This window comes from Petromyzon marinus, chromosome 3, assembly GCF_048934315.1.
Source record: "Petromyzon marinus isolate PM22_M1 ecotype Great Lakes invasive population chromosome 3, UKy_Petmar_22M1.pri1.0, whole genome shotgun sequence".
Lineage (NCBI taxonomy): Eukaryota > Metazoa > Chordata > Hyperoartia > Petromyzontiformes > Petromyzontidae > Petromyzon > Petromyzon marinus.
This window is the reverse complement of record NC_133669.1, coordinates 4,739,867-4,811,762: the sequence shown is the minus strand read 5'-3', so window position 1 is coordinate 4,811,762 and position 71,896 is coordinate 4,739,867. Positions and strand designations below refer to the sequence as shown.

Below are 71,896 nucleotides of genomic sequence, written 5' to 3'. Positions count from 1 at the left end.
CGCCCTCCGTGGTGCTAACGTTTAAAAAACCGCCACTTTTTTCAAATTTTCTTGCTGTGGTTTTTCACACCTGATGATGATTGCTTGTGTTGCAGTCGAGACGTCGTGAGAATGTTATTGTTTTATATTTTTATTATCTTATTGTTTCCCTTCTACGTGACTATACCGAAAGAACCAAGAATGTACTTTTTGTTGTTTGGTCTGTTGTCCTTCCCCCCCGCACCTCCGATTGGCGCGGTTGGCTGCATACGGTGCAAACGAAGTTCAGCATTTACACATACTGGCCATAGGCTAACATTGCTCATAGACTCAAGGTTGCACCTTCGATTAGCGCGCATGGCCTACGTACGGTGCGAAAGAAGTTCAACACACACACATACGTACGCAATCTCCTGCCGTGCCGTGGCGTGCGTGCGTGATCCCGGCGTGCAACACGCCGCCCGCGCACGTGAGCACATGGCGCATGGCCCCGCTTCACAATACAAACCCTCGGCGAAGGCCCAGTCAAGGCAGAGAGCTTTGCCAAAAATATCCAAATTACGTATCGCGTTTCTGAGAATAAACATTTTTGGCGGAGTGTTTTGGGGAAAATTGACGATGAAGCCGGCGACACGGTTTTTCGATTCCCTTGTGCCACGGCAAGTGATGCCCGCACTCCCCACCCCCGTCGACCAGCGTGGTGAAGTATGGTCAATAATATCTCCACGACCGACGCAGCGCGGGAAACCTACGTTTGACAAAGTGCTGTTAGGAGGTACATTTGTTATGAGTATTATTTTTAACGACAACAACTTATATGTCTATGTGCCCGAGTAAACTAATTCTGATCGGGCGACTGGGCACTACTGTGCACACAGTTGTTTTTCTTATCTTGATTGTTATACCGATATCAATCCAGTGTTTAAAAAAAACACGTCTTGCTGAAAACTCACAGGCATAGACAGCCCAAAGATAAACCAAGCCCAGCGTCTTCCTGTAAAGCTGTGGAGATGTGGATACGGGATTTGGTGATAACGAAAAAAAACACGTTTGTGCCTCATTGTGTGGGATACTTTTAAAAGCCCGCTTTCATGAGCCTCGCTTACCCACCTTGCGATATCTGAAACGTTTACGTGAGATGCCAAAAAGCTCGGCTGTAATCAGCCTCGTGCCTCTTTCCCACTGCACAACACTGAGCCGCGCCAGATCATTCCCAAGCCAGCCTTGGCGTAGCTTAGGAGCAGCCAGCTTGGGTTTTTCCCCACTACACAACAACACAGAGCCTTGTGAGGCCCATCCCAAGCCAGCCTTGGCGTGGCTCAGGAGGAGCCAGTTTGGGTTTTTCCCACTGCACAACACCGAGCCCATGGCCGTTGCCATTGCACGGAATGGATGGGCCGAGACGCGCGTAGGCGATTGATTCGGTGACGACGTGTCCTCGCGGTGTCACCAACTGCCGCGAGGACACGCAGCGAGCGTGGCATCAGCTTCGCCTCTGGCCCTGCCTGCGCCCCCACCCCCTCTCCGAGACAGAGTCAGACGTCTCGTGAGGCCGCCATATTGCGGGTCGGTTTTGGATCGGTACGGAAAATAGCCCAGTGGAAAACGACACGTGGCCGCGAGGTGCCCTGCGTTGGCCTGGGCTCGGATTTAGCCAATGGATAAAGGGGTCTGGGTTCCAGAACGAACAGGGAGGGCTAACACACACGTGTCTTCACAATTGGTCTTTGTCATTGATTACGGCATTACTAATTACATTAGTAATGTAATTACTTGTGTAATCAGTAGCAATTTAACCGGTAAATTTCCCGCACCTCCGATCAGCAATGGCTGGCTACGTATGGTGCGAAAATAAGTTAAACATACAGACATTCGAATCGTAAACTTTATCAGGAAAGTCTTGACAGTCCGCTGAGTGCTTTAGTCACGATACTGCATTGGATGTATGCCACGCTATTGACACATACAACACAGGCACACAGAGAGAGAGAGATAGAGAGACACGTGTTATGAACAGATAAACCGAAAAAATAAAGAGGTCAAGTTTCAGAGAGGCAAACGCGTGAAGAGGTGTACGCATGCTGCCTTGAATCAATCCACTGCTGGATGAGCGCCTTCCCACGACGCTGCGGGGACTTTTTTGTTTAACCTGGCGAGCCGATGACGGATTCTGCTGAACCGCCACAGCAGCCGATAAGGAACCTGTCCATGCATGGCGATCGCACATCCAAGCACCGTCCGGGCTCCAAAAATCCTGCTTGGCTTCTGAGATCCGACGCGACAGGGTGCGATTACGAATGATTTGTTCAGAGTGAGGAGATGGAAAAGGGGGCGAGGTGGAGAGACAAAGAGGGGTTGGATGGGGGTGAGAGAGAGGTGGGGGGGGGGGTTAAGATAGACGGACAGCTGGAGATGACCGGGTAAGGAGACAGAGGAAGACAGACTAGGGAGACAGATACATCGTCCTGAACAGACAGAAACAGAAAGGCACACATGTATGTATGTATGTTGAACTTGTTTTGCGCCGTACGTAGCCAACCGTGCTAATCGTAAGTGCGGGGGAAGGACAACAGACTAAACACAAAATCAGTTCTAAATAAATGAGTTTCCAATCGAGATTTAAAAGTGCATAGCTCCAGTGACGTACACGCCGCGGCTCGGCAATGTGTTTTTGCGAGGCGTCCCGTCGAGTCGTGAACTGAAATAATCGAGCCTCGTTTATACCACGCTCCACACCACCGTTTTGAACGTGTCACGGCCGCAATAGCGGACGAAGGTTCCAGAAACAGCGAGACAGACGGCCGACTTGAAGACGCGGAGCGCGAAGGAACCGAGAGACGGGGAGAGGATTGTTCCTGAGACATAGAGAGAGGGACTCTGCTATTGCCACCCCCAAAAACACAGAACGTTCCAGACACACCACTGCACCGTTTCTGAGCGTTGACAGCGTCCCATTGCCTGCCCGAAACGGTGCCAATCTTGGCAGCGTTAATAGCGGCAGCGTCGCCCGAGTTGACTGCGAACAGCTGGGCATGCGCAGAGCCGCCGACTACTTCGAGTAAGAAGGTCGCCCGAAGGAAAGGTCAACGCATCACGAAAGGATCAACCTTCTGGAGTCGTCAAACCAATGCCGCAGCCACATTTCTCACGCTTCCTGATCATCTTAGTTGTGGCGTTTTCATTGTGTTCGCGAGGCACTCCTGTTTGAGGAAGTTATATCATCTGCAAGGTTTATAGACAGGCCTTGCATGCGTATGCGGGATAGACAGCTGGGTACATGCGTTGACGAGGCATTCCGTGCGAGCGAGCGGGTAGGTGGGTGGGTGATTACACAGAACAAGACAGATTGTATCCGGGGCTGGTTAGTTAGACAATATTGAGTGGGTAGGTAGGTAGGTGTGGGTGGATACAGAGGAGGAAGACGAACACTATATCTGGGTGGGTTGGTAGGTGAGCAGCAATGGGCATAGGTATCGAGTGTGCAGGCGGTGCAACTGCACCGGTGCACCAGATGGGACATCGGGGCACAGGTGCCGGACTACGAAGGACGGGACGCCTCATCGCATTGTCGGCGCCAAGGTCCCATGCCAGATGTGCTACACCACCGGGAGGCAGGTAGATAGTCAGGCAAGGTAGTTCAGCAAACAGGTGGATAGGTGAGGTAGATAGGTGTGTATGTGAATGTGTGTACATGGGTAGTAATGGAGGTAGCTGTGTCTGTATGTGGGGAGGATGGGTAGTCAGCTAGAAGCGTAGCTATGCAGGCAGATGAGAGGTGTAGTCAAACAGGTGAGTTGGAAAATACGTAGCTAGGAAGACAGGCAGGTGATCAGGCAGGTAATCAGGCAAGTATGTTGTTTTCTTTATTTTTTCATCATGATGAAACTGGCAAACAAGGTCCGGTAGATATAAGAGCTTTATAGCTCATCGGATTTCTGCCCAGTTTTCTGATTGTGGGTTTTTCCATCGTCTGCCTTCGCCTCCGTGCTCTGCGTGCAGGTCTTCGAGACGCAAGGGGTTGGGATTCGCGGGCGGGAGGCGGCGGCGGTGGGATTGTTGCACGGCTGACCTTCCCCGTCGCGGACCATGCGGGGAGCATCCCTGCTCACAGCCCCCTGACATGCAAGCGAAGAAGGCAAGCGGCCCCGGGGGGCTTCAACCTGCACCCTCGGTCGTCACGTTCACCGCACGCTTTAGGATTTACGCAGTTGGCTCTTTTTGTTGTTGAGTGTGTGTGTGTTTTTTTTTGTCGGAACAGAAACGCGAGCCCCTGTGCGCGTTTTTTGGGGCGTCGCAATTCACGGGGGAGAGGGTGGGGGGGGGGGTACGACTCCCGATGATGCAACTGGGACCACGTGCAGGAGGGGAAGTGAAAGGTGGGGAGAGGCAGTGGGGAGGAGGAGGGGGGGGGGGGCCCACCGCTGCCCCCCGCTGCCCGCAACCAAGCAGGGACAGACACTACGTCGTTGGGGGAACAAGATGAACATTTAAATGGGAAGGGGTTAACTGGGGAAGGTGGTGGGGGGGGGCGGGAGGGTAACGTGCGTATGTACGTTGAACTTCTTCCGCTACCGCACCGTAGCCCGCCGTGCTAATCGCTGGTCCCCGTCTGCACGCGAGCGCGTGGCCGAGGCGCCGCCGTACGCGACCCGTGGTGCGCGTGCATCTTTTGTGTTACCCGGAGGGATTTGAGGCTCACCCGTCTTAGGCGCGGCAACTAAAGGCGAGGTCGTGAGCCTCAACTTGAAGAGGGGTGAGGAGTCGACAGCACGGATTGCTGGAGCACAGTGAGGGTATTGGACTTGGGGAAGGGCTAGCAGTGAGGGTTGCGGGCCTTTGCTAGAGACTGCTTCGGTCGTGTGCTTAGGGCTAGGCGTAGAGCTGGGATCGTCTTGACTCGTGTGCTTAGGGCTAGGTGTAGAGCTGAGATCGTCTTGGCTCGTGTGCTTAGGGCTAGGCGTAGAGCTGGGATCGTCTTGGCTCGTGTGCTTAGGGCTAGGTGTAGAGCTGAGATCGTCTTGACTCGTGTGCTTAGGGCTAGGTGTAGAGCTGAGATCGTCTTGGCTCGTGTGCTTAGGGCTAGGCGTAGAGCTGCGATTCCCTTGGCTCGTGTGCTTGGGGCTAGGCGTAGAGCTGGGATGTGGTTGGCTCGTGTGGTTAGGGTCAGCGGTAGGGTTACAACTCTGGTCTAGTTAGCTAATGTGCTGGCATTCCACGGCAAGGGCTGGCTTCAGTCTGGGCTCGTGTGCTCAATTCCCCCGAGGAGCGTAACGAAACGAACGTCCTCCTCGCCTCGTCGCAGATCATCCCGGCGGGATTCGTCACGTCGCTGCTTTGCCTTGCAGCGGCGGCGTCAGCGGCCGCCACCGATGACTGTGTTTCCGAAGTTGTGGACAACTTGGGCAGTCTCATTGAGAACTTTGTAAGTACCGGTGAGATGAACAGAGCCAGAACACGCACGGTGCTGCAGAGCGCTGAGTGTGAATGGCAGGTGGTGAGCGGTGAGTGTGAGCGGTGAGTGTGAATGGCAGGTGGTGAGCGGTGAGTGTGAATGGTAGGTGTGAGCGGTGAGTGTGAGCGGTGAGTGTGAATGGCAGGTGGTGAGCGGTGAGTGTGAATGGCAGGTGGTGAGCGGTGAGTGTGAGCGGTGAGTGTGAATGGCAGGTGGTGAGCGGTGAGTGTGAGCGGTGAGTGTGAATGGCAGGTGGTGAGCGGTGAGTGTGAGCGGTGAGTGTGAATGGCAGGTGGTGAGCGGTGAGTGTGAATGGCAGGTGGTGAGCGGTGAGTGTGAGCGGTGAGTGTGAATGGCAGGTGGTGAGCGGTGAGTGTGAGCGGTGAGTGTGAATGGCAGGTGGTGAGCGGTGAGTGTGAGCGGTGAGTGTGAATGGCAGGTGGTGAACGGTGAGTGTGAATGGCAGGCAGAGCATCCGCCTAAGGTACGGTGAATCGGGGTGACCACCCCGGGCCCCGCGCTTTGGGGGGCCTCGTGCTTTCGACGTCACGGTGTCAGATGTAATACTTCCGGGCGAAGGTGGGGGGGGACCTCCCCCCCCCCCCCCCCGAATGTGACGATTATCTGAACCGGTCCTGGGTCTCCCCAAGGACGACTCAGCTTCAAATGAGTACCTGGTGCAGTGTGTGAACATCGCCACTGGGGATACAAAGGCGGCCGGGCGTGGTAGCTGGCCACCCACCCCTTCGGGCGCTGCCCCGGCCTTCCATAGGTGCTGCTACTCCCTAACAACACTTGCCCCGACTGTCTGTTAAGGCTCTGCGGGGGATCTTTGTCTTCGAGTAAAGCTTCTTTTTTTCATCAACGTGAGCCTGTTCCGCATTTGTCCACCGCAGGTCAACCAGCTCCCGTTGGACTACGGCGTGACGATTTGGCATCCGCAGGACAACACGGTGAGAAGCCGAAGCCGTTGCACAACACGAACATCCCCGCAGATCAGCCGCACGACGGGTGTGGCTCTCCTGTGTGTTGTGCGGCGCCGTGTCCAACGTTTCGCTTCACGTGATGGGAGCTTCTCCAGGAATGCCGTACAACCGAAAAGAAAACGCGCCCGAGAACCACCGGGCACAGCAGCGAAAATCGGAGTCGCTGTGCGATGAGTTTGTTAATTTTGTCCAGTGTGTGTGAACACAAATCGTGAGCGATGAGTGTGAGCGGTGAGTGTGAGCAGTAAGTGTAAATGGAAAGCGTGAGCGGTGAGTGGTGAGTGTGAGTGGTAAATGTAAATGGCAAGGGTGAGTGGTGAGTGTGAATGGCAAGTGTGAGCGGTCTGAGTGGTGAGTGTGAGCAGTGAGTGTGAGCGGTGAGTGAGCAGTGAGTGTGAATGGCAAGTGTGATGCTGTACTGTCAGTGGTTAACAAAGACAAATAACAATTAAACACACTGCCTTAGGACCCGTGATGTCATTTTTGCAAGTGTAGGCCATGGTGTGATGACGTCACGGTCCACATTTTCCAAAAAGATGATGGAAAAAATGACACCACAAATGTCTCAGTCCTCCGGTCCTGCGCCTTAAATAGATGGCGTGATGTCATCTTTCACAATTTCTGGCGACTGCCTGACGATGCTGGCTGTAACCATCAGCGAAACGGCCGCCACCCGATCGCTAAACGTTGTGCGGATCGCTCTCTAGCAAAAACATTCCGCACCTCCGATTAGCACGGCTGGCTGCGTACGGTGCGAAAGAAGTTCAACGCGCCATGCGTCCCTCGCAGTGGTGGCGCTGCTGAGGCTGTAATAAACTGGCACGTTCATGCATCACTCGACGGCTTTTGTCGACTGGCTGTGTCGGGTGGTGAAAGGCTTTACGACACGCAATTTTACTCGCACGGGCGATCTGACCCCAAACATCTCGAAACCCACCAGGACGGCGAGAGAGCCAGCAGTTGGAAAGGGGGTCTCGGGGTCTGCGCTGGGGCTTGTGTTTGGGGTCTGTTGGCTGCTATGCTAAGGGCTAGTCCAGGGGTCGGCAACCAGAATGTACGTTGAACTTCTTCCGCTTTGTGCGTAGCCAACCGTGCTGGTCGGCGCTGTGGGAAATAACAAGAAAATAACAAGAGGGGGGGACATTTTTTCGAATTCGGTTTCAAGAGCCGCAATGCACTGTGGGTCAATACGAGACAGTGGTCTTTAATAAATAACGTCACGAAGTGGCCCTCAAAGAACCCCAGGTTTCTTGTGCAGTGCCCGGGTGGGGTGAAGGGGGTCCTTAGAAGTGGGCCCCGTCGCCATCGTTGCTAAGGGGGTCGGCGATTTCACCCTCAAGTTTGATTTTCCGCTTTTTGGGGGGGCAAACGGTGCGCCCCTTTGTCTTCCTCTCTCCCTTACAGAATTCGGAGAATTGTTCCGAGAAAAACCCCTTTGAGATGGCCCTGGAATCACTGAGCTCTCTGCTCAAACAGCTCCACAAGGGGAGCAATGTGAACAAGAGCGGCGAAAGGTTACTCAAGACGCTCCAAGACATCTGCCATTCGAACGAGGCGAGTTGCAGCGACCCTTTTTGGCAGAGAGTATGCGCGGCTACGCTGCTGAACGCAAAAGCAGCGTGCAAATGAACTCGGCGCCATTAAAAAGGCGATGGCGCGCACGTAAATCATCGTCGTTGCCATCTCCGTCACCGTTGTCGTCATCAGACGTGATCAATAATTTCCACTGCTGGGTGAAAGTCTCCCCATGTCACGTCAGGAATTTTTCTTATTGCGTTTGGCACGTTTTGTTCGGCACGTTTCGTTTACATTTACCAATTGGCTGTGCCAGGTGATGGTTGTGGTGGTGGTTTAACGACGCATTGACACCGATAAAAGCTAAACCCAAAACAACCTTTACCATGAATAATATTGGTCGCGAAAGCCTACGTGTTAATCATAATAAATATAATAGCAGTCAAAATAATAAAATAATAATCATCATCATCATCATAACCGCGTTGTCGACCACCAGACCGTTTGCCTTTGCAAAGCGCGAGTGAAGCCGGACTCGCTCGCCACGGCCCTCAAGCGCCTCGCGGACGACGTCGGCAAATCCGAAAGGGCTTCCAGCAAGTGCCGCTCCAGCCCAGCGAAAACGACGGACATCGAGAGCACAGGTGATGGGCGACTTTGGGCCTCGGTGTCGCCCTCCACCAATGCCACGGTTTATGGACGCGTTCCAGTCGGCTCCGTTGTTTGCTCCGTTCCCTTCGGTTCCGTTCGTATCCCGTCCCATTCCGTTCGTTCCGTTCCGTCTGAGCGTTGTGTTCCTTCCCGTCTGTCCGCCCATCCGTTCCGTCTGTCGCGTGCTTTTCATATGTGTGCGACGGACGGAATGGAAGCGCTTCTGCTCTTCCTCCTGATATTAGGAAGCTACTGGAGCAATGTACTTTGAAATCATCTAGATTGACAAACTCATTTCTTTAGAACTTCTTTTTGTGCTTAGTTTGTTGTCCTTCCCCCCGCACCTCTCATGAGCACGGTTGGTTACGTACGGTGCAAAAGAAGTTCAACATACGTACGTACATGTCACGACACTTCTGATGGGCAGGCTGCTGGCGGGAGCCCCCATCCATGAACTGTAATCCAGCCTCTGGTGAAAGTGACTCGACTCGTAGCGAACGCAAATTTTATTCGAAAACGCCGACAGATATTCCTTTTCTTTCAGTGTGAGTGTGGTCGTCTTTTGAATATGTATTCATACCCCCCACTTCCCCACCACCCCCCCCCCCCAATACAAACATTCCTTCCACCTTCCTCTATCCACAGCCTCGCCCGTTCCAGCATCCGCAGCAAACACAGATGCCACCTCCAGGCTGGTAGTGCCACCAGGTAGGTCGTCGTCTTATCTCCGGCCCGAAGCCTAACCCCCGAACACATTCGCTCGGTGCTACGACGCTGCACGTGTGATCTATTCAAGAGCCGATGAGTCCCACGCCTCCAACAAGTCCGTGGGCAGTCCCAGTTAACTGCATTGGCCGTGAGAAACCAGTGGGGGAGCGTGAGTAATGCTGCAAGATTTGCAAAGTTTGCATTTCGTCCTGGCATTTCGGAGCAACTATTAACGTTGCTAAGTTGTCCATTGGTAGATATTTTTTTAAAAACGCAACGCTTTCCACTGCCTCATAACACGTATTTAGTTTTTTTTTCCTATCCTGGATTACGCGAACGAACAACAGGAAATGTTCACAGTGTTTCGGAGTATATCCCCATTGGTAACAGGAGTTGAGTGGAGCATTTGTTATGATAGTGCAAAGCCCTGTTAAATGTAAACAACATAACCTCAAACACCGCTCGCCCCAGCGCATGGTCACTGGCAGAGCTGCACCACCATCACACGCGATAGCCACGCTATTGGCGTTCCCTCCGCGTAAGCCAGTGGTTCTCAACCGGGCGGAATGCGGAATGCTGGGGGTAACGTCTCTATGTCCCAGGGGGTACGCGAGGTGATTTATAAACGTGTGAGATTACATCGTGTATGAGAGTCATTGGTGAATAATCACATATGCATCTGCCAATATAAAATAACTACGATAACATTTGTATCCATATGGTAACCTAGAACGATATAAAAGACGTTTGTGAACTCGCTGATTGTAAACAATGTGTTGTTTCCAAGAGTAACCAGCGAACGTGAACAAATACAGTAAAATCCAAAGCACTGGTATATCAAAGCACTCGTATATCAATTGTGATCACGTGACGCTCGGCAGACAAGACGAATACGTACTGCTCGTATTGCAAGACCCTCGCTCGTTCATCAAATTAATATTTTTTGCTCGTCTTGCAAAACACTCGCAGACCAAGTTACTCGCAAGCCAAGGTTTTACTGTAATGTCATACATGCAGAATTCGTTTTTTATTCACTTACAGTTTCTAGCTCGCTAGGATACCTCACAAAACGGGCAATTGGTTCAAATATTGACATTCGTTATTCATACGTTTATTTCCCAGAACCATGTTGGGTCAGGCAAGGGAGTACTCGGTTGAAACGAAATTCCATCAGAGGGTACGGTAGCCAAAGAAAGGTTTAGAACCAATGGCGTAAGCATTGCTGTTGTCAGTTAAATATTTGATCGTATCGGACGCAAACCTCGTCACCTTTCCCTCTCCACAGCCTCGTCCGCTCCAGCTGCTGCAGAAAACATGACGGCAGATGCCACCTCCAGGCCGGTAGTCTCAGGTAGGGCATCTTTTTTTCATCTCCAACCTGAAGGACTAAATCCTAGTACTCTCTCTCTTAGTAATAACAATAACGCCCGTGTGACCCTTATCAAGAGCCGATACATCCCACCGCTCCGACAAGTCATTGGGCAGCCATTTTGCTGTGAGAAACCATAGTGATGGTGGTAATTCCACATTCCCCGTGATGGGGCCTGCGTGTGCTTACGTCCCGGCAATTACTGCAGACCATCTCACTTTCACCGAAGCGGTGCGGACTCCCCAGACGTTAAAATAATGGTCGGGAAAGTCGGTGCGGCACGTTGGTGACGTCACTGATTAGTGACGCACTTCCTGTCGTTAGTCCACCACCAATTTTGCCAAATCGCCTGATGAAGCTGGTTGTAATCACCAGCGAAACGCCGTACTCAGTTTGTAAATGTTGTGGGCTTACTCTCCAACTTACCGGTGCGCTGCAGTAGCAACCAATTGTCATGTTTTGTTTACGTGACAAACCTTACTGATTGACTGTGTCGGGTAGTGGTGGTGGTGGCGGGGTTTTTTTTTACGCCACCTTTATACTTACGCGATCTAACGCGAACTTTGTTTTTTGTGAACTTACGTGCAACTGAATTCCAGTTGGATGTTTTTACCTCCGATGTCCATTCTCTTTATTGTTGCACTGTACTTGTTTTGTGATTTCTGGTGACTCGGGACACTCTTGTGAATGAGATTCAATCCTGGTCCCGTCCCTCCGCCTCCACCTTGGTCAAACAAAATAAACGTGAAACTTGCAGTGACTCAGGCTTTATGGGGAACCCACAGAGTTATGTGTGGGTCAATGGTGCCATGTTAGTAAGTCTAAGAAGCCCTAGCACGGATGCCAGCGGTGTCAATTATAAACTTATTCGTTAAGTATTCATATGGCCCGGCTCTAAACTCCAACCATGAACGAACCTCGATTGATAGAGCGTGTTACGTTATTGAAGCTCCATAGACGAGGAATCTCCATTGATTGGAATTAATCTCATTAATGGGGCTCCACGGGCCTCAATTAAGCTCTGATCGATGGAATGAATCTCCATCAATTGATTGAAGCCCCAATTGAGCATAAGCTACGCTCCGTTAACAGGGAATGAATCTCTACGTCGATTGAACAAATCTCCAGCGTCGTGCGATGCTTCGCTTCACCCCCCGCCCCTGTCTCCCCGCACCCCGCCCCGCCCCCCGTTCCCCCCCGCGTTGGGTCTCTCCTGCAGCAGACCACCATTGTGCAAACGGAGACAGCCGAGTCGGAATGTCCGCGGAGTCGCCCTCGGGCGGCGACACTTGGAAGATTTTCGCCTGGGTCTTCATGGGCACCACGGGCGCGCTCCTCGTCTACCTCGTGGTACGCAATAAGAACAACGCGGCCAATGGCGGCGCCCCTGAGGGCAAGGCCGCAGCCACCGCGTGCAGCTTTGATGACCGGGCCACCCCTGACGACGTTCGACGACGTGGCTAAGACGGGGGGCTCGGCAACCTGCCGCTCCGGGTGGCCGAGTGCTGCCCTTCTAAGGGACCCTTCGTGACGCCGCTCACGTGCGTCGCGGCTCTTGAAATTTTGAGGGCTTTTTTTTCTGTTTGTTTGTTACCGAATTCGAAAAAAATGGCTTTTCTTGTTAGTATTTTGGTTGCACCAACCCCCGGGGCTGAAGAGCGGGGGCTATTTATGTCATTAAATATGTTCCTGGCCCTTCGACGTTGGAATGTGAAATAGGGTCACGAGCTAGATTTAATTTTATTATTGTCTGGCATGAAGGAATGGCAGGGTTGTGTGCTAAGCATTTGGAAACAATAATGGCGGGCGCTGTTGCAGAGGTTCTGCAAGTTGTAAGCCACAGAGCAGGGGCCAGAGGAGGCTCTTTGTGTTTTCACATTTAATCGAAAGCAGATGCGATGCTTCCGTTCAAAGACTCAATGTCTAACGTGCGTTTGAGGGCATGTACTCGGCATTACGGAGTTTAATGATATGACAGTGACCGTTTTTCTTGAGTTAAAATGTCATTAAACGAGTAATTGTGGGTATGAACACTGCTGCAAAAACGCAACGAGAGGCCGGGGGGGGGGGGGAGGTGGTCAGGCAGCCAAAATAACAAAGAGAGCCAATTTTCTTTTCAATTCGGTAAAAAATAAAAACTCAATATTTAAAGCGCGAACCTTAAATAACTAAGGTCACGGAGCAGTGCCTTGACGGGACTGCACGCGGTGCTCCAGAGCCACGGGTTTGCCAACCCCCTGACCTCGGCGGATCGGGATCGGCATGGAAACAATGATGAGTCGAACGATAGCAGGGCTGAGAGCGCTTTTTATCACGAACGGACACGGCAATGAACAGCATCGTAGCAACGTGACCACAGAAGAGACACGTCGTGCCCAAAAACAAACCCACAGCCGCGGGACGACGCGTGGAGAAGCGCACGCAGGGAGTGACGTTTGAGAGAGCGATTGAGGAAAAACGTGGGTCAGAGGTCGCGCGTCACCTTCAGGTTTTTCCCATTAGATCGAGTTTAGCCGCGGGGCCAGGGTTGGACTCCGAGCCGGACGTGAACGCCACCGCGGGCCTGCGGCGTGTCGACTCAGCCGGCGTGTGCCGCGCCTACCTGCGTAGGCGCTACTCGCTCACAGCACTTGCCCCAAGAGTCTGTCGAGGTTATATGGGGGGATGCTTGTCTGTGTGCGCAGGCCGGGTGGTATTGCGAGAGGCGACGCCGCTCGTTGACGACCCACTGGTCTCTGAGGAACCGCCACGTGCCACTGCAGCACGCCGAGCTCCAGATTCTCATGGGCTTGCCGTCTGCCACAGGGATGGAGGCTGACAACCAGAGCGACGACCCGGGCACCGTCGACAACCTCGTATGACCACCGCGGAAGGCGTCGGTGGTAAAGGCGCCCGTGACCCATGGCGCGACCCACCACGCGACCATGGGCCGACGGTGCTGGTAGCCGTTTTACTTCCCAGGCGGGCACCCACCACCTCCGTCCATCGGCGGGACCGTGCGGAGAGCAGCTGTCGTCGTCGTTGTCGTCCTCGCCGCCACCGCCGTTGTCCTCAAACGCGCCCGACTGCCGCTCAAAGCGGTCAGCCCTCCTTTTGAGCCGCGTCTTCAAATACTGTGGGGGGGGAAAAAAAAACTGAAAACAGCCACCACCACCATCACTGCCACCGTCACCGACCGGAAGGTGGCCCTGCGTTTCGGTGGGAGTGTTGGGGTCTCTCTCGTTGCTCCCTGTCCATTAGACCTTGAGCCAGTATTTAAAATCCCCCGCATTCTTACACCAAGGGCCTCGTCTATAAACGCAGCAACAAGAGCAGCAGCAACTGCTTTTGACTTCCTTGAGTCATGTGGTGCAGACCGACGGGCGTTGCGTGTTTTACACACCCTGAAGAGGTGGCGATGATGATGACAAAGACGACGATTTTGAGTTATTCCTGATCAGCTCTGATCCCAGTGGATGGGAGTCTCACATCGTTACGGTTGCAGTTTCATGAACACAGCAGCAGCAACAACAACGACGATCGATTATTGCCCTGCCATGGAGCGGCGATCTTTTAATACCCCCCCCCCCCACACTGCCCCCGCCCCCCCCCCCCCCCAACATTGACAGCTGCGAATGTAACGCCAGACCCTGGCCCGATATGAACTTTCACTTTCCCAAACTCCTGAGCCAGCCACACCGGCGACCAACCTCCACTCCAGCGCTTCGAAAATAAGGCGGGGGGGTTACATGAACAACTCGACGGCAGCATAAGAACGTAACGCCAACCTCTCCCCGGGCCTCCGAGCATGCGGCTCCAGTGGCTGGAAACGTCGCTGCGTCATGGAGCACGTGGGCACGGCGTGGAGCACGTGGGCACGGCGTGGAGCACGTGGGCACGGCGTGGAGCACGTGGGCACGGCGTGGAGCACGTGGGCACGGCGTGGAGCACGTGGGCACGGCGTGGAGCACGTGGGCACGGCGTGGAGCACGTGGGCACGGCGTGGAGCACCCAACACACGGTGGCGCAGAGGCAACGGCAGAAACCCCCACGGAGCGAGCTGCGGAGGGCCGCGTCTTGCCGGCTTCCGCATTGTCGGCCGGCTTTAAAGGGGTGCCAATTCCATCCACCGTGGAAGGAACGACGTTCATCCAAGTCAACACCCCCCCCCCCCCCACCCCCCAATGCCGGATTATCCTAATAGCAAAAGTAGCTACATATGCTACGGGCCCTGCACTTACAAGTGCCCCACGCTAAATGCTTGCAAGCTATAAATTCCTGGTTCAGTGATTCCGCACTTGGTCCATTACTAAATAGTGCTAGACTGCCTCAAACTTTTATGAACGACTGGGTGTTTAAGGTTAGCGACTTGCCATATTATCTGGCTGTATAGCAAATGAAAAAACACAATTACTTTACTATACAAGTTAAACATTTGTGTTATAATTTTTGTGTATTTATGTTAATTTTACTTTTAGTTAGGGCCCCTTTATAACAAATGCTACAGGCCCCGCACTAGCTTAATCTGGCACTGCCCCCCCGGATTGCAGAGTCAGAGGTCGTGACCTGACAAGGGAGACGGTTTTTGCGAGGAGAGGGAGTGTGGAATGTACACTTGGGCGATTTGCACGTCCTCGTCGCGAGGGTGAGGAGGAGAAAGGTGCCAAGCACCAGGTTGCGTTCAAGATGCGTGATGTGTATCCGGAAATGTATTTTAACTTTAAAACAAAAGAGTTGCTTCGAAAAGAGATAGGCACCCAAGCTGTGATGTGTAAAATATAAAGTATGGTATGTGTTATGTAAGTATTTATGTATATATCTTATAGACGTATAAATCTTGACTTAAGTTTTACTAAGCATAGGACACAAACGATGTCAATTTCACGGCCGTGAACTCACAACAACGTGTAACAAACAACTCACTCCACTCGCAAATAAATAGATTGCCTTCACATCAACTGCACCCTAAATGCACGTCTTAAAAATATATATATTTTTTCGGGAATAACAGAATGAGCACTTCTTTGGTTCTTTCGGTAAAGTCACGTAGAATGAGAATGAAATAATAAATTAATGAAATAAAATAACACAATAAAATTCTCACGACGTTTCGGCCACAACACAAGTGGCCTTCACCTGATGAAGGCCACTTGTGTTGTGGCCGAAATTATTTATTATTTTATTATCATTCTATGTGACTTTACCAAAAGAACCACAGAAGATGAATCCTTGCAGTCACGAAAGCTTTAAATCGAGAATGAGCACTATACGATATGTGACTCCGTGGAAAATATGAGTTGTTTTTTTTGCAATTGTCCGATATTCCATCCATTCTTCCCGATGTTCTCTTCTTTCAGCTCCGTCGCTCCACACGTCCGTCAGTGGTTGTGGTACCTGTACGGGGGGAGAGTGGGGTGTGGGAGAGTGGGTGGGGTGGGTTGTTGGGGGCGGTCACTCTAAACGCTCATGAAGTTGGTCCGAAATGAACTAAAACCTTGACTTTAAGCTTTCGTGATTGCAGGAATTCAACTAAAACTTTAAGACAGATTTGCGTCGCTATTTTACGCACTTCGCCTCGCCAAATAACGCCCGCCAATTCGATCAAAGGGTTGTGTTAAAAAAAGATATATTTAAACACAGATTTCAGACGCAAACCAGCGCTGAACAACCGACATTCCTCGGGCATCTGTCCACGACGATATATTAAGGTCACACAATTGCAGGAAACGATGTTGAATATATATATGGGTTTAACATCCCAAGGCATATCCATGCAAGACTTTGACCATCATCTGTGGAATTCGGTCAACTTAGTGATTGAAACTTATAAAGGAGGGGATTTTAAAATCAGTTGTTTTTCTCCCCACTGGCTCAGGACTACAAATACTTCTAAAGAGGAAGTACTTAACAACCAATATTACTTTTCTCCCTCTTTTTAATTTCGAAACACGCGTTCGTTTATAATTTTTCCCAACAAATTCAAAGCGGCAAAGTGTTTGTACGTCGTGGACTTGACAACGTGGGAACGAACTCCCTTTGATGAGAGGAAACAATCAGTCCAGGTTCGAGAGGTCATCATGTCAAGTAATGTGCAACCCTTTTCCAATCCACTGCTGGATGACGGCCCTCCTCACACCGTGTCGGTCATCGGAATCTATTCACCGTACTTCACCGTGGGTTGGCGATGGGGACGTCGAACCTTCTCTGCCTGCGTTGTTCGTATCGCCGGTGTGTTCACCGCTATGCCAGCCGCTCCGCCCGTGGTATCAGTCACACTACTCGCCTTAGAGACGACGGTCAGTGAAGCCGATACGTCAATGCACTGGTTGCACTTCGAATAGCGTCGCGAGACTATGCGGGAGGCTTTGTCGGGACCTTTGAAGCTTGCGAACCTCATGACCTTCGTTATCTGCGACGCGTTTTTTTTTAATGTTAATCCGCCCGCTGAATGGGATAAGGCCTGTCCACGCCGTGTCAATCGCGGGCAATCGTTTGAGCATTACTTGGCCACTCTGGTCGGTGGCATTTGGTGAAAAAAGTTCCTTGTACAGAGGGGCGGCTCGGGCATCGCTCGCCACTGATGCCAGCACCCTGTGGCCAGGAGTCGAACTCAGGAGAGCCAGGTTCCTAGCACAGCAGCGGCCAATTTTTTTTTCCCCGCCTTTGCTTGAATAGCGGAGGGACTTGTCTTCATGCTGCAGCTACTGCTCTGGCTTTCACTTTTGAGCATAGACTCAAGATGTGTGTGTTTTGTGTATTCGCCTAAACGATTAAAGCAAGTGATTTATCATGGAATCTTGCAGATTGAGCCGCACTATTGAGCAATATATATAGCAATTTTTTTGGAATGTAAAAAAAACCTAACCTTTTGCAATGAATGTGTTTGTCACGTTATTACATGTTCTTAAAAAGTGTGGGGGGGGGGGGGGGGGCGGGAGGGAGGGGGTTAGGGAGTAGGTTGTTTTTTATAAATATTTTTTACTCGCGTAAACGCATCGAATTGTGTGTTCATCGACGCGGCGGTTACCCTAACAGCGTGAGTATACCCACAAGACTCTCGGTTTTAATAAAAAAAAAGGCAATCGTCGGAGAACGCGTTGTTGGCTCGGGCTCTTGTCGGTGCTGAACGCTGAGCGTGTGACCATCACAGCTGTCAACCCCTTCTCAGTGCCCTACCTTATTACAGACCAATTCAGACCTCATTGGTCACCCCGTGCTCCTTCTAAATCTCAACGTTCATCCTACAAAGTGATATCACAAGGGAGAAACACACCCACAGTTTTCGTGTTGTTGCCCGTATTGAAACGGCTGTACGCCGTATGGACCTGAAAACCCAATTTCCCTGCACAAGAACACGGGGTAAACCGCACGGGTTGACAGCCACGGACCGTGGACGTGAGCAGGCTGGGGGCCACGCTTTGCGAAGCGGAGCTCGCCCAAATCTGACGCGGGCGGTGGAGCCAACACTGCACGTGGCCGGATGCCACCAGGCACCGTGGAGGCATCGGCGAGGGTTGGTGGTACGCTACCTTGGCTCGCGAGGAGAAGGCGGCACGGAAAACTTGGATCCCCCCCCCCGCCCCCAACCTGTGTCCATTTGTATGGGATACAGTGTTTCCCCCTCACAGAGTGTTTTTTTCTCTGTGTGCTCCAGTGTCCTCCCACATGTAAGCACTCACTGATTGTATGTATGGATGCACGCATGTTGAACTTCTTTCGCACCGTAGGCAGCCAACCGTGCTAATCGGAGGTGCGGGGGAAGGACAACAAACGAAACAAATTGGCCGATAACAACTTAATATATAAAGAACCACAGAGTTTTGGGGAAGCGGGGTGTGTGGGGCGCTGAAACTTGGCACCAGCTCACCGCCTTGGCTGCCTGTCCCGCTCATTTGGTTCCTCGCCGCCTCTGACTCAGCAAATACTGCGCGCGCTTCACAAGTTGCAGTTATCTTTAAAACAAATTTACATCGCAACGAAATGAACGTTCACGATGCGGCTAGGAGAAGACCATTTTCAATCGAAGCGCGCACTTCCCCAGGCCTCGTAAATGTGGGGCCCGGGTGCAGACCGACTTTGCGCGACTCGAGGACGTTGCTTTGAGGATAAGACCACGTCTTTAAGACTCCGCAAGGGAGTGGGGCCAAGCATCCCCACATGCACGACCCTCCTTCAAGACGACCTTGAGACTTGGCGAGTGAAGACGACGTTGAGAGTCGGTGAGTCTTCCCTGCGTAAAACGAGTTGGCAGTTGTACTCTGGACTATTTGGCGAACGCCACGTCACTGTTTTGTTACAAAAGGGCTCTTAGAATGTGGAAGCAAAAGGAGAGTAATAGAGGCTTTTTGACGTTAGCTTGGCTGTGTCGGTTGGTGGCGGGTTTAACGACACATTTACCCGATCTAACCAAAAATAAACCTCTATTTTGGATGAAATTGGTCGCGCAAGGCGACGTGTCAAAAGGAGAGTAGTCCACGGTGCTTTTGTTAGCAAGTGATGCGCGGGTGAAGCAGGGAAGCCAGTGGTCAAGTCCATCCTGAACCGGTGGTGACCAAAGTTTGCGAGCTCCGACTACGCCGCTGTTCACGGGACTCATCATCCCGACCCCCCGCCCGGGCCTGCACTCCCTATGGACGGCCCTGGTGACGGGAGTCGTTTGACCGTACTTCACACTGCAGCGGTCAGTGTGGGATGATGGAGGCAGGACCAGTAGGGGGTGGCCAGGACTGGCTTCAGACATCCCTAACCAACTGACGGTCATCCATTCACAAAATAACAATAATAATAATGTTCAATCAGGTCGCCAAGTTCATAGCGCAATGTGCGCCGATCAACAGGAAAAATCGGACGTAGGCTTTAAAAACCCGCCTCTGTCTTTGCAGTGTCTGTTATCTGCGATCGCATCTGCGACTGATCAAACGCGCGCACCAAATGTCAATACGACATTTCGTGTTACCAACGAAATGTCAACAGTAACGATGTGGGGTTTTTTTGTGTTCTTTTGTTTCTGTCGCTCTGTCATGCTTCGACTCGAGGCACCGATGGAGAAAAATACTCCCACGGAAAGAGAAGAAGAAATACGAAATGTTTACTTTTTTTAACGAGTTCACTGGCCATTCCCCAAGCTGTTAGAGCTGCGAGGGGCGTTCAGCTGGCCACAGCGAAAAAAGGGGGAAGACCCCGCAGTCGTGCCCTGTACATAGCGAGCCGCAACAATGAAACACGTGGAGGACATTACGACAAGAGGAGGGTGCAAGCAGTCGCGCAGTGGTTGGGGCACTGCGGTTCGTTAAAAGTCGGATTCGTGACAATTTTTTTTGTCCGTAAAAAAAAAAATTCGGAACGTCTTTTGGGACTGTGCAAATGTCGAAAATTGCCCGTTTTTAATGCTAATGACTAAAACATATCATAAAGGTTATATTATTTTATTTTGTGTGTGTGTGTATGGTACGGTACTATGGTGGTTAGGAACGCACTGCTACTACGACCCCGAGTGACCTGAGGTTTTATTTTCCTCGCTATTCTTCGCCCATGCTGACATCTGTGGAAAAATAGCGTTATAGCTCATCGGATTCCTCCAGTAAATAAATACATACAGTATTCTGATTCTGGTAATGTACTGTATGGTCAAGCAGCCGCACAATAACCGACATGGCATGAGATGGCCTTCATCCAGCAGAGCACTCAAAGCAGGAACGTCATTGTCACCGATGATCATTGTCACCGATTATCATTGTCACCGATGGTCATTGTCACTGATGATCATTGTCACTGATGATCATTGTCATCGATGATCATTGTCACCGATGATCATTGTCACTGATGATCACTGTCACTGATGATCATTGTCACCGATGGTCATTGTCACCGATGATCATTGTCACTGATGATCATTGTCATCAATTATCATTGTCACTGATGATCATTGTCACTGATGATCATTGTCATCGATGATCATTGTCACCGATGATCATTGTCACCGATGATCATTATCACTGATGGTCATTGTCACTGATGATCATTGTCACTGATGATCATTGTCATCGATGATCATTGTCACCGATGATCATTGTCACTGATGATCACTGTCACTGATGATCATTGTCACCGATGGTCATTGTCACCGATGATCATTGTCACTGATGATCATTGTCATCAATTATCATAGTCACTGATGATCATTGTCACTGATGATCATTGTCATCGATGATCATTGTCACCGATGATCATTGTCACCGATGATCATTATCACTGATGATCATTGTCACCGATGATCATTGTCACCGATGATCACCGTCACGGATGTTGCTGATGATACAACCGTGTGCGTGTGTCCGTGTGCAATTTTGCGAGGGGCGACAATGCAGGGGTCAAGGTGTTCAAGCGCGCGACCCCCTCTTGCGAGCCACTAAGCCGCCACTATCCGCGCACGCCTGGGGTCGTTCAAACACCGATGAAACAAACACCGATCACATCTTGACACCTGTCACTATTGCCGGATAGGTTAAAGCCGATGCTTCCCCCCCCCCCACCCATCATTTTGACACCGGCACGTAAAAACACATGGTCCCACAGATAGCAGTCACTAGTCGAGCAGTGGTGCAGCTATCGAGCGTGCAGGCGGTGCAACTGCGCAGGGGGGGGGGGGTCCTTGTGTCACAGAACGCACAGGCGTCGCGCCATAAAATGAAGTGATAATCGGAAAATAGGCCCCACTTAATTTCCTTGTTACTGAGGTCCGTGGCAAGCAACCTACGTCAATCCAATTCCTATTAAACTGGTGACAAAAGTCAAATTTGACGGGAACAAACTCAGCATATTTGACAATAATAATTATAATAAACTCCACACATATGAAAATAGTCAAATAGCTAAGACAAGTGTGCTGTGTGTTAACATACCGTGGCTAACCGGCAGTCTTAAGCCACCGACTGAAAAATGCAGCGCACACTTCACAATTGGAATGTTCTAATTGCGGGAAAATCCCGCTTGGGCGCCAAACAATTTCCCCGTAAACAGGCCCGACACTGGGCCAACGTCTGCATTTTGATATATATATAGACCCAGTTCTTTTTCTTCAGAGGTAATTAAAATGCAAGGTGCCACTCCGCTTCCCGTTCGCTGGCGAAGGACCATTAAAAGAATAACGTCTCTGTCATACTGACTGTGGAAAGTCCCCGTTGATAATAGAGCCCCGAGTCTTCTCAAGCAGCTGCTGTGCGGGTTGGCAAGCAGCCTTGGGGACCTGTATGCCTTTTTTGTTGTTGCAAGGAGTAGCAATTCTTTCGTAACGTCATCGCAACATCTCCAAGAGGAACAAATAAATGATCAGTCGACAACTCTCTCTCCTCCCCCATATATCTCCCTTCACGTAACACATTTTTTAGTAGTTTTTTTCGTCTTCCATTTTACACATCCCATCAGCCGCACGACCTTCAAAGGGAGCGCGCCAGTTCAGCAGCCAATGGAATCAACATTAAAAAAAGACTCTGGACCGATTTTCGCCGTTCGGTGTCTCATGAAATCGTCGTCTCTGGAACGATGCCACGTTCTCACAGCCGCTGAGAACCGGTCTCTGTCGGCCCAGACATGGCTCAGGGTCACCCCAGACCCAGCGCCAAGCGACAACCAGTTGCAGCTCGCGAGACAATTCACGATCCCCTTGCCGACACCGACCTCGCCCAGAGCGTGGAAATAAAACGGCGCCGCGAGAATCCGTCGCACGAATTTTCCCAACTGCGCGGGTGCCTCCGTGCCTTGTTGCGTGGGGGAACAGCGGCGCGAGTGGTCAGCGTACCCCCCCCCCCCACCACCACGTTCATCTGCAGAACGAGGAAATCGAGTTTGCGATGAAGATTTAGAACGCACGCATTTTTTGTATTTTTCCACGAATCGGACCCATCGCTCCACGATCTATTGTGCGAACATTTTTGTTTGCATTCTTTTGGCAAACGCCGCCGTCTATTTTTACGAGAAAATGTTTTTTTTTTTAACACATCTAATGGGGTGTTTCTGCACAAGACACACCGCGTTTGCCGAAATCTACCCGCAACCAGCTTGTCACATTATCTGATCACTCGGCGTTTTGTGGCCTCATCTTGCGAATGATGTCAGGGAGTCTTTGTGACGTCCGCAACAATCAGGTGCGGCCGCTTGATTCGAACCGCGGAGCTCTGCACGCGCTGGGCCGCCGCGTCACAGACCCACAGCAGGAAGAAGAAGAAAGAAGGAGGAAGAATGAGGAAGAAGAAGGAGGAAGAATGAGGAAGGAGGAAGAATGAGGAAGAATGAGGAAGAAGGAGGAAGAAGGAGGAAGAATGGGGAGGAAGAATGAGGAAGAAGAATGAGGAAGAAGAATGAGGAAGAAGAATGAGGAAGAAGAATGAGGAAGAATGAGGAAGAAGAATGAGGAAGAAGAAGGAGGAAGAAGGAGGAAGAATGAGGAGGAAGAATGAGGAAGAAGAATGAGGAAGAAGAATGAGGAAGAAGAATGAGGAAGAAGAATGAGGAAGAAGAATGAGGAAGAATGAGGAAGAAGAATGAGGAAGAAGAAGGAGGAAGAAGGAGGAAGAATGAGGAGGAAGAATGAGGAGGAAGAATGAGGAAGAAGAATGAGGAAGAAGAATGAGGAAGAATGAGGAAGAATGAGGAAGAAGAAGGTGGAAGAAGGAGGAAGAATGAGGAGGAAGAATGAGGAGGAAGAATGAGGAAGAAGAATGAGGAAGAAGAATGAGGAAGAATGAGGAAGAATGAGGAAGGAGAAGAAGAAGAAGGAAGAATGAGAAGAAGAAGAAGAACCACACCCGCATATCGACAAGATTAACAAAATAAACAGCGGCTTCTCCAAAAAAATAAAAAGGGGCATTAAATGATAATCAGCAGCAGCAACAACAACACGATCATCGTTCATCCATTAGAAAAGATAAGCATCACGGCCAGGAATTACTGCAAGGCCGCCCGGTGGCGGTGACGGCTGTGCACGTGGCAGCCTCTCCTCCAGCACAGTGGGGGTCGATGGATCTCACACACACACACAGATGTTGTGCATCTGGCTTTACCCCCCGCCCCCACCGTGGGGGGCGTCGAGGTGCCACAACCCTGGCTCGGCAGGAGACGGCAGTCCGGCAAGTGTGGACGAATCTACATTTGCCCCGATACAACAACAACAACAAGGAGAGAGGAGAGAGAGCGCGTTAGCTCACCGCACCGTTGCGTTTTCTCCGGGCGCGCGGTTGTCCTCCCACGTAACAAACGAAAAAAGCCGCTCAAAAATTATCCGAGGACATTTCAAGATTCGTGCGCCTGCGTGTGTTGCAGTTTGTGCAGCTTTGCGTGAGGAAATTTGCACAAACGACGCAACTACATTACGTCATTTTTTTATAAACCCCACTCATTTCAGTATTATAATAATGACGGCGGCGTAACTATCCAGTGTGCAGGCGGTGCGACTGCACGTTGGTGCCAGGGGGAACAGGCGCCGGGCTACGGCGAGAATCGGAATCTTTATTTAGACTCTGAGGAATCCGACGAGCTATGAAGCTCTTTTTCACAGATGTTCTATATGGGGCGGGTCGGCGAGTGACAACAGCAGAGGGGGTGGGGAAAGGCAGAGAACAGGGGGGGGGGGGGGGGGCGGATCTCGTTCCTTGCACAATGGCCCTGGCCAACCGCGGCCACGCCGCTGCTGCATAGCTGGGGTTGCAAGGATCGTAGTGCAGTGCACAAGCCATTAATTTGTTTTATTATTATTAAAAAAAAACAACCCTCCCTTCGTATTTCATTAATCAAAGAGTCATTAAGAAGCGGTAATTTATTTGCCATGGACAACCCAAGCCCCCCCCGCCACTCTCAAAATGAGTGGTGCAGACTCACGTTGGCCCTGTGTGAGATGGTTGGAAAATCCTAGAACGTTTCACAAGCGGGGGTAGGGGGGGTTAAACAAGAGTATGTGGGAAATTCCCGGCATGGGAATTCATAATAATTAGCCAACATCGACTGACTCTGGTCGGTTACGAACGCTCACTCTGCGCTGGCCCCGTTTCTGGCCACCTCGAAGGCCTACCGGGTTGCAGTCTCACAACAACACCATCATCTCCAAAGATAAACTAAACTATGTACGTTTTTACATCATGGGACCTCCTTTGCCAGTACTAAAATATGATAATAGGTTTTTCCCCTTTTTTTCTGGCAACAGAACAGGTGTTAAGATGTTAAAACACCAAACTGAAACCTTTTACAAGGAATCACGTCTGCATGAACCACAATGCTTGTTTGCATTTTGACCACAAACATTGTGGTTGATGCAGACATGATTCCTTGTAGAAGGTTTCATTTTGGTGTTTTACCATCTTAACACCTGTTTTGTTGCCAGAAAAAAAGGGGAAAAACATATTATAATATAAACGTTTTTATTTATTTCTTTTTACCAGGGAAGGTTCACTGAGCAACAGGGGCGAAGCCAGGATTTTGACTTTGGGGGGATTGACTTCAATATTCTGAGATATCCAGTGTATGTTTTCCAATGGGCGCCACAAATGTATAAGACATATTTGATTGGATTTGAACGCGGAGTTTATTAATAGGTCGGAGCCACTGATGTGGCTAATAAGTTTGATAAGTTCGAAAGGCTGCCGCTCAAGCAGCCTGCAGGGCAGCACAAGGTGGCAGCCAGCAGGGCAGCACGAGGTGGCAGCCTGCAGCATTTTGCAGCAGCCGGATATCCGGTTATCCCGATTACCGACTTTCCCAAAATTTCAGGGGGGGCAAACCCCCCCCAGCCCCCCCCCCCCCCCCCCTGTGGCTCCGCCCCTGCTGAGCAATATAGCTCTTTTTCAAGACGCAACCTGGCCACAGATGATATAGCTCAACGAAGTGGCTTGTCATGTGGAAATGTATAACCGCAGCCAAATACCCGGAGAAAAATCCGTCGGGGTCGGAATCGAACCCACGACCTCCTGCATACCAGGCGAGGGAGTTAACATCTCGTAGCCACGGCGGCGACCCCACGACACATTCCCCCCCCCCCCCCCCCCGAGGCACTCTCACGGACACAAACACAGGCGATGCAATCAATCAGTACATTCTCTTCCGAACAGCCCACTTTATAAAACATTGCGAAGTGCTTGTGCACGTCACAAAAATAAACATAATCTCGATTGAAATCGAATAAGTGTCTAAATACATCAGCGTAGCCAACACGAATTAAAAGTCGGGGAAAAAAGCAAGGCTTACAAGGTAAACCTCTTTGCGTGCATATTTAAAACTAGCCTTTTGCCCATCCAAGGACGGGTGTATTTCAGTGAATCTGAAACTTGCAAGCGAAAATCAGACCGCGACATGATATTCATTGCATCCATTCGTGTGCAATTTGTAAGGACGCGGTGACACAGACCTATTTCATTTAAAGCTTCTTCATCATGACGTCCTTTTTACTTATGTCTCAATAGCGTCACGGAGATCACGTGACGTGAGGGTTCTGCCTTTGTAGTGAGGGTTGTAAGTTGACGCCGAGGAGAGGGGAGGAGGCGCCTCGCCCCCCGACGTGTAGTGACGTCACCCGCTCATGACTATTAATGAGGGGAGAGGGTCCATGTGGAGGACGTCACCTGTTCATGATTATTAATGAGGGGGGCTGGCCGACGTGGAGTGACGTCACGCACGGGACACACAGACATTCGTGGCTCATTAGCGAGCCACGAATGTCTGTGTGTCCCGTCGAGAAAGAGAGGCCCGCAGGGCTGAGGGCACACGAAGCAAAATCTCAAATTTCTTGAGAAAAATTCGCGAAGTGAGAGAAGGGGAAGGGGAGGGGCAGCTTGGGTGGTCTTGCAAATAATAACCCGGTCCCTGATCGACTGAATCTCGTAGGTTGGTGTGGTGTAATGATCGCCATTGGAAAGACAAAAACAGCCAGGCGTGGTGTTGGCCACCCGCCCCTTCGTGTGCCGTGTTGGCCATTATAGGTACTACTCGCAAACAGCACTTGCCCCAAACAGTCTGTGAAGGCTACACGGGGGATCTTTGTACACTGGGCTGAAAGACGAACCACCGTTGAATAGGCAGCCAGAACACGCGCCATACGTTGCCGACCGTGCTAATCGGAGATTTACAACATTAATTATTTGAATACGACGTTTCGCTGGTAATGACATCCAGCATAATCGGACGATTTGTCAGAATAGTCGCCCGGTGACGCTGGATGTAATTACCAGCGAAACGTCGCATTCAAATTGTAAATGTTGTGTGTTTACCCTCCAACACACCGGAGGGCCGAAGTAGCAACTAATTGGCGTGTTGAAATCGGATATGCTGACAGATTTCAATCTGACGCCCCTATGTCACTGGTGGCAGGTTGACGAACCAGTCCTTCTCTCTCTCTTCGGTGCGTGTTTTCAAGATTTCAGATTTCCGTATAAATATCCTCTTGTTTCGAGAACTTGGCAACCAGCATTTCAACAAATGTGTGTCATTATAATTAAGCCCAAACTTGGTGCTGGAAAATCTGTTAAAGAAGTTGGGGTGGGATAAGGTACATCGGCAACATGTGATGGTAGACGCAGTGGCGAAATGTTATCACCCTCTCCTGATATGCAGGTCGTGGGTTCGTTCCTGACCCTTACGCCTGTATATTTGGAGTTTGCATGTTCTCCCAGTGGGCGCATGGATTTCCACATAAGCCACGTCGTTGAGAAATCATGTGTGACCAGGTCGCTTCTGAAAAATAGCCAATAGCTCAGTTTGCTTTACCTGTTAAATGAAATAATTTAGGAGAATAGGGTTTTTCCCCTTTTTTCTGGCAACAAAACTGAAACCTTTTTACAAGGATTCATGTCTGCATTGACCAAAATACCTGCAGTCAAAATGCAAACAAAAAAAACATACTATGATAATATATGCATTGTCCTTGAAACTTATTGGTCCACACCAAGGGACGGCTTTCTTTTGAGCCTCGACCCAATTGGTGCTCGACCAGATGACGCCAAAAGGCGTACAGCTCAAAGACAATGCACTATCAAAGTAATGAGGGCTCGGGGTGAGCATCTACATCATTAGACCTCCCTATTCTTCTATTTTGGTACTGGTAAAGGAGGTCTAATGATGTAGATAAAATAATGTATTTTAGTTTTAAACCCAGGTGGTAGAAGTGCACAGACCAGGCTGGCAGTGGAGCCACCACCTGTCATCGCCACTCTTCCAGCTCACTTGTAAATGCCCAACATTTATCTTGTCGTGTGCACCACCCTGCCTACTGTTGTTCTTGGATGGCAACTGTGGCCAGCCGCCAAGTAGCAGGTTAAAATAATTAAATAACCTCCGCTGCAGAGGGGGCTACACCTTTTTTTCCCCTTCCAAAATTCAACTGAAATCAAGGTTTTCCTGTATCACGTCCACCTGCCTCTTCTCTAGACCCGTGACACATCTATCCATGCAGTCAAATCAAAATCGCACGATAATGCTCTGCCTCAGGTGTATAGGGGCAAGCCTGGGCTTAAAAACAAAAAAATATTTCCTGGGTGGTAACACGTGCCCGCGCACCCCGAGCTCCGGGCCCTGCATACGGGAAACATAATCCCGCCGCTGTATCCTTTACCTGATGAAAGAGCCCACTGTGTGCTCCAAACAATGCAATCCGGATATGTCCACGAAGCAGAATGAGGCAAGCTAGTCCGAGTTGGTCGTAATCACCAGCGAAACTCCGTACTCGAATTGTAAATGTTGTGGGTTTACTCTCCAACACACCGGTGTGCTGAAGTAGTAACTAATTGGCACGTTGTGTCTACGTGACACACCTTACTAATTGGCTGTGTCGGATGGTGGCGGGTTGAACAACACATTTATATTTACGCGATCTAACCCCGCAAAAAAACCTCTATTATGGATAATACGAGTCCGAGTGTTGTCAATTCTCATCACTTCGACACCGATATTGAAATATCCATAACATTTAATCTTACGGAATGTTAGGTGCAAGTGGACGTCAACATGCGTGTGTCTCCCTACACAATCATGTGTGTGCCAGGACTCATCTGCCCTCGTGGCCCTCACCCAGGCGTGGAAATTCCACGTTCCCAAGACATTTGGCCAATCTCTCAAGAGGACAATCAACGTCGCATTCCTCGGAAACGTATCAATCCGGGAGGGATGTTAAATGTGTAAATGATGAGACCCCACCCCATCAAAACACAATAATAGAACAAGCTGGAAAAATATGAAGGTTTCAAACGAGGCGTTAAAAAGTGTGTCAAAATCACACAGCATATGCGAACAACAAAAAACCATCAGCACTTCCTGAAGCGGTACATTATGGTTTCCTGAAGCAGTGAAATGTGGTTTCCTGCAGTAGCGCATTGTCGTCTTCTTGTCTTAGATGATGCGTCGCTTCAGGAAATGCTGATGTGTATTTTTTTACAGACGCACAAAGGTTGTGTGCCCTTCACGCACGCGCGCGTGTGTGTGTGTGTCTTGGTTTGAAACTCCTGGAGGGACGATCGGGGATATTGACCCTCATCTGGGATTTGACCTCGAAACGTTTTTTTTATCTTTTACCACGACGAGTCGAGCACTCGAATTCCCAACACTACTACGAGCAGCTCAAGTTTATGAAGGGGAGTGCGGGAATCTGGTGTAGTTGGTGATTTAAAAAAAAAACGCGGATTAAAACTTACGTACGAAAAACATGACTCAATTTCACAGTGTAACGATGATATAGTCTGGAAACTTGCGCCCGGTTGACAAAGTTATCCACGTCTGGTGAAACGCAACACTTTTACGGATTGCAAGACACACAGCCAACGTTCTGCTTAAACCTACGTTGGGAAAAGAAGACGAACAAATAAACAAACCGTGCGAATTATAATCTAGAGAGTACGGTGGCGGATATATGCCACTCGTTGTAGAAGTTCGATTTTTGTTCAAGACAACACAGTAATCCGAGGTGACCTGCGCCTCGATGCAATGCGATCAAGAGATTCCATCCCCTCCACACCTCTGCCGCGCACGGTTGGCTACGTACGGCGCAAAAGAAGTTCTACACACATACGATACAAGGCGGAGTCGACTTCACGCGCGGGGTTCTCACAGCTGCTGGGTTCTCGTAGTCGGGCTGCGTGCTGCGGTGGTTTGTTTTCGTTCTCTCTCAAGCCCTCGGGGGCAGCCTCACCGCTGCAATCTTTACCTGCCAAGGTATAGATTAGCATTGTTCTTCAGCGATGCTGATGGTGTTGACGATGTGGACGTCGTGGGTGAAGATTGAGCACGGACTACTATGACCCCCCCCCACCCCGTGCCTTTGAAGAGAGAAAAGTCATGCGTTAGGAGTCCCCCATAATCCCAAATCACTTGCAGTTAAACCATTCACACATTCCTCAAGGAGAGCTGACAGTGAAACCCATCTGTATATAAGGCGCGGGTTTCTGCCCGGCAGGTCTGTTTGGCAACCGCGCCGCACACAGAACGCGCGCGCGTCCAGACGCGATTCAGCTCCAGGGGGGAAAAAAAAGCTTCTACGCTTCACACGCTTCGACCATTGATTGTTGTATTCGGGGAGACTTGAAGTGAGCTGACATTTCTCCATTAATAATAATAACGGGGTTTTTTTTGTTGGGGGGGGGGGGGGGGTGGGCGTGGGGCAACATATTTTTTGTGAGTTCTATTCCCCGTTCCTTTTGCGGAGCCTCATTACAGCCTTACAACATCGGTTACATTTCGTCCGGATTTGTTCAATTCAAAATGCTTTCAGGATATTCTGCTCACTTGAAATAAAAACTCGCTGTAACCCTAGGTCGTCGTCCTTGCAAAAGAAGCAAAAGTTCTGGTCTCACTCGGCCTATTTCAACTCCGAGTTAAATAAAAAATATATATTTTACTGACCCTTCACAGAAAGCTCTCTCCACTGTCTAAACACCAGCACAGCCAAACCAACAAACGGTGGGTGGGGGTGCTTTAGTAAATACGCCGGGACAATTCTTATCGCGCACTCTCCCGAGTTCACTCCGTCGCGAGTGAGCCAAGCTGACAGCAGACAACAGCAGCGCGCGCTCTTTGGAACAACCATTGTTGTGACCCCCGTTGCGAACAAAAAAAAAACTGTCTCAGACTCACGGGATGGATCTCAGGCATCTTCCGGTGATCAGCTTCCAAACCCGAAGCGATGCGTTGCCATCTTGACGGTACGTCGTCGTCGTCGACCTCCGCGACGGGACGACATCGCCTCCGCGAACTTCGGCGGCCACCCTCGCCGTAGCAGCAGCGGTTTTTTTGATAACCATCGAACAAAGACGGGGGGTCCCACACCGCATCGCGCGGCGCTTTCAGGTGCGCTTCTGCGGCCGCCTGGAACGCTCCGCCGTTCCGATATTAGGAAGCCACTTGCTTGAGCTATGCACTTTTAAATAATTATCTAGTTTGAAAATTGATTTATTTCGAAATGCTTTTTTTGTGCTTCGTTCGTTGCCCTTCCCCCCCCTACCGCCCCGCTTAGCACGGTTGGCTACGGACGGTGCGAAATAAGTCCAACGTACATAGTACGGTGAGAAAGAAGTTCAACATACAACATGCATACGTGCCCGTGAGCAGTGGTGTCGATGCGTATCGTGGTCGCGTGCTGAATGGAGACACAAGCAGTGACAGATCGCCTATTATTATAAGCGATCTATTTTTGTGTTTGATATACCGTATAGGCTTTGACGACCAAAATTACGGTTTACGATTGGGGTTTTTGGTTAGGTCGTGATGGAAAACGGTGCGTGTGGAACTTCTATCGCACCGTACGTAGCCCACCATGCTGATCGGGGTAGCGGGGAATGCGTCGTAAACCCCCCTCCAACCGACAACAGCCAATGAATGTGTCACGCGAACAAACGTGTCAAGTTTATTAATCTCCAAACACACCCGTGTGCTTAAGCGGAAATACATTTGGCACGTTTTATTCACGTATACGTTTTTATGAATCGGCTCTGGTTGGGTGGAGAAGGGTTTACACCATATTATTTTTACAAGACTTAAGCCAAAACCCAAATTATGAATAATACCGTGGTCTGTTAATGGTGGCCTTTAAAATTGCATTACCACGAGAAGGTATTGTCTGTAATGAAGTGTGGGAGATTCCACAAGTTGTTAATTCATTATAATTATAGCACATGTATTCTGGATGTGTCTGGACACAAACTGTTTACCCAGTCATTCCTTGTGGTTTGTTTCTGTGATGAGTATTCCTATTGGCCAGTGTTGTGTTTCAGAGGCCATTTTTTGTTTTTTTTTCGATACACTGCTTCCTCAAGGATTATAAAACACATACATATGGTAACACTTTAATCTTGTTCAGAAATAAATTTGCGTTCTCTTTGCGCGATTGAATGTACATTCTAACACGTTCCACTTAGTTTGTGTAACATAGAACACAGCTCGATTCTCTTAGCATCAAAATAAAGACAATTTTATTTTTGACGAGTTTCATTGCATACAAAACTGCACATAAACACACCACTATAATTAAGGCGCGCATACACAATGAATCACCGAAATGAGACCAATCTGCACCTTAAATTCGCAGCTTAAGATTGATTTCAGACTCAAATGATTATCCATACACAGCTTTTGCACGAAGTCATTTACCAAATAAAGACCCCCCCCCCCCCCGGGTAGAATCTTGAACAGATTTTTGGGGCAAGTGCTGTTAGCGAGCACCTATCAAAGCTAGCACGGCACACGAGGGGGTGGGTGGCCAACGCCACGACCGGCCGCCTTTGTATCTCCAGTGCTGATGTGTAAACACCGCACCAGGTACTTATTTACGCCTGAGTTAACCTAGGGGAGGCCCAGGACACACACACGCGCGTGCGCACAAGCAGCGGTCAAACATTTTGATAACATTGCAAAATAATGCTTTCACCCAACTAAACAACCCACGACACAACGTGCATGTTATATAACCTCACTGGTTTGTCAGGATGTGCGTTCATTTAAATCACAAACATGATGTGGCTGGGTGGCTTAAGTGGTTCATAATGAATATCAGATCACAGAGTCTTCACCGTTGAGTTTAGGCTATAAACACCGGTGCTTACACCAGGTACTCACGCGTGGCATATGATGATCTTAGTCACCAATGACATCGCACAATAAAAATAATACAGTTTCCAAGTCAACTTATTTTGACCATTCCCAGCTTTGTGTGGCTTTCACAAAAAGATTGTAACACGGCGAAACTTTCCCTGAAATCAGTTATTGAAAGAAGCAATATCTGGTTTCTGGATAAGAAAGATGAACCTGCGTAGACTTATAGATGCAAATCTGCGGTAGCATCTTTCCCGATGGGATCATTCTCTGGTGAGGATTACACTGCCTTCCAGTGAAGGGGACCTAGAGTGGAATCTTCGTGAGATCTGATAACGTAACATTATACAACTAGTGACAAAACAGGTTGGAAAAAAACCCTGCAAATAAATATAACATATGGCTCAAAACACCATACCAGTATCATCGTTAAAACTGCCTTATAAATGATCAATACAGAGCCAAAATACATGTGAAAAGTCATCGTGGCTTCCTGATCAAACAAGGGATGGTGCTCATTTTCAGGAGTGACCCTTAGCCAGTGGTGACAATTCCACATCGCTTTGGCAGGGACCAGTCCGGTTACGAAATCCGTTGTTAGCGTTCAACAGAGGAACTGAAATTCATTGACCACGGCTGATTCAACCATAGCGGAGTAAGACGTGCAATTATGGCCAGATTACGAGTCAAGCATTCTGCAATAACGCCAACACATATGAGTCAGCTCTAAAAACACGGAATGTTCCCCCAACTTAAACCAACAGTTGAACTGTAGCTACACAGCAGACATGCCCCGTTAATCTCACTGCAAATTTCTCAGCTTGACATGATTCGTTCGTTCCTTTAAACGTAAGCATATTTCAATTCAAATTACCGATTTTAATTTTACTCGACTCGTGTTAAGATGCTACACACGGACTTTCGCCTTTCAAAACCGTGAAAGACCGTGACGTCTTACGGAGGCCTCCATCCAGGAGTGAATATATCATTGGCCGATGATGATTTTACAATGGGTTGATTCATAGTTTGTATTTGACAAGGGAACATTGTTCTTAAGACATGCCACGTAGTGACCACATTGTAAACATGCCATTCACAACTCGGTAAAGGTTATCTATCTGTCGTCTGCTTCGAAGAAGGACCAGTGTCTAATGATGTTAGTCTACTGTGAAGTGTTATTGTATGCACTAATGCAGGGTTTAATGTAATTACGTGTAAACCACTGCTCTCTCAGTCCTTTTAAGTGTTATGCAATCCTTAACATTTTATATTTTTCAATGTTAAGAAGGCCTATTGCTTTAAAGAGCACCTATTATATAATGTTAATGTAGTGTAGTTGATTAATGTATCGATGTTTTATTTTCTTGTGATTGTGTACCGCTGCCAACGCAGTATCACCAAATAATTGTTTTAAATGTTACGAAAAATAACAGTTAGGGGTAATGCCCCTTGCATTACTGCCCATATGCTTCAGACAGTGTTGTCCAACCCAGTGAAGTATTTTCACCAGTGCCAAGGTCTGATCCCCTCAGGTCTTATTGCAGAGTAACGGCTAACGTGGTCTTTGAGAACCATATTTTAAGTGTCTCGGTGAACACTTTTCCGGAGGGATCATTGTAAAACAGGGAGTGCGTGTTGTTGACATTTAGGAATAAATCTGCAGTAGTAACATATTAAAATTACGAAGAACAACAGTGCTCTGCAGTGTACTATGCGTAGTGCAAGCCTTAAATACCTCCCAGACTTCACCGCGCCCAAAATTACACCACACAGAGTAACAAGAGTGACACATTACACAAAGCAACGCGAGCAACACGGGTGCTCTGCAATCGTAATTAACATGCCAGCGACCCCATCTGCACGCTGGCTGGGTGGTGGGAATTCCTTGCCCCTAGCTAACACTAAGAATACTGTGCTATAAAAAAAAAGCGAAGTCATTTTACACTCCGAAGAGGAGAACACAAACACGTCGACTGCTTGCACGAGGGAAGGAGAAGAACATTTAATCGTTTGGACACTTGACAAGAAAAACCTGGGACTTTCCACCATCATTCTACAGGGCATAGGTAAGAGGTAAAAGGAGGACGGACACGAGATCAACTGGATGACAGCTGTGAAAACATAGGGACTGATATAATTTGGCACAATAGCTGACAGACTGCAAAGAGGGGTAGGCAAACTCGAACGGATTTGATAGCTCCTCCATGCAGAAAAACAGTTTTTATTCTCCTGCTTAACATCTGCAGAGTTGTCTCAAATAGGTGGCAAACCATAAACAGTCAATCCCACGCGGCAAAGACGAGTTTTTCTTGTGAGCAAAACAACACAATGGTCTGCTTCTGGAATCATGAATAATCAAAGTAAACGTCATGAGTCAAAGATCTGAACTTGAGTGTTAAGGCTTAGGAACACGAGGGATGCTTAGCATGCAGCATGGCTTTGATAAACTATTTCTTTCAGTCTGGATAAACCCTTGGGGAGGAGTGGACGGGGGGCACGGGTGGTGGTGCAGTGCTTAGCACACTGCGCTATGAACCCGGCGACCCGAGTTTTATTTCTACCCAGAGCCAACATCGGTGGCGAGTAATACCTCAAACGGTCCCGAGACAACCCTTCAACAATGCACACGGACCAAACACGGTGAAGCATGGCCAAACAACCGTCGTGACGTATACGGCACGAGGAGGCCTTCATCCAGCAGTGCACTGACAAAAGAGTTGCACCATTATTGTTTGACATCATTAAACGGTTAGTGAAGTCCATGTGAGCACCTACCAAGGCCAATGCAACACGAGATGAGGTGAGAGTTGTGGCCGGAATCGTGCACACCTTGCCACCTTTCTCTCCCCATCGTCGATGTGGTTTACTCACACCACCAGCACACCAAGTAATTGTGTTAGGTGGTGCTATGCTTCTGCCAGAAATTGGGGTGTCAGGATCCAGGCAATAGAGGTGGCTTGTAGGGTTGAATGGAGTATTTGAAGTCATTGCATGACCAATAATAAAAGACGAAACTCAATGACACAGTGGGGGATAGGACACATCGGTAGACTTCGGAAGCTTCGACAGTGACAACAGTGAAAACGACGGGGTCTAATTTAAACAGTTAATTAGGCTGTCATCAAGAGCTGAAACAGTGCAACACATAGCGAGCTTTCTCCACATGACTCCCAGATTGCCTACAAAGCATTCGTGAAATCCTGAGATAAGCCTGGGGTCGAAATGTCGAACACGAGCACGTCTATACGTTCAGAGGAATGTTGTAACACCTCGCACACAGCACCATTCAACTCGGGTGAACAAAGACAGAGATTTCCCTCCCCCCAAAAGCTCTTTTAATAAATATACTCTTGGAACATGTACGATTAGTGGACAGAGGCATGAGACAGGGTGGGAGGCCAACACCACGCCAGGCTGCCTTTGTCTCCTGTTGTTTGCACACGGCACCAGGTATACTCATTTAAGCCTGAGTCGACCTAGCGGATGTCCATAACCGGTAAAAATATTCCCCACTGTTATTGGTCTTGAGCGGGAATTGAAATTGGGCCACTGGGTTTGTAACGCAGTGCGCTAACCCTGCTACACTACCGCTCCCCACGAACTGAGAAGAACATAGACAAAGATCCCACGTATAGCCTGTAACAGACTGTTGGGGCAAGTGCTGTTAGCGAGCACCTATGGAGGCCGGAACGGCACACGAGGGGGTGGGTGGTCAGCGCCACGCCCGACCGCCTTTGTCTCCCCATTGGCGATGTGTTAACGTCGCACCAGGCACTCATTTGAAGCCGAGTCGACCTAGGGGAGGCCCAGGACCAACCGGTTCAGATATTCGTCACTGGTGTTGGCCGTGAGCGGGAATCGAAACTCGGGCTAAAGGATTCGTAGCACAACGCGCTAACCCCATTACACTACCGCTCCCCTCACTCACAACACGCAGCTGCTCACAAGCAAACACTGACCCACTATTCCTCCCCCCACCTCCGTTTAGTATGAGAGACATGGTGGAGGGCGGGGGGGGTTTATGCAGAAGCACATATACCACTCGCGTTTGCCTAAAACCCAATATTATAATTATTTTGCTTGTTTACCCGGGAAAGCCTCGCTGAGTGTCAAGAATATTATTCAGGAGGGTCCTGACAAGTTTTCAAAGTAGGAGGTGATGCTTGCTGTGGAATCACAATTGGGTAATTTTTTGGTATTTTCTTTTAGCATGGGGATGTTTAACCCATACCAGTTTATTCGATGGGAGGTAATTGTAGAACCCGGAGGAAACCGATGCAGAGCAGGACAGAACCTATAAACTCCACGCAGAACGACTCCCGAGTCTGAAATCGAACCCAGGCTCACCAACTAATTTGTTTGAAGTAACGTTCGTTATTTGGTGCGTGTGGGCTGCTTTCTGCCACGTGTAAGCAATGAGAGTGATGAGACCGGCGACAGCTTTACCATACAGATATTGAATACAATGTCACTCGGCACCGTAGTTATTCTAGGCTGAGCCAACCTGCGTGAGGTGCCGGTTAGGTAAAGTCATCGTGTGCCATCGTAGCCAGGAATTTTAAAACTGGCTGCTGGGATCGTAGCGCAGTACCATGGAGTATTGAAAACAACGTTGGAAGGAATTACACTGCAGTGTCAAGTGATGTCAGCAGACGCCAATTGATGGCAGCAGGGCACATGAGTGGTGAGGCCAGGACCCCACCTGCCTGTGTCTCTACCGCACCGAGTACTTTTTTTTAAGATCAAGTGACCGAGAAAAGGCCCGGCGCACACATGCTAGTAATGTGCCACGAACGTGCATGGGCATGAAACGAATAAAAAATGTCAACGGAATCGTAGCGCATTACATAAATCGCTTTGCCACTGTACAAACCCCACGACACCTCCACGCCCCAGTATATAAGTACGCGCAAAGCCAACACAGGAACAAACAAAGACAAAAATCCCCCATATAGCCTTAACAGAATGTTGGGGCAAGTGCAGTTAGAGAGCACCTATGAAGGCTGGCACGGCACACGAGGGAGTGGGTGGCCAGCACCACGCCCGGCCGCCATTGTCTCCCTAGTGGTGATGTTTACACACCGCACCAGGTACTCATTTGAGGCTGAGTCGACCTAGGGGAGGCCTGGGACCAGTTTAGATAATCGTTACTGGTGTTGGCCGTGAGGAGGAATCGAACTCGGGAAGCCGGGTTCGGAGTGTAGTGCGCTAACCGCTGTACCACCGCTCCCCACGGGACACACACACACACGAATCCACACTTACAGTCTAACATCCTGGTGCTTGTTTACAACACTTAAGGCACTTGCAACTTTACTGGGGGCAGGTTTGTTGATCTCTGATAATACCGTCAGAGCTAACCTAATGCAGCGTTTTAAGGGTGTGGGCTTCAAAGTTTGGCTTTGAGAGCTGGGTTTTATATTCGACGAAGATTGTCAAAAGTGGGAGGGGAGGGGTGGTTTAAGGTGTTGTGTTAAGGGATATGGATTACGGTATAAGGTTGCCCTGGTATTTACATGAGCTATCAGAGTGACACTGGGGATAAGCATCATCTGTGCGTTTAACTTTCGGGTTAAAATTCGGCTTGCAATTATTCTTATCAACCATTACCCACATCCGTACGAAACATGATAGTCATCCACCGTTTGCAGACAAGGTACTTTTCTCGGTAATCACTTAATAAAACGTACACCACCCACGGACGTGGTGCTAACTTTGTTTTCGACGAAAGTGATAGAGTTGAAACCGCAACTTCAGGCTAGCTTTATCTTACTTTTTGCAAAATACAGTTAATGGTGAAACTGTGCTAAAAAGTTTTGCACGGTTTATCTTTCATGATGCTTGTCAACACACCGAGGTGGTCAGGAGGTGTAAATGCCGGGCAACGTCAACATCGATCCAATCACTTCCGTCACGAGACGCTGCACCGGAGAAAATAACTTCACTGACATTTTCCTCTGATGCACAATCACACCATCACAAACCGTGAGCGCGACCCTGAAAAATGCCCAAAACTACAAAAATGCTTCGAATGTGTGTGTGTGTTGTCCTTGTCCAATTTACACTGTGCATAGATAACTAAGCGCGTATGAACGTTATCGTCTATCTGGCTGACGCTGTGCTTTAGAGATCTCGACTCGGGAGTCAGAAAGGTTACGAGTTCAAATCCAGATAGGGAGTCAATTCAGACGCATCGTCTCCCTGGGGTTAATAAATCAAGTACCTACTTTGTGGAAAAGTCAACAATAGTTGTCGCATGGAGAGATAGAGACCAGACTTCTACTATGATACCGCGTGTAAATCCCAACGCTCTCAACGTAATACTTGTTTGAGCGTGGCGTCGGTTTACTTGATTGCTCGAACGCATGATGTGGAACAGCTTTGCTCTTGAGCTTTGCCCTAAAGTTATTCATCGTGGCAGCGAAGCGCGGCAGTCACCTTAAGCGGTGAACTCACAATGTAAGGTCGGGGGCAGCTCTAAAACAAAACGAAAACTGGGACAAACAAAACATTGTTTCTCCTGGTATACACCGCGTATTGTCAAATAGAACATTGCCTGAACGTGCGGGCAGCTTTACAACAACAATAAAAACACTTGTGAAACTACATTGTTGCTCACTGCACAATTCATTATATGCATTACCTGCCATAAATTCACACCGTGATTTCCAACAGGCATTTAAAAATACTCATATCTGCCTGTTAGGCACTCAAACTGCTCTTAATTGGACGAAAAATATGCTTTTATTAATACATTAACTGGGTGCCACTTTCAAACAGGTGGCTAGAGACCACCGGTTGCATTTAACCACAACATATCCCATCTGATGTAAACCCAACTGAGTGGACTCTCACGGGGTCATGCTCGCACAACCTAAAGTAGAGCTCTACTCAAGCCCTGACAAATAAAGCCATCAACTACTGATCACTCTCAATGTAACTTCCCTTCTATTCGTCTTGTTCTGAAAAAGTACTGCGCTATTTAAACAACTTTCATAACTCTCACTACCTTCGTGTCCTTCAAAATACGCTCCCGAGTGTAAACAAAACTCATCAAATTCACTTCTCTCTTCCTCTATTTTCCTTTGAGGACTGGAAAAAAAAAATCTACAGTTACTAACTGGTCGTCATTAAACTTGGCCAACTAATCCACGGGTTAATGATTCAATTCCGACAATCGTGCTATGAGAGAGGCGCAGTGGCCTTCTCTCGCAAGCGATAATTTCAGAGTCATTGACCATCCCCACTTCACAGCAGACGGATGCCTTTGGTTAAGCGTAGCAGTGATATTGAAGAGAGCGCTCCCGCAGGAGATACTAGCATCTCACAGCTGGATTGCAGGCGAATCATCTGCAGGTTTCAAGGAGCCTGCCGTCCAGTGAAACGGGGTCTTCTTTGTTAAAAAGCAAACAGTCCACCCAATGAGACGGGTTCTTCGCGAAATGAATCAGGCCAGGACTTTATGAAAGGTAAAAGAGGTTGTGATTGGTAGGGTGCACGTATGTGACGGATAAAGGGGAGATTACCAATACAGGCACTGGATGTTGGTGATCAATGGGAAGACTGAAGCCAGACAGATGGCAATGATGAGACTGTGACAGCAGTGCTTACAGGGCAGATGTTCATTTTGCAACAGCGCCGGAAGCAATTAGTGTTGTGTAGATTAGTGTTACGTAACCATTTAGGGTTGCAGGAAAGGGAGGCGTGAAGAGGCGCCGACTCAAAGATGCCGTGCAGACCCTTGAGCACTTTGTTGAGTGGTAAAGATAACGAAGGTGGGATTGGCGGCGGACTGTGCATAGATCACGGTGAACTTGAGGTGTCCAATCTGCAGGTGACATCAAGGTTGACCGAAGGAGGCAGCACAGAAAGTAGATTCCCGACTTACGCCCACGATGGATTTATTTTAGCATGTTCTCCTCTTCTGCATGCATCTTCTCCAGATACTTCAGTTGCATCTGGCGCACACAATAATACTCATGAGGGATTGTCCAACATCCGAAGCGACTCTCCTTAAAAAAAAAAGCCTTGAAACTCAGTTGCCCATCTGCTCGATAAATATTGCCCAATGATTATATAAATTCTGTGAACCTCCTAAGCATAGCCCACAAGTATAAATTTTGTACAGGGTGATTTCCCACCATCGGAGTGATGTGACAACTTCCTGTGATGCAGCTTCCTGTGATCGTAGTTACTGTGGCATCCACAGCCCTACACGACGCCAGATAATGACCCCACAGTCATTAATGACAAGCCTGTCAATAATGCATTGTAATTGCCTAATAAAATAATGCAGACAACGCGACATAGGTTGACAACAGAGCCTTGTTCTTAATTACGTGTGACCCCCCGACTTACGCTGGCTCGACCTGTGACCCTCCGCTTTGACGACCTTTGTTGTAGTAATTAAGACCCCCACGGTAACGACCAAAACTCGTATCAACGACCACCGAACAGCTGCTACCGACACCGAGTCGGTTGGCAACAATTCTGCGCGTGTTATGGGCACAATCGTCGCCAGGTAGCGCTGCTTTGTTCTTCTGCTGAATGCCTATGTACAGTCTAGCCTGACAGTCTGCAGCTGCAGCGAGAGCAAACGCAGCATCTCTTTCACAACGCTCCTCACTTCTTCGTAAATTTTCTTCAAATTTACGTATATTTTTTTTCACCTTTCGCTACAGTCTTAAAAGAAGATGCAGAAAAGTACTTGAGGATTATCAAACGTAAGTGTCTGTTTTTACTTAATAAATGTTTGTAAAGGTTATGTTACGCTAAAATAATGTTTGTTAGGGTTGTTTTCATAAATTTCGTGGTAAATGTTAGTATTACATGGTTATGTAATGGGTTTCCAAGAATGGAACTCCAATGTGTAATATTGCGCCTACGGGAAATAAGGGTTCGACTTACGACGGCTTGACTTGCGACCGTCGTACATGAACCAATTAGGTCGTAGGTGCGGGGTTCGCCTGTACAGTCAACTTTGTCTTGGTTTCGTAACAACTAAGAAGCCACCTGTGTGCAAAGTTATGCAGCCTTGTCTGAATCCTCACTAATGGTGCTTGCATCCTCCAGATTCTCAGCAGGCCCATGGGTTGAGAACTCCCGTCCCGGACTATCCCCTAGATCCCATCTAACGCTCGCTCTATCTCCTCCAGCCGCTTCAGCGCTTCTCTGCGCTTCCGCTCAATGTCCTGGGCCCGCCCAGCAGGGGCCTCGCTCGTCCCATCCACATCCTCCTTGAGCTTCCTCCCATCATTCTCTGCCTGTGGGCTCAGGCTATCACTATCTCGTCGGTGACGCCTCATCACCGACGGTTCCTCTCCGACGTCATCACTACTCTGCTGCTGCTGCTGATGACTCTCCCTATGCTGCTCTACGTAATCATCCTGCTCCTGCTCTCGCTGGTTCGGCAGTTTTTGTCGATTCTGTTGTTGCTGCTGAATGCGCACCTCCTCCTGCTGCTGATGCTGCTGTTGCTCTTGCTGGTTCTGCTGCTGATTCTGCTGTTGGTGCTGCTGCTGCTGCCGCTCGTGCTCGGCGAGCTTTGCAGCCACGACGGCGAGGTGACGCCGGATGTACTCCTCGCCAGGCGCCATGGCCAGCGCCTCGCGCAGGCAGTCGTGTGCACGTGCTAGCTCGCCCTCCTCGAACATCACCACGCACAGGTTGTGCTTGGCCTGCGAGTTGCCCGGCTCGGCGGCCAGCGCCCGCTGGAAGGCGCGCCTGGCGCCGGCCGCGTCGCCCCGCCGGTTCAGCAGCACGTCGCCCTGCAGCACCAGCGCCTTGGCGTGCTGCGGGTGGTGCTCCAGCAGCTGCTCGAGCACAGGCAGCGCGTCCAGCTCGTGCCGCGACTGCACCAGCAGCAGCGCGAGGTTGAAGAGCGCGCCGCGGAAGTCGGGCCGCAGGGCGACGGCGCGCCGGAGCCAGCGCTCCGCCTCGTCTGCGCGCCCCATGTCGGTGGCCACCATGCCAAGGTTGAAGTAGGCCTTCTCGTCGGACGGCTCCAGTTCGGCGTAGCGCAGGAGCCGCCCGTGAGCCTCCTCCAGCAGCTCGCTGGCACCTGCGGAGATGGAGGGGGGGGGGGGGGGAGCGGGCAGGCAAGTGAGTAGGCGACTCTAATAGCGCAATTGCGTGGGCAAAAATAATGGCGGATTCTAAGGCGCCGCAAATTCAGCAAGCCGTTTGCAAATAACAGATGTTAAACAGTCACCATTCGTCCCATCCAATGAGATTGAGATGTGTAGTGTCACTTGTGGCTCTTGACGAGGTTTTGAGTTAGTTTTTTGAATGACGGCAGTGACTCAGCGGTTCGGGACGCTCAGTGACTGACTGCTCCAGGCACGTGAGCCGGCGGCCGCCAAACATTGTTTTTGTCTTACATCAAAGTTGGTGGATGAGTTCTGATGTTTGCACACTGAAACAGGTACTCCTAGAAGGCCCAAGGCTGGTTCAGATTTTGGCCATAGCTGGAAATCGAAGCCGAAAGGCTTTAAACAATATGCAATGCTTTATGAATTTGTGTCACCCTTGCACAGGGGCCATGCTAATCTTCTCTGTATCATTCCAAAGCACACAACGACTAAGGAGCCCTGTGTAGCCTTTAACAGACTGTTGGGGCAAGTGCTGTTCACAAGCACCTATGAAGGTCCGCACAGCACAACACACTAAACAAAAAAAAAATGCTTTTACTATGACCATCCTGTATACCTGGCGAGGTAGTTAACATCTCACCACCATGGTGCCCGAGGGGGTGAGTGGTCACAGCACCACGCCCGGCCGCCTTTGTCTCCCTAAGTGGCGATGTCTACACACCACACCCGGTAATCATTTGAGGCCGAGTCGACCTACTACCAAGTACACGCACACGTGCGCACGCACGCACCAGTCTCCTGGATGAGCAGGGCGGAGTTGAAGAGCGCGAGGCGGTGCGCTGGCTTGAGGGCGAGCGCACGCTCAAAGTGGGCGAGGGCGTCGCGCGGCTGCCGCAGCTCGATGTGCACAATGGCCAGGTTGTACCAGAGGTCGGCGTTGTCCCCGTCCAGCGCCACGGCCTTCTCGTACGCCGCGCGCGCCTCCGGCAGCCGCTGCATCTTCAGCAGCAGCTCCCCACTAACCGCAGAGGGGTCATGAGGTCACGGGGTTATGGGTAAGTGCGGGGGCCACAAGGTCACAGGCAGCGATAATTGTCTGAAATAAAAAAAAATTCGTTTCAATTTTGTCTTGGTGTTAACACAAGTCCTTAACAGACAGTGATGTTGAGAATGCCGAGTGAAAATGTAGGTCTCGCAAAACTGCATTGTGGGTAGGTAATTAGAACTAAACATTATCAATCTGGCCGAGTGGCGCTATGCTTAAAGTGTAGGTAAGGTTTCAATTTCAAATTTCATTCGAAGACTGACTTACCAAAAATATGAGTACCACTTTGTATAAAATCAAGACAGTAGTTGTTGCATAGACAGGCTGGCTCTCACCATGAGAATATGGAATTTCCACCAGTGGAGCACAGCCGCCACTTTGGCTTTCGAAGAATATGACAAAAAGGTATTAAATATGCAAAATGAAAGACTTTGCATGATGATAGCTCAGCCTTTCAGCAGAAAACCATTCAACAAAGGAACTTTGGCAGTGTCAGCACAGATGTGTTTTACTCCCATAACGGCTCATCAGTGAGCCCAAGCCCAGCTACGAACCAACAAAGAAAGGACAAAGTGTTTTAAGGGACAATTCGGCACGCCGACCGCTGACAGCACAGCAAGCGACCGCACAAAGGGGTGTCACACCGGCTGATGTAGGCCTGCGTGAAGTCAGGCCGCATGGCGATGGCCTGGCGGTACAGCGAGTCGGCCTCCTGCAGGCGGGACTCGTTGGTACGGATGATGCTCGCCAGGTGCAGGTACACGTTCAGGTGATTCGGAGCCACTCGCGCCGAATACTTCCTGCCTGGCACCACCTGGTGGGGGGGAGGACACGGGGAAAATCCGGTGGAAACTAGATGGTTCAGTTGCGGAGATGCCTGGGAAACTACATTATTCATCAAACTGTGCAGGGTCGTGGATTTGTTTGACTGAGAGGCAGGCAGATGTGTTGAGATGAGAGGGTATGTGTGGGAGAGTGGGATAGCTGTTTGGGGAGCAGGTAAATAGGTGAGACAGTGGGTGAATGGGAGAGTGGTAAAGTATAAAGGAGAGTGGAAGAGTGGGTGAATAAGTGAGTAATAAGGTGGGTGAGAGGGTATAAAACATGAAAGGGTGATGTGAGATTAGTGGCGTGAACTTCAGAGCAGGGGAGTAGCCAAGTGAGCTGTCAGAAGAGTGGGTGGGAGAGTGGGAGAATACTATGGCTGCGTAGGTGAGTGAGGGGATGACGAATGATTAGGTGAGTGTGAGATTGGCTTTATGGGTGAGGGTAAGTGTGGCTGAGAAAGTGGGTGATAAGATGAGAGAGTGGGCAGGGGAGTGTGGTCAATCAGAGAGGAGTGCACTTAATCACAATGGGAGAGTGAGAGTAGACGGGTGGTCGGGTGAGCAGGTGGGAGTTTGGGTGGGTATGGGTGGGGAGCACAATGCACGGACGATGCGGTGATGGGGCGGGGTAGGTTCCTAGCAAGCCGCTGGGTCAATGAAGAGAAGGTGGGCAGACGAGTCCGATGGGGGGGTTGGGGGCGGTTCAGCGAAGCCCCACCTGCGGCATGAGCGCCTTGGCCTGTGTGTAGGCGTCCTCGGCCTCCCGCGTGCGATTCAGATTCTTGAAAGTGCGGCCCACGTTCATGTGCGCACCGACGTCATCTGCAGCGCATAGAGCAACGTAAAACAACGGCAGCGGGGAGCGAAACGGCACTGCTATTTTGCGGGGCGGGCAGGCGGGCGGGCGAGCGAGCACCGGTGGGGCGCAAGTGCGGTGCGACCGTGATGCCGTGTGGTCGTGCAAAGGCAGCACCGGGCTGGACGCGTGCCGCCTGAAGGAAGTAGTTCAGTGCCCCCGTGTAGTTCATCTGATTCTCCAGCGAGTGGCCCACGTTGTTCCATAGCTTAGCGTTGTTTTTGTTCACCTGCAAGGAAGGGGGGGGGGGGGAGGTTATCAGGGGGCATATGCAGGGCTGTATACGGCTCTTTAAAAAAATACTTTATCCCACCTGTGCTATTGGTGCTATGTCATGAGACAAAATAGCCATTCCGAGTTCTGGCACAGCAGTACAACCCTTCGTGTTAGTGAATGGCCCACAAGAAGTGGACATCAGAGAGATCCTCTTGAGATCCCTTCAAGTGGAAGAGAAACCAGAATCCCAGTGGTGCCATCCCATTGCCATCGGGCCACCTGGGTTTGTGTACAGCTCTTAACTATTACAGCTAAGCATGGTGAGGGCACAAATGCAATTAAGCTCGTTGGATGCTATGGTTGGCAGATGAAGTATATTTGTAAGACTACCATATCCATTGGGCTGCAAAGTAGCCAAGAGACTGCAGTACACCGAACGGTTTCCCGATTCATCCATGAGAACCAGTCAGTGTTATCGCCTGTAATGTGTCATTTTTCTCCGGGTACTCTGGATTTCTTTTCGAAGACAAAAATTCCTGAACAAGAAACTGGTCTATGTGGGACCTTCCTAAAAATAAGTTTTAAGAATGAGTGAGGCTTTCATGAATAAATATTGATATATATGTTTTCAAACTATACTAAATTCTCTACGAACAAGCCTATCTATTGTAGAATAAAAGTATTTTCTTAGGTGGAAAGACAGATATATGAATGAGACATTGTTTGCTTATCTATATTAATATTTACATGCTTCCCAAAGTAGGCAAATTATTTTTGTTTTCTATTGTAGAGGGTCAGTTAGTAGCCATCTGAAAAAGAGTACTGTACTCAAGTCAATGAAAATAAATACCAATCCACTGATTGACCGTTTGACTTTGCAGAACAAAGGGTTATCTATTGTAATATATGAAGACCTTTAACTCTACGCATTCTCTGACAACCACCAGATGTCTGGGAATTTCCACAGAAATTATTTACAGAAATGCGATTGGAGCCACTTCAACAGGCTCCCTTTCAAGTTCTGTAAAGCGTGTTTTCTTGCAAGCCATCCAAAAAAAGTATTTTGTTTTAATATTCATTAATAGCCTTCAAATGTGAGCTTGCCTAAATCAGATACGATTTCCATATGTTTTTGGTGCAGTCACTGATAAGCGCTATGAAGTCATCACACACGCTATGGTTGAAAACATGTATATTTCCACTGATGTGAACGCATAATTCTCAGATTTAATAAGCAAACAGAGCAGTCTATCATGATTCCATGTGATCTTTTCAGCATATGGCATTCCACACGGACATATCTGAATGAAGAACCTCACTTGATTGACTGGAATTCCAAATTGGATTTTTTTATTGTGTTTGTACTGTGTTGCTCAGTTTGTGCCAGTTTGCATCAAAAGGTTTATGTGGATTATATGTCATACCCAAGGCAAAGAATATGACATGAGAGCAGCAGAAAAACAACCCTCCCTTAATATTTCATTCATCAAAGAGTAATTAAGAAGCAGTAATGTATTTTCCATACAAAAAACCCCCACAAAAATGAGTGTGCAGACTCATGTTGCCCTGCGTGACATGGTTAGAAATTCCGAGACCGTTTTACAAGCGGGAGGAAACGGGAGTAGGTGGGAAATCCCCAGCATTGGAATCCATAATTAGTAAACATCTACGTACGGTGCACTCTGCACTGCCCCGTTTCTGACAACCTCAAAGGCCTACCGGGTAGCAGTCTCACATCAACACCATTATCTGCAAAGCTTAACTGAACTAAAAAGATATTTTTTTATTTTAGGTAAAGCCCACTGAGCTACATAACTTGTTTCAGAAGCGACCTAGCCACAAATTATAGCTCAACGAAGTGGCTTATCATGTGGATATTTATAGCAGCCAAATACTCTAAACGCATGTTTCTAAATGTGGAGGGAAAAACTGGAGGACCCGGAGAAAAATCCACCTGACAACGGGGAGAACATGCAAATTCCAAATATACAGGCATCAGGGTGGGGATCGAACCCACAAACTCCTGCATACCAGGCAAGGTATTTAATATCTCGCCACCATGGCGCTCCTGGATTAGTGGTACGCACCATCAAGCATGTCACCTAGAACGGTTGTACACTCCCCCCACTCTCCTAAAATATCTCATAAACCAACGTGTCATATTCCATCACCAGGCAACTTTCCCAAATTGGAACGTAACAAAATAACACTTGACTCGCTAAAAAAGGAAGCTCACGATAGGGGATAATAATTGTGTGGAGCATAGGTGTATAGTACAACAATGGCAAAGAGACTTCGGAAAAATTGCATTATGGGCAGTTTGCAACACGGCGGACAAGGATGCATTTCTACTTCAAGATCGAGCCACAGCCAGACACGAACTGCAAATATTGCTAGTGATGGGAAAGGGCAAAGTTAAGCAATGTGATACATTAAATTGTCTGCAACACAGTGGTCATAATGATGCTTTTCTGAAGTTTTATATATTAATAAATAGTACAGACAAAGCACACAAATGCATAAAATAACACATACAAGCATGCGAAAACAAGTGAATGTGTACATATATACAAATCACTTGAGTGCACATTGCAAACACGTGCATGTGTACTTAGTCAGATCTACAGTGAGGGAAACAAGTATTTGATCCCCTGCTGATTTTGTACGTTTGCCCACTGACAAAGAAATGATCAGTCTATAATTTTAATGGTAGGTTTATTTGAACAGTGAGAGACAGAATAACAACAAAAAAATCCAGAAAAACGCATGTCAAAAATGTTATAAATTGATTTGCATTTTAATGAGGGAAATAAGTATTTGACCCCCTCTCAATCAGAAAGATTTCTGGCTCCCAGGTGTCTTTTATACAGGTAACGAGCTGAGAATAGGAGCACACTCTTAAAGGGAGTGCTCCTAATCTCAGCTTGTTACCTGTATAAAAGGCACCTGTCCACAGAAGCAATCAATCAATCAGATTCCAAACTCTCCACCATGGCCAAGACCAAAGAGCTCTCTAAGGATGTCAGGGACAAGGATGTAGACCTACACAAGGCTGGAATGGGCTACAAGACCATTGCCAAGCAGCTTGGAGAGAAGGTGACAACAGTTGCTGCGATTATACACAAATTGAAGAAACACAAAAGAACTGTCAATCTCCCTCGGCCTGGGGCTCCATGCAAGATCTCACCTCGTGGAGTTGCAATGATCATGATAACGGTGATGAATCAGCCCAGAACTAGACGGGAGGATCTTGTCAATGATCTCAAGGCAGCTGGGACCATAGTCACCAAGAAAACAATTGGTAACACACTACGCCGTGAAGGACTGAAATCCTGCAGCGCCCGCAAGGTCCCCCTGCTCAAGAAAGCACATAAAAATGCCCGTCTGAAGTTTTCCAGTGAACATCTGAATCATTCAGAGGACAACTGGGTGAAAGTGTTGTGGTCAGATGAGACCAAAATGGAGCTCTTTGGCATCAACTCAACTCGCCGTGTTTGGAGGAGGAATGCTGCCTATGACCCCAAGAACACCATCCCCTCCGTCAAACATGGAGGTGGAAACATTATGCTTTGGGGGTGTTTTTCTGCTAAGGGGCCAGGACAACTTCAAAGCATCAAAGGAACGATAGACAGGGCCATGTACCGTCAAATCTTGGGTGAGAACCTCCTTCCCTCAGCCAGGGCATTGAAAATGCGTCGTGGATGGGTATTCCAGCATGACAATGACCCAAAACACACGGCTAAGGCAACAAAGGAGTGGCTCAAGAAGAAGCACATTAAGGTCCTGGAGAGGCCTAGTCAGTCTCCAGACCTTAATCCCATAGAAAATCTGTGGAGGGAGCTGAAGGTTCGAGTTGCCAAACGTCAGCCTCGAAACCTTAATGACTTGGAGAAGATCTGCAAAGAGGAGTGGGACAAAATCCCTCCTGAGATGTGTGCAAACCTGGTGGCCAACTACAAGAAACGTCTGACCTCTGTGATTGCCAACAAGGGTTTTGCCACCAAGTACTAAGTCATGTTTTGCAGAGGGGTCAAAAACATGCGTTTTTCTGGATTTTGTTGTTGTTAATCTATCTCTCACTGTTCAAATAAACCTACCATTACAATTATAGACTGATCATTTTTTTGTCAGTGGGCAAACGTACAAAATCAGCAGGGGATCAAATACGTTTTTCCCTCACTGTAGCACGATTCACGGTGTTACATACAGTCCAAATGTGAAACCATTCCCCTCCCACTTCCCCATTTACTGATTAAACAGCTCTCACTCTCACCCAACACACAAAAGACAAAGATCCCCCATGTCACCTTGAACAGACTGCTGTCGCAAGTACTGTATGCACATATGAATGCCACCACGGCACACCAGGGTGGCCAATACTGGCCGCCTTTGTCTCCCCAGTGCTAATGTTTACACAACCACACCAGGTACTTATTTAAGGCTGGGTCTACCTAGGAGAGGCCCAGGCCATGTTCAAATATTTGCAACTGTTAGTGATCGTGAGAATCGAACTTGGTTCACCGGGTGTTTTGGCACAGTACGCTAACCACTGCACAACTGCTCCCCTACTACATGAACTCTCTCCTGGAGCCCTCTCATAGCTAGCAGACCTCGACACTGGCGTTAAGCTCCTGAACATATTGCCATACACGAGAGGAGAACCGCTCCTCTCAACAGAGACAAAGCTCCCCCGTATAGCCTTAACAGACTGTAGGAGCAAGTGCTGTTAGCGATCACCTAAAAAGGCCGGCACAGCACACGAGGGGGTGGGTGGCCAACACCACGCCCGCCCGCCTTTGCCTCCCTCGTGGCGATGTTTACACATCACACCAGGTACTCATTTGAGCCTGAGTCGACCAAGGGGAGGCGCAGGACCGGTTCAGATAATCGTCACTGGTGTTGGCTGTGAGCGGGAATCGAACCAGGGTCGCCAGGTTCGAAGCGCAGCACGCTAACCGCTATACTACCGCTCCCCTCTCAACACACGCACATATACCCACACACCATTAAGTTAACTCCGGTATTCAGAAACAATGAACCAATGTCATTCACAAAACTACCCAGTTCACATTCGACTATTCTGAGGGTGCAAAGCTTTGGCTGATTAACTGGGGCCGCGTATGTATGACTCATTGCCAAGACAATCTAAAAGGTTTAAAGCATGCTGGACTCCCAAGTCCAAAGTCTGTGCGCTCACAGATGCCAGAAATACAGAGCTTTGGATATGGGCAGGTGGATCACGCCGAGATCATCGTGTGGCGTTCACGTCTCGTTATGTTATTCGGTGTGAGAAGCACCGACAGTTACACACAACATGATGTAGGACATCACATCGTGTATCGTCATAGTGCAGTACAGCGCGACTACAACTATGCAAGCCGCTATTCCAACGATCTGTGTCGTGCAATTTGAAGTTTTACACGCGAAAGGAGTTAATTTTAGCAGCCATTTGCGAGTTGCAAGAACATGTAGGTGATGCACACGTATCACATTGCATGCAACCGTTCGTGACGTCGTACAGTGTGACAAGGGCTTAAGCTGTCAGAAAATCGGATTGCAGTAAATATATTTTTTATTAAGAAGGTTGATGAGGTAAAAAGTACAGCAACTACTGATCAACACAATTCAACCGATGCTCAACAGCTGCAGCAATGCCCAATATCATTCTGCGGTTAACGTGTACACGGCAGAATATTTGCGGTGAACAATACTTCACAAACGCTTACGCAGTACTCTACCGATAAACTACTGTGCATAGAATCAGAATCTTAATTTAGACAGGAGAAATCTGATGAGCTAAGAATCCCTTTTTCAAAGATGTCCAGTCAGGGTGCATCAGAAACATAGTGCAAAACCACTGCCACACTCTCCCCTCAAGACAAGAATATGGCAAGAGGGATGCAGAGTAGTTACTGTACCGTAGGATCCATTCCAACAGTTGGTTGTACAACTTACTTATTGATTGTAGAGCACAATCAATAAGTAAACACTACAGCTCCATCATATATCCTTATCTCCACATGATAAAAAAAAGTATTTCAAATATAGCCACGGCCTTCTGCGAGTGAATAATTTCACCAGCGATGATTGAGGGCCATGAGGCGAATGGCAAATAAATATACATTTGAAGAAGACATTATCTGCTTACTTATTTTGTTTTGCACACTTCCAGCTAGTGAACTATGTAGTTGTCGTTATCAGTAGAGTTATGGGCTGTACGATATTTCATGGAAGCTTGGATAAATAAGGTCCAAAGATAGAAATAAGTACTATCGCAGCGATTATAAAGGCATGCAGACTACCCAATGTTTACTTTATAAACTACCCATTCTATTACTTGATTAAAACTATATTTTTTTATTTACACCATTGCTTGTCACAACCATCGCCTGAACCTCACAGTGGTGAGTCAGAAAGAAACTCACTGTGGTCAAAGCCTCAATCCCACACTGGTTATATTTTAACTCCCACCATAGTCTGAGTCAAGCCTAAATTGTAATCTAATGTGACCTGAATCCCACACCAGTCAGTTTCTTGATAATATATGAATCAGAAAGAATAATGATTGTGTCTCAGGGTCAATCACTTATACAGTAGTGCAGTCCACATTATCTCTAAGGGGATAATAATCTCCGCATATAAGTTCCAAAGAAAATGCCATTTTGTTCACTTTATGTATTCTTTCCGACTAAAAATTGTAAATGCACATTCTCACATGTTAAACCAATGCCTAAAAGTATTTACTATCTCTTGTTTCAGGAAGTCATCAAACAATACAGACATGAAGATATAAAAACATGGTTGACCGTGTTTCTCCCATATTTCACTATGGCCCTTCTCCACAGCACATAAAATGCTACGAAGGCCCATTGCCTCAAACATCGCCTACTACACATTTTTGCCACAGTTGTTATTGACAAATATGTTGCTCTATCCTGATACTATCCTTAACCCTAACACACCTCTGGTGCTTAACAAACCCCCCCCCGCCACTCCCCCCTTTCAATGTCTATTCTCTCTCCGCTGCTGCTGCTGCTGCGTGCAGCGTGCGTGCTCTTGTCCGAGCGATACCTTGAGCGCCGACGTGAAAAGCGTGTACTCCGTCTCCCAGTCGCCGTTGCGGTGCACGGTCTTGACGGCGTGCATTGCCAGCAGGAGGACCAGGCCAGCCCACGTCAGCACGCGCACGGCCCTGCGAGCATTACAACAAGTGTGGGTTACCCGACGTCCAATGATATCGGTAACGACGGTGCCACTCGTGGTCGCGTCTCGACACGGCCGTGTCCGTCGACACCGCTCATCGCCAGGAATGCTGGCTGCCAGAATGCTGTCCGTTTTTTTTTGTAATTAATCGTCTGTAATAAGATACATACATTTTTGTATCCATGTGGTACATTTTTAGTCTTTGTTTCACCTGCACAGTATTCTTCGTGCTGTATGCATGCACTGTCATATCTTTGGAACTGTCATTTGCATATTATCTCTTTCGTGTGGCCTTCGAGTGCCCTCTCATCTATAATCTACTTCAGCTTTTCTTTCATCTGTCCATGACAGGGTGAGAGAGAATGGGAGCATTTCTCCAGGGATGAGATGAGATGGTACTATAAACTGTTGTCAAGATCACGGATATGGGATGAAAACATTCCTTTTGTCACTCCCTAGCCCCACATACAATGTGGATTTTCATTACACCAGAATTCAAATGCATCTCAATACAATGCACAAAACACTGGGACGCAGATATATACTGTGTATGTGATACAAATGTGGAATTCAAATGCGAGCTCATAAATGTTGTGGTGCCTCCTCCAAGACACATCACAGCCCAAAATTTAGAACAGCTGGAATTCCTCGGCACTGTGAGATCTAAGTTCTAACCAGGTTGCCTTTCTTAGCTTACGACATCTGAAGGAGAAATCTTGTGGATTCAGGGTGATTTTGGTTAAGACTCACTGTTTCCATTCAATTCATATCTGCCTGTGTATCTGCATGCGTTTTATCGGTGTGTATGTACGTATGCACGCCCAAAAGACTATCACTCTGTATTTCTTCATTGCCAAGCTGTTTAACGGCCATCTTCTGGCAGTCTCAGTAAGATGCAGACCAGTGTGAGATCGTGTTAAGAAGTTCCGGACCTCAAAACGACCTTCCTCTTCCGCACAAACGCTGATCTTTTATCAGAGGAACATCCCGTTTTTAATACCGAGGAGTCAACAATGTCCCCCATTGTTAACAATGACAGGAGTATGCAAGTCTGCCTCGAAGACACATCTTTTTGAAAAATCACCAGGCATTCTAAGCTATTCCAGGAAGAGGGGTCACATAAACCAAATGGAAATGATCCAGCTGTAACACAAAATAGAACAATAGCTTTAGACTCGAAATCATTGCCAGTATTTCTCTTTCCTGTTATTATATGTAAAAGCGTCGTTATTAATGAAGTGTTGTGATAGCCAAATGGTCTTCTGGTAAAATTATTTTGAAGAATAAAATCACAAGTTCAATTCATGCAGTAACTTGGTTATTCGTGACAATTTTAGGAAAACTTAAAAGTAATAAAAAATGTTCTCATGCCGAAATAAGTATTGAACATTGTTAATCGGACCCATGTGCCCGGTCATGGGTCAACGGTGGAAATTCTGCTGTCTATAACAGGGACTGAGGCATTCAAAGAGGCAAAGCTTGTTGACTTCCCAAAAAGCTGTGCTTATTTTATTAACCCAGGATGAAATAAGGGCTGTAGCGATCACAAAAATGAGATTTCAACTCATAACCTTCCGATTGTGAGTTGGACATAGTTTTAAAATGTGCCATCCACCTGGCTGGATGGAACAGTGGTCCGTACACTCCATTTAAAGGTCGCAGATTATAAATCACAGTCGGTGGTCAACTCAGCCCTGCATACCAGTAGCCCTTATCCTGCGAGGCTCGTTAAAGTGAGCAATGCTTTGTGGGATCTCAAAAATGGCTGGCCTATGGAGAAACTAATCCCACCATTGGAATGTGGATGTTTTTTTTAATAACCTTTAACCCAGTGCCCCTGAATGAACTTGAGCACAACACATGCTTGTTTTGACACGACAACATTCGTGACGATACTTTAAATGCTATTGGGTCAACAGGTTTTGGTTAAGCATTTTACAGATACTGCTTCAGATGACAATGACTTTGGCCATTCATAGCCTGTCAGTGTTTAGACATGAGCCAGCACTGCATTTCTGGATGTGACCAAGCATTTTTGAAACAATGGAATGAGCACTGGCCAAGACTTCATTCCACACACAGCAAAGGAGCATAAGTCTCTTGCACAAAATGAATGCGCCAAGAGCTCACATCGCATTCATCACGTGTGACAGGAGTGCTGACTGTTCCAGGAAGTATATAAAATGTGGAATGCCGTGATAGCATCTCAAGTAAAATATATGTATACGTTTCATGCATGCACATGAACAAGCTATGGGGTTGTCATAATGCTATCTACTGCATGACAAACTGAACAACAATGTTTTTCAATTATTATGTAACATGCTGCCTTGCATATTAATGGTAATAAAATTAATGAATGCACAGAGAGGCAAGTGAGTTTGTGCACAGAATGTCAATGCAACGTTTCTATATCATTGTTTGTTTCTATGACAGTGTTTAATGCAAGATCCTTTAATGCAAATGTGATTTTGTGGTGTCAAAGAGAAAAAAGTCGGAGTGATTTCCTGCTCAAATGAGAAATGAGGCAGCGCTCATCTCTTATTTACAGCCCTGAGCAGGTGGTGGAATTTCCACATTCTTATGCCAGAGGTGAATCAATCCATAGGATAACCACTGTTGATGCCCCACAAAAGCAATGTTCATTTTATTGATCCAAGGGAATGATGGTCTGAGTCAATGGCCAACCAGAATTAGAACAAGCAACCTTCTGATTGTGAACCGCTTGTTATACCGCTCAGCTGCCGGTCCGGACAGTACAGGATTGTGCATGTTTCCACAGTTATGTTCTAATTTTGATATCACCGTCATATCACAAGGTGAATAAAGTTGAACGTGTAAATCTCAATGCAAAGTGCGCATCACCTCATGTCATAGAATGGCACTGAAAGATGGCGTCACAACTACTTCTGAAGTCCTTTAAATAAGTGTCTTATTATTTGTACGAACCTGTAGCTATTGTGGAAAGACATAGGGACAATTAAAAACTCTGCAATATCCAAAATTACTTGGCCGACCAAATTCAATGTAATAGCATTTTTAGCGAGGTCATTAGTGGCAGTAAGCATTACAGAACTGCCAGGCCGTGTAAATAGAAAAATAATGTATTCTAAAATTGCACAAATAATAAGCGAGTATTTGATGGAGTCACTTAATAACCAGTTGTTGACTCACACCGTCTTATTTACTCCCCCTTCTTGACTCTGAGTCTTTGTTTTCTCTCCGATTTACTTGTTCGATTAGTTTCTCCTGGTCGAGAATTTTGTACAAAAGTGGTACGCCAACAGGGAGTTTCTTTGCTGTGCTAAGCATTTGCATTATTTATCTTGGCCACACACGCACTTTGGCTCCCACAGACAAGAGCAATGGGTCTGAAAACCATAAAACCAGGCTGCTTTTGTGCATGCGGGGCCAGGATGTATACACATATAGCAGCAATAACAAGCACCGTCTGGCACTGCTTTTGTAATCATTTCTAAGCATGTGGTTGTATTTCCCCCGGACAAAAAAAGTAAATCACCTGTGTGTAAAAACTGCCTGCATGCAACCAGCGGAAAAGGGTTCATCGATATTGTTTTTTATGGGTGTCTAAGGTGCTTTTGCAAAACGAGAAGGGATCTAAAAAAGCACTTGACCGAGGTATCATCCAAACATGGATGGACATGAACCTTCCTCGCAATGAACAAATGATGGGCTCCAGTACTTCAGTCTAGACCAGGGGTCGGTAACCTGTGGCTCCAGAACCGCATGTGGCTCTATTAAGGACTGCAGTGCAGCATTTTGCGGCTTTTGAAATTGTAAAAAAATGGATATTCTTGTTATTTTGGTTTCTGACCCCTGACCACGGAAGTCCAGTTGACCACGGAAGTCCAGTTCACCATGGGCATGTGTCGGCAATCTGCTGCTCCCGAGACGCATGCGGCTCATTAAGGACTGCTTCGTGACGTTATTTATTAAGGACCATCTCGTATTCACATGCATTGCAGCTTTTTAAATATTGCTTTTTTTAATCAAATAAAAAATGTCTCTTCTTGTTGTTTTGGTTACCGACCCCTGTTCTAGACCCTTCACAAGGCTGAGGGTCAAAGATAAAAACCGTGTCGTCGTATTGCAGGCGGAAGTCTCCCACCTTAAACTTTACCAACTGACAATGTGTCTCGTCTATGGGACCATACATCTGCCAAATCTATGGCTGCTAGCCAGTCGCCAAGTTTTCATCGTTTTCCATTGACCTCAGAGTGACTGCATGGGACATCCAGCAAGGCAACGAGTGGTTGAGATGCCCGAGACCTAGGCGTCGCATAGAAGCCCCCTATGCTTTCAGAGTCATGACGAACGGAAGAGTAAAACTCCGCTGTCCTACTGGAGGTAGATCCCGATGTTCCCATAATCACACAGCCTGCGTTCAGCGTCCAGTATTTGGACCATCATTCTTACCATGCCGGACGGGGCAGGCTCCTCTTTGAAGACCAGAAGATAGCCTTGCCTGATGACTGAGGGTCCATTCATCTTTAAATTATGCCTCTCACCTGACAATGAATTGGGACAGGTGCTACCACAATAGGGGATTGGGGTGCAGATCGGGGATAATCCTGCCATCAGTGGTAGGACCCCCCCCCGAGGGAGCTGAATTGGTGTGGACGGAAACCTTCGGGTCAGGGTGCTACTTCATTTCTCCTTCTCCTGGAGCTTAAAGGTCCTCGACCTATAAGGCTCATTTTTTCTGTTGATGCCGGTGTGATAAGAGCTCTTTCTGCAAAGGCCTGGGAGTGGTCCACATAATTTTTTGGACAGTGACAACTCTGGATGTTGCTAGGTTGTACAAAAAATGAAAAGGTTAGAATATTTGTTTAACAACCACTGCAGGACTTGTGCACACACGCGTGTGCGCTTGAACCGAACCGTACCTGAGGTGAGACAGCCTGTACCATCCCATGGCCACGACCATGCAGAAGCCCATGCTGGGCACATACAGAACACGCTCTGCCACGACAAACCCCACGGGGAAGAAGAGGTTGCAGGCTGGGATGAAAGGCAGCACCAGCAGAGACAGAGCCTGCACGGGAGATGAATGAACAGGTGACACTCATTACCCACAAAGTGCTTGCCACAAATGAACCACAATACCTTGCTCATCTCAAGGAGCATAAACCATCACACCAACTCCAGCCATCCTCGAACAAATACAGCCATTGCATTGCGCGCTTTCAGGTATGCTTCTGCAGCCATCTGGAACGCTCTTCCGTCTGTTATTCGGATGCCACTACAGCTATGCACTTTTAAATCTCAATTGAAAACTAATTTCTTTAGAACTGCTTATGTGTTTAGTTTTTTGTCCTTCTCCTGTACCTCCGATTAGCACGATTGGCTACATACGTTACAATGCAAAATAAGTTCAACATACATACATACGTGAGATGATATGCCTCTGTCAATGTCTGTCTCTCTGTCTTGGTCTCCCTGCCTCCCTTTCCCTCAGTCTGACTCATTATTTGGCACTATCTCCATCTCATGCTGTATATCAGTCTATCCTTCTCTACTCTCAATGCATCCATCTCACTTAATTTTAGTCTCTCCATTTCATTCTTTCTCCACATTTCACGTCGCCAATCAAAACGGGAGATTGACATTTCGACATCCGATGACTTCCTGACAACATTCGTTGTGTTGATGAGCGGCACATAACATGCAGGCACAAACACACTGAACAGGAGCATCGTGCGAAGGATGTCGTCTTGCTCCCGAGCATATTAAAAAAGAATCCTGTTTTCATCCCTCTGTCTCTTGTCTCCCCCCCTCCGACACAAGTGCCATCCCGGGCCCCGTACCATGGCGAGCGCCCGGTCACCAGTGAGGGCGCGTTGAGCCAGGCAGCCGAGCGCGGCGTACATCGCCAGCGTGGCCATGTTGCGGGGGTCGGCAAGCGTCACCAGCAGCGGCACCGTGCCCATGGTCCAGTCGCAGCAGAGCGCAGCGGGACACAGCAGCAGCCACGCGTTGAGCGGCAGCAGGTAGTTGTAGGTGAGCTGGCGTGCAGGCCAGCCGCTCACGGCTGCCGGGTTGTCGAACCTTCGAGGGACACACGCGGCACTAACCTCACCGCATTGTGTTCACCGACGCAAAGGCCCAGAATTACTTTTTTAAAAGTTCATACTCGTGTGAGATTTATATATCCAAATGGTTTTTTGAGCGAGTTGACGGTATGCACTTAGTCATACTTTGCGCAATTAACCACAGCTCATGTTAAGCAACACGTGCTTACAGCAATTCCTAATCTATGGGCAGTTGACGGTGAAGGTTTTAGAAACTAGTTGCAGCCATAGGAATGTGAAATTTTCATGATTGGTTTAGGGCCACAAGCCCCCAAAAGTAATTTGGGCAGAGTGAAAATGTAACTTTAATACAGCACTTGTTTTGACATCCTGCAACCCTAAATGTGGCTTATTTGTCTGTGTCGAAAAGATGGGAATTCCTAATCAACCAAAATTGAGTTGCGTCAAGGATTTGAGATCCCACCGTGTCCTATGTTGTCCTTCCCCCGCACCTCCGATTAACACGGTCGGCTACGTACGGTGCGAAAGAAGTTCAACATACATACTTTGTAGATAACTAGTAGAGTGAATTGGCACATATCATCCAGGTCTGCCAAAACTGATGCACATGTTCATTTGAGCAGTGAAAAACTTGAGCATGAACTTCAAACAGCACTAACTCAGCAAGTTGGCCCTGTTGCAGTTAAGTCAGTCAACTCACATTCAAAGGGACGTGGGGCTTAAACTAGTTTCTCAACTCACTTGGTGAAGACAGGCAACTGCGACTGGATGACCTGCACTCGCAGCAGCAGTAGAAGCAGTGTGCTGGACACAAGGACCAGCAGTTTGGCAGCGGTGGTGCGCACCCACGGGGGCAGCCCAGTGCCGCCTCCCTTCTCGCTCACCACAACTGCGCGTGCTGCACTCAGCACATCGCGCAGCGTCAACTGCAACAAATCAACCACCACCGCCAATAATTATTAATTCACCCACCACCATCACTCCAAAATAATAACCACTGGGATATATTCCCTATGACCAAATCACCATACATATTTCATTGGATCTCAGATGCCAAGCAGGGTTGAGGCTGGACAGTGCTTGGATGGGTGGCCAGGAGGGCTTGCCATGTGCTATAGGTGTGGGGCTGCAAAGTGGCTAGGGGATGGCAGTATTAAATGCTTGATTCCTGGCCACAGTTAACATCAGTAGCAGGTGATATCTGAACCGGTACTGAAGCCACTTTTCACCAAATGGCAATGACCAGCTCGCAGAAGTATGGTTAAATAACCCCAATGACTTTGGGGAGGGGCCTTCATCCGGCAGTGAATTACCAACGGGCTGTAAATTATATCGTTGTACATGCAGTGTAAAACACTTCAATACATTTCTTTAACCTCGGGTTATTTTCTCCCAATGTAAATATTGACCTCGAGACCGTGTGACTCTGTCCTTCATTTGTATTTGGCTGCCGTATGCTTTTGCACACAAGCATGGGTGCGTGCAATATTCACGTTGTGCTCCAGAGTGTAGCAGGGTGAGTTGCGTGCACGTAACAGAAAGATGAGTTTCATGTATCACATTGTGTGCAGCCCTCTTGCTCTAATCCTTACATATCTGCTTATTCTCATGTCCTGCCACCACAGTAACACGTTTAACCAGTATTGGGCACATGATGATATTGGCTGGTCTGTGGCCATGGCGAGGGCCTTCAAATCCCGACTGACAGGTCTTGCGTGGTTTGTGTTCCACCGCAGTCGCACGTGTCGATATCGTCAGATCAGCCACGCCTTCCACACGTTAACTTTTGAGTTCGAAGGTCATTTAGACGCATCGAGGCCGACCGATTTCACTCGGTCAGTGGCAAGGAGTTTGCCAAAGTCGATGTGCGCTTGCGACGTCGTTAATTATTGCATCAAGCCGCGTTTTTCCACATTTCCAGTCGTGTGGCCGTCCGTTGTTTATCAAGCAGTTCCAGGAAGATTTTCCGTGATTGCTGGCAGCATCAAAATGTGGTGTGGCCATGTAATGGGCGTCTTAGTGTCCTCATCCCGTATCTCTGCATCTTTATGTTTTCTGTGTATCTGTGTGTGTCTCTCTCTCTACACCTGCGTATTTCTATGGTGTGGACATGTAACGGATGTCTCTCGTGTTCTCAAGTCATCATGATCATTCCATTTGACAAGCAACCGCCCCCCCACCCCCAATGTCTGGTGGGGCGATTCCGGTGAGCATATTTTTTTTTATTTTTAGGCATCCAGTAATACACCATCCACTGTAAATTTGCACAGCGTCCAGCTTCGCCCCCACCCCCGCCTCGCCATGGCACTGCCAATGTGGGTGAAACTGCCCCCACAATTGTAAGCTACGTGCTCTGTAGTACAGCACCATCTTCGGGTGGAGCAGTGCAAACGTAATTCCCAAAGTAGCCTTGAGCGCAAACTGAAACTTTACATAGGCAATGATAACCTGGAGCAAGCAGATGCATTTATAAATGAACCTCATGGCGGTACCCCGGAGTACCATAGCACCCCAGCTCTCGCATAATGTCCGTGATGCGGTCGTTTTTAGTCTGTTGATGGTCGGCAATGCGGCAATCGACTCATCTCGACGAGCTGTACACTACGCGCTATTCAAAAAATGTTCCATAACTGATTTTTTTTTTCGATTTAAAGCTTTCGTGACTGCAAGGATTCATCTTCTTTGGTTCTTTCGGTAAAGTCACGTAGAATGAGAATAAAATAATAAATTGATAAAATAAAATGACACAATAAAATTCTCACGACGTTTCGGTCACAACACAAGCGGCCTTCATCAGGTGAAGGGACGAGACTGTCTGGAGGACAGCGCTGTCCTCCAGACAGTCTGATGAAGGCCGCTTGTGTTGTGGCCGAAACGTCGTGAGAATTTTATTGTGTCATTTTATTTTATCAATTGATTATTTTATTCTCATTCTACGTGACTTTACCGAAAGAACCAAAGAAGATGATTTTTTATTCTGTTTGGCTTTTCGATATCGCGGAGTAGCACTGATTTCGGATTGGTACCCCAGTCGCGGAGTGAAGTAGACCCCTGGAAAAATAGTGTCCCAGAAATAAAATATTTAATTGCCTCGGCCATTTTGTATTATTCGGTACCCCACGGTTCCGCCATAAGGATCATATGTATATGTAGAAGGCCTGATATAAAAATGTGATTTACACCAGATACATTTGGAACAAATGTAACAAGACCTGGAATAATTAAGACATGACTATAAAAACTAAAAGAAAAAAGTATGACACGATGGCGAGCCCACTAACCATATATGGATCGTAAGAATGGAACATGACCATAGCTGATGTCAAAAGATGTGATCTGCAAAGACGAGCTGGTTGAGGCGATTCATAGGTGTCCAATCAAACCTGTAGCGTGACCTTGTTTAAAAGGGAAGTGCACGGTCAACGGTTTTACACCCACAGTAATAATCAGGGCGGTCACTGGGTTCTAAGTGTGAACCTCTGCAACAGGCTGTGAACGCGGTACTGCTAGGCCATGTCACCAACCCCTACAATGTGTCCTGGGGCAGGCAATTAGAAGTAGAACCTGTGATGCGCCTAGTGCCACGGTGTGCAAATTCACACTGGTAAAACTCTCAGGTCACCCGGGTCATTTGCAATTTTAGTAGCAGTGGCACAGACATTTATACGCGTAAATGTAAATATCAATCCGACAGCTTTTTTGCCGGAGACAATAGGAAAATATTCTCAAAAAGATACGGCTATTAAAGCCACCCCTACAGACAAGATAAGGGCGTGTACATATAGAGCCCCTTTGTGAATCCACTGCTGAAAAGAGGGCTTTCTCACACCGTACAGGTCATGTGGGTCAACTGACCATACTTTACCATGCTGGTCAGTGCTGCTTGAAGGTGGAGAGAGCATAGATGTAGGCGCAGTTACAGATATTTGCACCCATGTCCTCTGCTACCTACAACATAGCCCCACTAGCAGTATGCCTTTATCATTCATTTTACGCACGGTGATCACCCATCCAAGCACTATCCATCCAGGCTCAAACCTGCTTAGCTTCTGAGATCTGCCAAGACTTGGGTGCATTCCTGGCTAATTTTGTCACAGGCAGATAATATATGAACTCCACTAAATGTATAATGGGAGGTGTTCACATAACCAATTGCCCTGCAGTCTTCAACGTTTAACAGACAGACAGGGGGACAGAAGGACACATGTTGGACGTACGCCTTGAGCGACGAAGACCTCATAGACGCAGCAGACGCCGATGACGGTGAGACCCTGCTCCTTGCAGAGAGTGGCGAGCGCCACGAGGAGAACCGTCAGTGTGATTGGCCACCACACTGCACAGCACAGCGTCATCCGGAACACACACACACACGCCTTACTTCTACGTACATGATACCAATATACATACACGTAGTGTCCTTTGTTAATCCACTGCTGGATGAGGACCTCCTCCATGTCGTGCGGGTTATGGGGGTTATTTGACCATAATTGTGCCGGATGGTGAAAGCGGACGGCAAAGTTGTGAGAACAGACAGCAGTAAACAACGGTCTCTGCTGCTCACCACGTACCCTGCAGCTTACAGTATATACCAACCGGCTGTGCATGGTGGTCACCCATCCAAGCACAATTCAGGCTCAACTCTGCTAGGCTTATGTGATCTTGATGAATGTCGGGTGAGTTGGTCAAAGGCATGATGGGCAAAATAGAAATGTGGTTCTACGAATACACATAAAATATAAATGCAAACAAGATTTAGTACATATATCATGGAGTACACACACCATGTAGTACACACAGGCATGGTGTGTATACATACGTGGTACAATGCAGTGCAAACACCAAGTGGTACAAGCGCAAATATGGTAGGAACACCAAATATCCAGCGTTACAAATGCACTTTGTTACAAACACTACGTACAGAGAATATATGTATGGTAAAAACATAATGTGTTGCACATATATACACGGTAGAAATACCGACGCGGAACTAAAATCACATGGTAAAATGTTATGCGAGACTAACGTTACACCAAACACCACGCAGAACAAATAAATAAATAAACACCACACAGCACTGACGTCACACGATACAAAAACCCCTGCATCTTCTCCTTAGAAATAATAAGAATTCTTTATTTTCCGACTAACAGATTACAATTGTGATAGTTCACAAGAAAATATAATTTGAGCTTCATGATGTATACCGTTAAATTCAAAAACAGATTCGCCAAAGCATTTCCCTACTCAAACAGGGAATGTGCTTTACTCATTAACACTGACAGCCTTGAGCTAGTGGCATAAATTCCACATTCCCATGGTGGAATCAATACCTCGTCAGGGGAAGTGTTGACTTTCTGCAATACAGTAGTAATTTTATTCAACCCAAGGAGGTCAATGGTCAGTCAACCACCAATAGGTATTTAAACTTACAACCTTTAGATATTAAGTCGACTATTCTTGACAATGCCTTCAGGCTAGGTAAGGCACCTCACACCACACACTATAAACACGCAACATAATTTATGCCACTTTCCGCAGTTAATAAAGCAAATCAACAAAGGTGATGCATTTAAAATAATAACACATGCTAAGCTCTAAAACATAACTCAGATTTGAAATTCCTTAACAAAAAGAGTGACATTTTACGGTCATATGTAAAATGAGAAGGGCTGTTTTACCAATGGAATTTTTGGGTCCCTTGGACTTGGTGTAGGTCAGGAAGGCGGACAGGAAGAATATGGAAGACAGGAGCTCAGCTCTTCCCACTACACCTGTCACCTGCAATGGGCAAAGTCAAGTTAAAGTGCGTGCCAGTTTAAACTAAAATAATGTATCATCTTTGGTTCTTTCGGTAAAGTCACGTAGAATGAGAATAAAATAATAAAATAAAACAATAAAATTCTCACGACGTTTCGGCCACAACACAAGTAGCCGTCCTCAGGTGAAGAAACAGAACTGTCCAGAAGACAGCGCTGGACAGTCCTGTTTCTTCACCTGAGGACGGCTACTTGTGTTGTGGCCGAAACGTCGTGAGAATTTTATTGTTTTATTTTATTATTTTATTCTCATTCTACGTGACTTTACCGAAAGAACCAAAGAAGATGAATCCTTGCAGTCACGAAAGCTTTAAATCGAAAAATAAAATAATGTATTTATTATTCTTGGTTCTTTCGGTAAAGTCACGTTGAAGGGCAACAATAAAATAATAAAATATATATAAAACAATAAAATTCGCACGACGTTTCGACTGTAACACAAACAGTCATCATCAGGTGTGAAAAAATAAAATATATATTTTATTACTTTATTGTTTCCCTTCAACGTGACTTTACCGAAAGAACCAAGAATATGAATCACTGCAGTCACGAAAGCTTTAAATCAAAATGTATTTATTGTAATAAAAAGCATTGTTATTAGTCTTAATAAAGGATTTTGGGTTAGATCGCGTTATTTATAAATGTGGCGTAACCCTCCACCACCCGACACGGCCAATCAGCAAAAAAAAAGTGTCACGTTGACAAAAGACAATTAAATTTTGATTTAAAGCTTTCGTGACTGCAGTAATTCATATTCTTAGTTTTTTCGGTAAAGTCACGTTTCAAAAAATAGATGGACTAGTCCTGGGCAAACTGCCATCGTTGCGCGTGACGCAAACGTTATTTTTTTATATATAAATAAATAAATATGCCTTTTCAAAATAAATTTATGCAAACCGACACACCTGATGATGACCGTTTGAGTTATGGTCGAAACGTCGTGATAATTTTTTATTGTTTTATATATATTTTGTTATTTTGTTGTTTCTCTTCAACGTGACTTTACCGAAAAAACTAAGAATATAAAAGACAATTAGTTCACTACTTTAGCCCACCGGTGTGTTTAAGAGTGAATCCACAACATTTACAGTTTGAATACGACGTTTCGCTGGTAATTACATCCAGCATCATCGGGCAATTCGCCAGAATGGTAAAGCCTTCACCTGCTCCCGGTCTTAAATAGAGCAGCAGGGTGACGTCATCATTTAACTCATTCAGGTGCAGTAATTATATAATCGATTCGTAATCAGTCAATGATTATGATTAGTAATGAGTTGTAATGTGTGTTATTGTGAATATATGCTACGTTAGTAATCCGTTAATTAGTATGTGTTTCCCCTATAAGGAACTGTAATATGTGTTATTTAATAATATGCTTCCAAGCCGCACTAAGCCTATAGCTATCAGAACGATTAAAGTTATTTTTATTTCAATTTCAATGGATTCTCTAATTAGTCTTTGCCAGTAATAATTAGTTTTACACAACACTTCAACGTTATCAAAATCAATTGAGTGTCCTTGTTGACAAGCATGTTCTGCCACTGCCGACAGTTGTGTTTGAGATAATTTAATATTTCTTTGGTGTTCTTTTAGTCTTATGCTGATGTTACGTCCCGTCTGTCCAATATAGCATCTGCCACATAAACAATTAATCCGATATACACCTTCTGTTGATAATTTAGGTAATTCGTCTTTAGTGCAAGATACTAGTTTTTTTTTATTTTGTGTACTGTACCAAATCTTACTGTAATGTTTTGCTTTTGCAAAACACGGGCTAATTTGTCAGTTACTCCTGAGATATATGGAATTTTAATTGTTTTAACAATCTGATCCCTTTCAGCAGTGTTGCTTTGCGATGGTGATTTGGCATTCAGTGCTCTGTTAATTTGAGTGTTATTGTAGCCATTCTGTCGTAATGTGTCTTTAACGTGTTTGATCTCTCTCACTAGACTTTCACCATCTGACACTGTTTTAGCCCGATGTATGAGCGTCTTGATAAGAGAGGATTTCTGAGCTGGATGATGATTCGAATCTGCATTCAGATAGGCATCAGTGTGCGTTTGCTTTCTGTAAACGCTGTGTGTTATTTTACCGGGTTTTGTGCATTGAGATTATTTAGAAAATCATTAAAAGTATCTTTACCATGTGGCCAGACAACCAAAGTGCCATCCACATATCTAAACCAAAAAGATGGTTTTAATGTGCTCGAGGCAAGTGCTCTTATTTCAAAGTTTTCCATGTACAGATTTGCTATAGCAGGAGATAAAGGAGAGCCCATTGCTGCTCCTTCCTTTTGTTTAAAGAAATCCCCTCTCCATAAGAAGTAAGTGTTATTTAAACAATGGTCAGCAAGTTTCGGAATATCTTTTGGTAAACCTGTATTCTTTACTAGTGTATCAAGTAATTTAAGCGATTCGTTCACTGGAATCTTAGTGAATAGAGAAATCACATCAAAACTTACCAGAATATCATTAGGATTAAGTTTAATATCTTTAATCACATTCACAAGATGTTCTGAATTTCTTATGAATGAAGATGTCCTACCGATGTAGGGCTGTATTTGTTTAGTTACATAATTTGCTAATTTATAAGTGGCAGAGCCAATTGTACTGACTATGGGTCGTAATGGGATGCCGATTTTATGAATCTTTGGTAGACCATAGTCTAGGTGGTTTTGAGGCCCTTGGCTTAATTGGTGTTGCTCATTCTTAGGGATTAATGAATTTGCAATTATTGCAGTAGTCTTACATTCTAAAGAATTAGTTGGATCTCGTTTAATTTTAATGTAGGTACTTTCCTCTAGTAAATTTCTAATTTTATTATCATAATCGGCTCGTGACATCACTACAGTAGTGCGGCCTTTATCAGCTGCCAGGATTTGGATATCTTTATTTACATGGAGCTCTCTTAAGGCTTTTTCTTCGTAAGAGCCAATATTTACTTTTGGAACTTTGCTATTCTCAATTATTAGTGGTTATGTTTATTGATTAAAATGCAAATGCACTGTAAAAATCAAGTCGAAGTGTCTCCCTGCTCAGATGAGCAGTGGGGGCAATGCTTATCTCCAATGGTGGCCCTGAGCCAGAGATGGGAATTCCATGTTCCCATGGCAGAGCAGGTTTACCACCTACAGGATGCCCTAAGTGCAAATAAGCATGATACATTACCTCTGCATGCACCGGTGAATGGCGCACAGCTCTGTACATGATTGTGTTAAACTTAGTTTGTTTACGGGTTGAAGATAGTTATTCATCTGTATGGCCAGAGATGAGTGCAATGTAATACACACGCTAGAATGATGACACAATATATCTGAAGCAAATTAGAAAACCTCTCCAAAAGAGGGACTTTAGATAACAGACTGACCAAACAGTCTCTGCTGATGGGCCTTGAGCGAATAGACTGACATGGTTTCCACCAGTGTCTCGAAGACAATTAACTTGCAGACTGGTCAGCAATGTACATGTCAATCTAATGGTGGATGGGGGCCTTCCAACGCCATGGGTGTTTGGGGATTATTTGACCACACTTCACACTGGTCAGTGTGGACTGAAGGCAGGAAACGCATAGCCACGGGAGAACAAAAGTACAGTACGACAATGGACTCTGCTGGTACCGACCTCTATCACCCACCGCTTAACCCCGCAGCAGCACAACAAACCCATCGTGCGCGGCGATCGCCCACCCAAACGCAATACTTGGCTCAACCCTACAGGCAAAATGCCAGTTGATTTGGTCACACAGCATTAACACTCAAGACGGACAACACTCACGGCCTCGGTGTGCACCGGGTGCAAGGCGAACAGGGCTGCGGCGACACGGCTGGCACCGGGACTCAGCAGCAGGCGGCATGCGCGCAGGTACAGCACGCACACGAGCCAGTGCAGCACGCCGTTCACTGCGTGGTAGCTTGCGGGATCCAGGCCGCTCACCAGGTAGTTCAGGCGGAAGGTGAACACGGTGAGCGGCCGGTAAGACTTGTGGCTCTTCTCCTAGATCGACAACCAAAATGACAGAAGACATTTGTTTTCAAATTCGGTACAAAAAAACAATATATCAACAGACGCAATGCATGTGAATACGGAGACCGTTGTTGATAAATAACGTCACGAAGAAATCCTTGAAGAGCCGAATGCGGCTCCGGAGTCGCAGGTTGCCGACCCGTCCTAGATAGATGGATAGAGAATGCGTGTACATACAATAATAACAACAAAAACATACAGCCCCTTATTCTTGGTTCTTTCGGTAAAGTCACGTAGCCAACAGTGCTATAATAAAAAATATTTTTTTATTATTTTATTATTTCCCTTCTACGTGACTTTACCGAAAGAACCAAGAATATGAATCCCTGCAGTCACGAAAGCTTTAAATCAAAATACTGCCCCTTGTTAAGCTACTGTGGGATGAAAGCTGACCTCCGCCATGGGCGTGCCCCAGAAGTCATTGCGCAGGAGGTTGACGAGCGGAGTAGACGGCCGGAGATCTTTGTTGTCGCGGATCGCCGAGATGTCGTCGAACACAAAGCCGCACTGCAGGCTGTTGTAATAGCAGGCGGCCACCAGCACAGCCAGCCCGCCCGCCTCCCAGTAGCCCCCGGCCACCATTATGAATCCTGTTGGGGCAAGTTGTTGCTGAACTTCTTTCGCACCGTACGTAGCCAACAGTGCTATTCGGAGCTGCGGGGAAGAAACAACAAACGAAACACAAAAAGCAGTTGGGATAATTGGAAGCAGGCGACTCCTGTTAACAAGTCGATGTGCACAGTTTATCTCTCATTGATTTGCATGACCTCAGAACTAGGTTGACAATGGAATATGGGAAAAACACATGGCAAAGACCGAAAGGCAGGCCTAGAAAAACAGTGGTTCGAAGTGGTGAACCAGGATCTGAAAGACAGTGGAGTGGATGGGGATGGCCCAGGACAGATACGAGTGGACAGAGGACCAGGGAGACCCTCAGTGGGAACATTTCCAGGAAGAACTAGGTTGAAAATACACACTTAAAGGAGGATGCAACAACAAAAAATCTAATTGTAGCTATGCAACTAAGCTGTATGTCTTGAGCTGCATGACATGTTTTAAACTTCTCTTTTTAGAAAATGCACTTTACTTTAAACTTTCCGTCAGATAAACCATCATAGCAACTCTAGTGAAACTGATTTCATTGAGAATGGAAACGCGTGAGTGAAGTGACAAATGTGCCGATTCACTTGACCATAACTTTTTCATCAAGCTTAAAACGGATTACAGACGGCCTGGGACAAAAGGTAAGTCGTGTATCTACAAGATATACGCTATTTGTGGTTATGGCTGCAATTTCCTTCAAATGCGGTGTGCCCCTAACCATACGGCATGCCTTTACATACCCTAGAAAATGCTCAAATTATTCATACTACAGTGTATCAAAACAATGCTGCTTTCCAATTGTTCCTATTCCAACCAGTCTTCACAGCTTAAATATCTATGCAACCATACATGGTTTACTGGACAGCGTATGTTTCTAAAAGCATGGCGTTATTCGTCGAGTTTATGGGCGCTAAATGGCACACATAATTGATTGGTATGTACTAAAGCAATGTACATATACGATATATATAGCACCCGTAGTGGTAAGAACACGAGACGAAAATAGGCAGCACTTAAGTGCACGATTAAGCCTACTGTGATTGCTACCCAATGCAATGTTCTCACAATTTAATGTCGTGATTTGGAGGGCATTGTCGTGCCTCTAGTGGTTACAGGGGGTTACATAAACGAATTACGTGAGTGACCGGTATCAAGTGCCAGATGAGTGTCGGCGTCTGTCGAGTTTGAGTTTCAGGTGTCGAAGTGGTGTCTGGCTAGCGGTGGTTATGTGACTGATGACTGCTAAATGTTAGGCCAAGTGTCGTCAGGTGAGTGTTTAAGTGTGAATGTTAAGGTGTCTTTGATGACTGTTGAACGCTTTGTTTGGCGAGTAGTGTTTGGTGTAAATGGTGCCGTGGTGTCAACAGGTGATCGCAATCCGGTGCTTATGTCCACAGGTCATTCCACGTTATAATGCCGAGGATAACACACCACATACGGCAAACTACACGCTCGTATGACGTCTCCCAGTTCAAACAAGCGCCGATAGAAACTCATCCCCGTCAGCCGCCCGAACCCAGTGGTGTCAATTCCACATTGCCATGACGGGTCCGGTACACAATTTAAGTAATCCGTTTACAACTAACACATGCGCATGTGTAGCATTAGGAGTCATTGCCTTTGTCAGTGCGGGTTGGTAAAGTCGCTGAGAGCACAGCAGTTTAGTAAGCGCATAGAAGTACAGGACAGTGTCACACTCTCCGATTGCATGCATCGTTGCGCCATACACTTTAAACACCCCACGACAACATCAAAGCGGCACGCGGCTAAACATTGACACGACGCACGTTAAAACAAAGCCGCAAAAGCAATAGCAAACGAAGCACTTTAACGACTGTAACGGCAACACAAACTCAAAACCATTCATTACAACTTAGGCCTTCGCTCACAAACTTAACGGACCAGGCCCTAGCCTAGCCCCCTCATTAGCACCCAGAGCCCGGCTACTCAAACCGGCGGCTGCGGCTCTCGCGCGAAACTCATCGGCGGTAAACCTCGGACGATGCCCGCGTTCACGTGGAGATCGCCTAAGCAGCGGAGTCGTCCGCGCGAGGTTTAAGTGGCACCGCGGGAAAACTTTTTTTTTTAGGGGGGGGGGGTTGTTATTTTTTTTAAGGCAAATTTTGACCGCCGTCGCCTGGAAACCGCCTACAGCCTTGTGTCTCTGCCGAGTGGCGTGACGTCATTCGTTTCGGCAGTGACGTCGCGCGCGCCGAGTGGCGTGAAGTCATCCGCCTCGGCGAGGACGACGACGACGTCACGCGCCGCCGAGGATGGATACGTCGGACGCGATAACCTCCGTCATTGATATCGATTAACGGAATAAAATTATTAATTGATGATTATTTGAGTTAAAAAAATAAAAAAGTCCATCTCTCAAAGTCGGCTCCGCGCGGCACTTCTAGCCGATTAAATCGAATAAATAACGTGATAATCGATTACATTGGATTGATCAAGCCGGCGCGCTGCAGC

At 47.5% G+C, this 71,896-nt stretch overlaps 2 protein-coding genes and 1 non-coding gene across 8 annotated transcripts in view; 1 reads left to right on the top strand and 2 right to left on the bottom strand.

Moving 5' to 3' along the window:
• Positions 1–17,736, top strand: part of LOC116952232 (uncharacterized) — a 25,051-nt gene extending 7,315 nt beyond the window's left edge. Inside the window, exons 2-10 of one of the 3 annotated variants that reach the window (XM_032971414.2) lie at positions 3,979–4,114; positions 5,282–5,401; positions 6,328–6,384; positions 7,822–7,971; positions 8,432–8,576; positions 9,229–9,291; positions 10,577–10,642; positions 11,883–12,010; positions 13,345–17,736. In XM_032971414.2, coding sequence (XP_032827305.2) covers positions 4,100–4,114; positions 5,282–5,401; positions 6,328–6,384; positions 7,822–7,971; positions 8,432–8,576; positions 9,229–9,291; positions 10,577–10,642; positions 11,883–12,010; positions 13,345–13,521 — 921 coding nt within the window. In that variant the 5' untranslated portion in view covers positions 3,979–4,099 and the 3' untranslated portion in view covers positions 13,522–17,736. Of the gene's footprint in view, positions 1–3,978; positions 4,115–5,281; positions 5,402–6,327; positions 6,385–7,821; positions 7,972–8,431; positions 8,577–9,228; positions 9,292–10,576; positions 10,643–11,879; positions 12,011–13,344 lie in introns of all 3 variants that reach the window. The other 2 variants (XM_032971405.2, XM_032971424.2) reach the window with 2 other exon arrangements.
• Positions 17,737–32,045: 14,309 nt separating this feature from the next.
• Positions 32,046–71,648, bottom strand: TMTC3 (transmembrane O-mannosyltransferase targeting cadherins 3). 4 transcript variants are annotated; one of them, XR_012946412.1, is made up of 15 exons: positions 71,419–71,640; positions 69,215–69,475; positions 68,573–68,791; positions 64,662–64,761; positions 63,201–63,316; positions 59,725–59,909; positions 58,759–58,999; positions 57,838–57,986; positions 52,799–52,919; positions 45,629–45,740; positions 45,374–45,477; positions 44,473–44,642; positions 43,575–43,801; positions 41,600–42,752; positions 32,046–40,650 (listed from the first exon to the last, which is right to left on the bottom strand). XR_012946412.1 is itself a non-coding variant. In XM_076072931.1 (15 exons), exons 2-15 carry the CDS (start codon positions 69,401–69,403, stop codon positions 40,594–40,596), a joined length of 2,601 nt encoding a protein of 866 aa, XP_075929046.1. In that variant the 5' UTR covers positions 69,404–69,475; positions 71,419–71,648; the 3' UTR covers positions 32,046–40,593. The 4 variants fall into 4 exon arrangements, 3 of the variants coding, with proteins under 3 accessions (XP_075929046.1, XP_075929044.1, XP_032827282.2); XM_076072931.1 differs by having other exon boundaries at positions 42,142–42,752; positions 71,419–71,648; XM_076072929.1 differs by having other exon boundaries at positions 32,046–42,752.
• On the bottom strand, positions 43,185–43,291 carry LOC116958674 (U6 spliceosomal RNA). The gene has a single exon (XR_004405444.1). It is a non-coding gene; the product is annotated as a U6 spliceosomal RNA (small nuclear RNA).
• Positions 71,649–71,896: the final 248 nt, after the last annotated feature.

Excerpts from the sequence above, each read along its gene's own strand:
- TMTC3 (XM_032971391.2), bottom strand. The coding sequence starts at position 69,403 with ATGGTGGCCGGGGGCTACTGGGAGGCGGGCGGGCTGGCTGTGCTGGTG. Across the intron at positions 59,000-59,724 it reads CAGTTGCCTGTCTTCACCAA|GTTCGACAACCCGGCAGCCG; the intron begins GTGAGTTGAGAA and ends TGTCCCTCGAAG. Across the intron at positions 52,920-57,837 it reads TACAGGCTGTCTCACCTCAG|GGCCGTGCGCGTGCTGACGT; the intron begins GTACGGTTCGGT and ends TAATGCTCGCAG.